The sequence below is a fragment of the Megalobrama amblycephala genome, linkage group LG14 (genome assembly GCF_018812025.1).
Source record: "Megalobrama amblycephala isolate DHTTF-2021 linkage group LG14, ASM1881202v1, whole genome shotgun sequence".
NCBI lineage: Eukaryota > Metazoa > Chordata > Actinopteri > Cypriniformes > Xenocyprididae > Megalobrama > Megalobrama amblycephala.
Genome location: NC_063057.1, coordinates 35342341 through 35414429, shown reverse-complemented (window position 1 = coordinate 35414429; position 72089 = coordinate 35342341). Strand labels below are relative to the sequence as shown.

The 72089-nt window shown below is 38.2% G+C and overlaps 1 protein-coding gene across 1 annotated transcript; it reads left to right on the top strand.

The window, feature by feature from the left end:
- Window positions 1–55238: 55238 nt before the first annotated feature.
- Window positions 55239–70947, top strand: eef1e1 (eukaryotic translation elongation factor 1 epsilon 1). Its single transcript, XM_048155455.1, has 4 exons — window positions 55239–55396; window positions 56790–56987; window positions 66736–66831; window positions 69548–70947. The coding sequence occupies exons 1-4, from the start codon at window positions 55283–55285 to the stop codon at window positions 69689–69691; spliced, it is 552 nt and encodes a 183-aa protein (XP_048011412.1). The 5' UTR covers window positions 55239–55282; the 3' UTR covers window positions 69692–70947.
- Window positions 70948–72089: the final 1142 nt, after the last annotated feature.

Here is a 72089-nt window from a genome sequence, read left to right as displayed (position 1 = left end):
AACTAATTACATTTACTCAAATACTCTACACCAACTGGTGTGACGAATGAACCGTAAATAATTACAATCATGATTTTCAGAATGTCCTTCTTAATGTCCATTTATAAAAATTGAATTAAAACTCTTAATCTTAAATTCTGGTGAAGTCACATGACAGCAATATTTCATGTATACACTAACAGTTCTGTTTGAAACATTTATTATTGCACAATTCCTGTTGTTTTACAAGCTATTTACATGTAATATAATATATATGGCAGTATACAGCAAGTACTATGAAGTTTTTATTAAGTAGTAATCTAGTAATTCCAAAGAGAGCTGCTATTACAAATTTAATAAAAAATTATGTATCTTAGAAGGCAGCAAAATCTTGTTGCTCAGATTTTGAGACTGCTTTTGCATCTGCTACTAGTATTGGCGAAAAGTTACTTTTAAAAGTATTGCATTACAATATTGTGTTACTGTCATGATCACTAGTGGGAGTGCCCTAATCAGCCACTAGAGGGCACTCCAACCCGGACTCTTGTTTTCCACAGACTACATTTCCCATAATCCACTTCCCGGACTCATCATCCCATCATTGCTTTCAGCTGTTTTGTGTTTGATCTTTTGTGTCTGTCTATTTATACCCTGTTTGTTTCTGCTTTTGTCATTGAGGTTTCATTTCATGTCACCTGCTTTTGTTTCTGTTTAATTTGCTTTATGTGGACTGCTCTGTGGACTCTGACCCTTGCCTGCCTGGATTATGTATTTGGATTACCCAATTAAAGCTGCGTTTGGATCTTACATTTTTGTCTCTGTGCCATTCCGTGACAGAAACCTCACTCACCACTAGATCCAGCAGCATGAGCTTCGGGATTCTTCCTCCAGCCACCACGAGGGAGCGGATGGCTCGACTTCGGTCTTTGACTGCTCTGCACCAGGAGGGAATGGAGGTAGAAGGCTTCGGCCAGGTGTTTTGGACTATGGCGGTGGGGCTGGATTATAATGATGCGGTACTGAAGGAGATTTTTAATAAATGTCTGAATGACTCTCTGCCTCAATGGGAGATGGATGGGCTGCAGATCTTGGACTTTTGGGGGTTTGTTAAATATCTCCACCATCGGAGTCAGTGGGCAACACCGGGTCAACCAGTACCCTTTCGTAGAGACTTTTCATCTCTGGTTCCAGACCCTGGTCTCCTAAGTCCCACTAGAAGGCACGGGGTAAGAAGGAAGAAAGCCCGTGAGTCCGCTCCAGAGCCCGCTCCAGCCCGTGAGTCCGCTCCAGAGCCCGCTCCAGCCCGTGAGTCCGCTCCAGAGTCCGCTCCAGAGCCCGCTCCAGCCCGTGAGTCCGCTCCAGAGCCCGCTCCAGCCCGTGAGTCCGCTCCAGAGCCCGCTCCAGCCCGTGAGTCCGCTCCAGAGCCCGCTCCAGCCCGTGAGTCCGCTCCAGCCCGTGAGTCCGCTCCAGAGGCCGCTCCAGTCTGTGAGTCCGCTCCAGAGCCCACAGAGGAGGTGGGCACTGAGTCACTGCCTCACCCTCGTAAAAGGAGGAAGAGAAGGAAGGCCTCCTGCATCCCTCAAGGCCTGGAGGCCTTTTCAGAGTCCGCTCCAGCCCCACATGCACCTCCTATCAGTCCCGTCATGGCCAGAAGGACTATTCTCATGTTCTATGTTCTGACTGTCTTGCGGGCCTGGAGGACGCATTCAGGTTCCTTTGGCTTTTGCCAGCCTGAACCCGCTGTCGTCCCAGAGCAGCCCGCTCCCGCTGTCGCTCCAGAGCAGCCCGCTCTCCTTGTCAGTCCTGTCATGGCCAAGAGGGCTGTTTTCACTTTTTATGTCTTGGCTGTCCTGTGTGCGTGGAGGATGTACTCGAGCCCTATGGACTTGGGAGCAGTCTGCCAGCCCGAGCTCGCTGTGGTCCCAGAGCAGTCCGCTGTTGTCCCAGAGCAGTCCGCTGTTGTCCCAGAGCAGTCCGCTGTTGTCCCAGAGCAGTCCGCTGTTGTCCCAGAGCAGTCCGCTGTTGTCCCAGAGCAGTCCGCTGTTGTCCCAGAGCAGTCCGCTGTTGTCCCAGAGCAGTCCGCTGTTGTCCCAGAGCAGTCCGCTGTTGTCCCAGAGCAGTCCGCTGTTGTCCCAGAGCAGTCCGCTGTTGTCCCAGAGCAGTCCGCTGTTGTCCCAGAGCAGTCCGCTGTTGTCCCAGAGCAGTCCGCTGTTGTCCCAGAGCAGTCCGCTGTTGTCCCAGAGCAGTCCGCTGTTGTCTCAGAGCAGCCGTCCGTCCCGCCGCCACCGCCCAGGCCGTCTGACCTGCTGAAGCCCTCCTGGTCAGTTCCTCCAGCGCTGCCCTGGCAATCAGCCAGGAATCCAGACCTGCAGACCGGTACTGTCATGATCACTAGTGGGAGTGCCCTAATCAGCCACTAGAGGGCACTCCAACCCGGACTCTTGTTTTCCACAGACTACATTTCCCATAATCCACTTCCCGGACTCATCATCCCATCATTGCTTTCAGCTGTTTTGTGTTTGATCTTTTGTGTCTGTCTATTTATACCCTGTATACCCTTTCATGCTCTGTGGACTCTGACCCTTGCCTGCCTGGATTATGTATTTGGATTACCCAATTAAAGCTGCGTTTGGATCTTACATTTTTGTCTCTGTGCCATTCCATGACAGTAACTAATTGCACCACTATTATGTTTGCGTTTTTCTCACCTGGGTCCCTTTTACACCAAAAGTGAAATGATTTCACTTCTCACAACAAAAGTGAAGTGATCATTCAATGATCTAGTGTACACAACACCTCTGCACCTTACTCCCAATTTCTCTCAAAATGGGGACAGGAGAGGTGTTTATAAGGTCAAATAAGTATCGCAAGTTACTTTGTTCTCCCATTTATGGACTGATAAATGGGAAAACAAAGTAACTTGCTCTAGTTATTTATTATTATTATAATAAAAGGGTAACACTTAATTTTACACACAGCAAAATCCCCAGAGTTAAATCATCTCTGCTCAGAGAACATATGGTCCCTCTCTACATAGAGTTAAAATAACACAAAGCAGAGTTAAAGTTAATGAGATAATATGCTGATTGTGGAGTTGTTTAATCAGGTCTTGAGAGATTTAATGTCTTTTATCTTCAGTTGAGTTCATCTTAGGCTATGGCTGGAAGTCAGTTGAAGTTTTTGTATTTCCCTTCAGTGATTCTGCTTGTTAAGAGCAGGTGTTCATCACTAATGCTCAATCATCGCTTAATTAATCACTTATCTCATTTACCTTTAACTCTGCTTCAGTGTTACTTTAACACTATACATAGAGAGGGACCGTATGTACTCTGAGCAGAGATGATTTAACTCTGGGGATTTTGCTGTGCAGTGTCATTGTTACATGTTACAAGTAGTTACTGTAGTAATAACTATAAATTATGAATAATTACATGCAATTAACCTTAAACCAAACCCTCATCCTCTCCTAACCATGTCTAGTTAATTATTACTCAGTACTTAAATGTATAAATACACTGTAACAAAGACACCTTAAAATAAAGTGTAACTGAAAAAAGTAACTATTCTAGTAAATATTATGTTGTAAATTTAAAAGTAATGTTTTACTTTACTAGTTAATTTCTTAAGTAATCTGATAATCTTGCGTTACCTCTGTTACCCCCATAATTTTCTGCAACACACTAATTTTGTGCTCTTGGAAGGTCAGCTCAGTACACTTTAAAACACAATATACATTATACTTTAAAGATTGCTCATAATCTCCATTTCAGAGCGTTATTTGTTTCAATGAAAACTAAAATAAAAGGTAAACATTTTGTATCTCAAAGATTCAAAGCTCTTTTTAAGTATTTTTCACCCTTTTGAAAAAGAAGTGCTATTATTATTTTTTTTTTTATGTGCACTTGTAGCGTACTTGCAGATAATATAATACTATATTATATTATAATAAAAGGGCACGCAAGTGTACTTAAATGACGTGTGATGTCTGTGTGAGCAGGGTGCACGTAGGTATGGAAATACATATGTTGACAGGCAGGTAGGACATTGTGCAATGATTGAACGAACATTTTTTTGGTCCTGAGACTCTCCACAGAAGATAAATGTACATGTTTTAATATTTAGATCACTTCTGTTATTGATTACTATGAGGATTTGCAGAGAGGTTCAGTCAGAGTAACAAAAAATGTTTATTTAAAAAATTGCCTACCCCACCTTTAAGTATAGCCCATTGCTTTAAGTTATTATTTCCATAAGCACTTAAAAAAAAAAAAGAAAAAAAAGTGTGCTAAAGTGTCCTTTTCCACAATTCAGTTAGCAACTTTCTACAACTACCTTAATGTTTAAAGGTGGCTTGGCGTTAGTAGACACCATGATGTTTAGCTGTTATGACACTAAACGCCAGCGGCTGTCTCTAGTTGAAAAGGTCAAAGAGTAACGGGGCGTCAGCCACAGGGATTCCTTGAAATTCTGGATAATTTACTTCTTGGCACCAAAAACTGAATACACAAACCACTATGAAAGATGCATGTTTTCTGACTTTTATCACTGTTTTGCAAAAATTGTAATAAGAAAACAAAGTATGTGTGTGTGGCATTGCTTCTGTTTATTCCCATCTCGATCAGCAGACGGCCGTACACTGTCTCCCGTCACATGCGTAGAACAGGACACAGCTCAGCGAGAGCAAACGATTTGAGGCATATGTCAAGATCTTACAGACTCTAAACAAAGGCGTGTCAGGATGGCGGGCAGCAGAGAGCGCTGGGAACAGAGAGCCATCCGCTCCAATCGCAGCCTGCAGACTGCGGCGCGTGCTGCGCTCTGAAAGGCTCAGGGATGTTTGCCTGCGAGCGAGAGAGAGTCCAGGAGGCTGCGAGACGCAGTCCACTTCTATTATGCAGCAGAGACAGAGCCAAGGAGAGAAAAGCAGGCCGCACAGAGGGAGATAAAGGAAAATTATGAAAGATACACCTATGTATATGTAACAAAGCATATCTGAATGTATGCTTATTTAAACATGAAGGCAGGAACATCTAAAAGAACTCAGATAGCATTCAAACTTCTGTCTACCAGTATATGTAATTTACTGGTTTAGTTCTCATTAAAGTAAAAACAGTAAACATAAAACATTCAAAATTAACATTTTTGTAACGTGTCATTTCCGAGTACAACAGGATGTTCATATATCTCTTAACTTCCCTTTTGAAAAAGAAGTGTGCTTAATTGTATTGAAGTATATCTTAAAAGTAAATTTCTTATTACAATGCACTTGCAGATAACATAATACTAATGAAATAATATGTCACTTAAGTTTACTTGGAGGGAGTAACTTTTTATAACTATTACTTTTAAAAAGTGCACTTTGTTATGTTGTATTACAAGTTTTTACTTATTTTTTTTTTAATGATTATGTTTTAATAATTGTTTGTCATGCTTTAAAGAATTATACATATAAAGAACTTTTTAACTAATTTTAACTGGAGTGTGTTATCCGATATTACATTTAAGGTTATCTTAAATGAACTATATTGCAACTTCGTAATTACAAATATATGTAAATACTTGACACACAAGTTCCAATAGAAAGTACATAAAAGTATATTTTAGTTTACCATAAATGCTTGTCAGTACAGTTGTACACTTAAATCATATTTCAAAGAAAATAGAAATAATCATGAAATTAAATATAAAGTCCTGCTTAAGTGTGTCAAAAATGTTCAGCTGATTGCATTTATTATAAATTTAAACTATCATACATTTTCTTTTAATTACAATCAATATGCATTTTGCATTTAAGTGTCTGAAAACATTAAATTCAGTTTGCATTTAAGTATGTTCTCTTTAAAGTATATTATTATCGTTATTATTTAAATGAAAATTTTAAATAAAAAGCTGTGTACAATCACATGTATTTAAAGTTTATGACTTTTCAGGAGACATAAATTGAAACCTTTTTTTTTTGAAAATGTATGAAAATATTTCAAACCACGTTAAACTAACACATCAGAAATATGTTTCAAAGAATTTGGCATGTGTAATTAACAAAATTTCCATGGTTGTATTTCACAGGGAAAATAACATGGAGTTTATAATGTAAAAAATAACAACATTTTCAATTTTCACAACCATTTAAACTATACCTTTAAACATTAACAAGTAATTTATTATTTTTCTCAGTTTATTGCTCTTCTTGTGAATCTCAGTGAAAGTAATTTCTGATTTATGGAAATAGCAGAATGGGGGTGTAGTACTGTCTAGTACATACTGTCTCATATGTCTAGTACATCTCTGTTATTAAGAGTCTGATACATGGCTAGTCTGTCTATGTGGCAAACAAAATAGTTAAATAAGATTTTATGTAGTTTGCTCGAGGGCAGTGTTAGACTCTGGGGTTTGCCCTCTATGTAGTTTGCTGGCCTCAATAATCATAATCCAATATTACAAATATTAGGACTCGGTAAAGTAAGCCAGGGATATTAGCCTTTATTATTTCCCATCTGGATACATTTACTTCTTGTACAACAATATTGGCTAGATATTTACTAGACAGGCATTTGGAGCATCATCCCAACTGTAATTAAGAAGGTTTGTGTTCTTAGTCCGTTAACTAATAGGAAATGATCAGCAGTGTTCTTTTGAAGACAACGGAAATAATGTAACATGGCATTTTCAGAAACTGTGAGTTATTCTCAGAATCGCTGACCCTCATTGTAGGACAAATAATGGAATTAAATAAAAAATAAATAAATAAACAAACAAACAACAATAGTTGGTTCATTCCAGTTCTGCACTACATTTTGAACATTTGCAGAAAAAAAATTAAGGAACAGAAATACAGTTAAACTTTAGCCATTATAACTTGATAATTTACACAATGACAAGAACATGACATGATTATAAATAGGATGTTTAGTTGTTGCTCAGTGAGAGACTGTTAGCTTATGTAAGGCTATCAATTGAAGTTAATTTAAATATTTTTAAAGTGCCCCTATTATGCAATTTCCAAGGTAAAAAAAAAAAAAAAAAAAGAAAAAACACTTTAATTTTCTCATAATATACATTCCACATCACCCAATTTCTCAAAGAGTCTGAAAACGCTTCATTCGAAGATTCATTCTCTCTAAAGAGAATTCATTCTCTCTGAGCCTTACTGATTTTCTGCGAGCCTATTGATTGGTCTACCACTTACAGCTTGTATCTGGAAACAAAACGTTCATTACCATATCTGAATTTCAGCTCCGGAGGTTTCCTCAGGATGGAGCAGGTTTTTCCATATCAATTCAATCCTTTTGAAGAACATGCAAAGTGATTTTGCTTTCTCAGCGCTGAAAACAGTGTTCGACTTCATGCAGCACTGCACAGACCGATCGGTGGCTGATTTGAACAACCTGGTCTCATGACGAAAACGTAGCCTACCCGTGGGCACGTTTTCGCGAGGCGCGAAATACGTACCAGTGAGTACATATCGCTGCAGTTTCGCTACGAAATGTCCACTGAGTGGCGCTAAAAGCGTATTCCTTTTTTTTTTTTTTTTTTTTTTTTGCCGGAGCAGATAATAGGGTGAATGCGGTACGTTTTTATGAAGTTGCTTTTTAGACGAATGGCCGCGGTTCTCGATTTGACATTTGCGCTCCGTTGCATTTTAAAATAACTTCCCACCGACACTACGCCTAAACCTACCCGATAGTGTTAACAAAAGCAAACGTGACGTAAAAAGCGTCCGCGATCCGTTTTTCAGCTCGTTTAGATCTCTTTTTGACTCAGTTGCCTTTCACGGGATTCGTGTCCAGGCGGGGCGGAGTCGACTCCTCGTCATAAGTCCAACTCCGTATCGCCTGAGCTACCGAGCAAGCTTGGTTACGGCCAAAAAAAGCGAAATGCATAGAGCCGGAAAGTCCAAAGTACGTTCATTTACAAATCGGGCACTCCGGTAAGAAGCGTTTTGAAGTCGTGACATGATATTGCGCGAGGAGACGCGAAAACGAGTCTTTATGAAATCCATAATCCGACCCCGGCCGTCATCGAAACCGTGTGTGAAAACGAGCAAAAGCACTTATCGACGTTTTACCGGCCTCTAGCGTTCGTTTCTGTCGGAAACTGCAGCGAGACGTACTCGTCGGTACGTAATTTTGTGTCTCGCGAAAACGTGCCCACGTCTCTCCTAATGAGACCAGGTTGGATTTGAAGCAGTGCATGAAGGTTAGAAATTTTGTTCCGACCTGAGACAGCTCCAATGCCACGTGACTGTGACATATGGCATTAAATTACTGCGAGAGCGATTCGAGACAGTAAAAGAAATGGACACAGCGACCCCATTGGAACTCAATTGAGAGAAGTGAAGCCCATTTTTAGCGATTTTTAGCACTTCCGTTTCTGACGCGCAGACTCAAACTAAGCTTGATGACGTCAGCAACCTGTCTGACAGATGTAAATCTTCTAGTAGCTGTGCGTGCAAACTGCCATCGTTAATCTTGCAGAGACAGCGAGCTTGAGCGGGGAGTTCTTTGGCGTGAGTGAGCAGGAGTAAGTATTCTGATTAATTATTTTGTATAGTATTTTAAAATGTAACACCAGTACACCATATTAAGTTAATGCATACTATTGCCTGCGAGTTTCTCCTCCTGTCTGTACGGTAATTTCTCTACTGTGCAACAGAGAGTCGAGTGGTTATGACGCAATCGTTAGCCTATTTTTACAAAAACTGTTTCTACGGGGCCATAATGTAACATAGAAGGTAATGGAGCCCTTTATACATTGTCGTGTATCTTTAGAAATAAATAATGGACAAATGGAGTCTTTAAACGCCTCAGATGTAAAGTTATTCGCTGTCAAAGTGACGCCAAAATGAATGGGAGTCAATGGGATGCTAACGCAAGTGAAGTTCTGCTACAAGATGGCGGCACGCGGCCGACTTCAACTTCCGGTCGACTTCCTTGGGCACTGGATTCGAGAGCAGTCGACTGAGTCAGCCATCGCAGTTTCTCAAGAGCGGCTGCATGGGCTCTGATGATGAAACAGCTCTCCCACGATTGGCCGGATTCACCGAATGACAAAGATCATGTGTGTTTCGTGTTTATTCTGAAAACTTCAGTTCCACTAATGCTCACAAATCTGTAATTTTATAACAGTTAAAGCTCTTTTCATGTAGTCGTGATGTTATATTGTGTCATGTTTATCAAAATAAAACTGATAAAAAAAACGTAGACCCACTACATTGGTATTTAAATAATATATGCTTATGTTCAACTTTATTCTTGTAAAAACAGACGCTGTAAGCAGTACATAAAGTATTGAAATTAAAATGTCTTTAAAACATCTGTATTAGTCTAACATTGCATTTATTTCAATTCAGCTGTGATAAAGTATGCAAACGTAGCATGAGCGTCACTACGGGAAGCAGAAAGTGTCCGATTTCACGTTTTCAGCTCCTCCCCGATTGCACGCGACTACTCTCGCTGATCGGTTGCATCCAGCCACAGCCGATGTCGAACACACCTAGTGTCTTCTCGAAATTTCGACAACACAAACTAAACCAGGCTTCAGTTACAACTACAGTGTTTGAGGGTGAGGACAAATGCAAATGTATTACATTGTTACATAGGTATGTAACAGAAAGCGAGACTGGAATTGCTGACAACTCGTTTCAGCAGTTCAGAATCGATTCTTTCTTTTGGGAGACAATAACTTTATTTGTCGTGCGCTTTGGTCTTTAAAACTTTGTAGACCTTTTACAATCACAAACAGCTAATTACACACTGCATGAAAAGGGACACTTTATTGAAAGTAAATCATACAGTTTTGGAATGACTTGAGGGTGAGTAAATGATGACAGAATTGCATTTTTGAGTGAACTATCCTTTTAAATAAATCTATGTAAAGGTAAATATCAGATAACATTCCCTTTTGATCACTATTATTATTATAATGCAGTCGAAGTAGACATCTCTCATTAAAGTTTCATGCATTGGTTTACTATTAATGGAAGTTTTTTTTTTTTTTTTTTTTACGTGGACTTCATAAGGTGCCGGATCTTCGACACAACTGCTTTAATCGTATTTCAATGCAAATGATGCTAAAGAGCGTAAACAGCCTCTAACGTTTCTCTCCGCAGGCTGTCCTATACTTTCCCAAATGCTATTGCTTTCTCCTTTATAAACAGACCACACTAATGATGTTCTTCCACAAGATACCAGTTTGTAGGTCCGATGATAAATGGGATGAGTTGGGCAGTACGCCGGGGTTTCTGATAGAGCGCAGTGGAGTCACTTTAAGTCAGTCTGGGGCACTCAAATGACATCCACAGCAAATAATGATGATAAACACTTTATTTTTCTCGACCGGCGACTGCACATTACCTAATGATGTTCAATGGCTGGGCTAAGTGGTAAAGACAACAAATACATTACGGCCATGCATTGTAAATGGGAGTCCCCAAGGAAAGTGATCTGAATTTTAAATTTTGTCGCTATCCACATTTTTCATATGGAAAACCATGTGGTGAGGCTCACTTCAAACAACTGTGTGCTTAATGTGCAGTTTTTCAAATTCTTGATACATCCACTTAGGTGTATATGTATTTATTCTCATAAAATATGCAATCGAGCACACATGAACCATGATTTATACCAGTGTGGCGAAGCTACAAGCTACTCGTAATTTAAAGTATAGTTAAACTACTGTCATGCTCCCCTTTTGAAAAAGTAGTTAGCTACACTATCAAAAATGCAGTTAACGAAACCAAAGCTACTTAAGGGGACAATATCTTTTAAATAATTCTTAGATCATTACATTTATATATTTCTGAAAAGAAGCATTTTTTGGCAGTCTCAATTAAGGCTGCAGCATTAAACTTGAACACATAAATGTACACTAAATAGAAGTAATAAAACTTAAATAACACTGAGTCTGAGTCTTAATTAAGCCTGACATTACTGAACTTGAACACATACTTAATGTATTATCTTTAGACACGAATCAGAATGTTACTTAATGTAGGTCAGTATAATATTTCACTATAATATAATCTTCACCATAAACAAACACTAGTTTAGCTATTGTCACAACTTTAAAAATCCAAAGATGAAGAAGAGTTGAAAGGTTCCAATACAAGGGTATTTAATAATAAAACAAACACAAATAATCCACACAGCTTAACAAAGTGTGCGTAACACAAACAATAACTGACAATGAATACAGGAACCAAAGGCACTTAAGTAGTGGTACAAAGAAGGTTAATAAGGAGACACAGCTGAACTAAGAGAACTAATCATATCAGTGACCATGAAAACTTGTAAGTGGTGGGAAACTAGACAAAGGAAACGCATGTGACTGAAAATAACAAACTAAAAGTCCATGAAAATGAAACTAACTAAACAGAACCAGGACAGCTATAATAGGAAAGTAGAATTTTCACAGATAACAATAAAAACATTTTGTTGGTCAATATTTAATTTACTAAAGGCAGGAACACACCAAGCCGACGCTGACGAACTAGTGGCGACGAAAGCAGACTGCGGGGTTGGCTCACGTCGGCAGCGTCCGGGTCCAAAGTTGCCCTTACACACCAAACCGACGCTCGACAGCCGACGGCCAAGTAGCACGTCTACTCTGCGCCTGCGCAAGATGAAATGCCTTTCCGTATCAGCAGGTGGCAGTAGCTGAACAGCCAATCAGAATGATCAGATATTCAAAAATATCCTTGCTCTCCAAAGATTTATAATGTTAGTGAATGGGGGGCCTGTTTTGAATCCAAAAATAAATGCATCCACCCATCATAAATATAATCCATACGGCCCCAGGGGGTTAATAAAGGCCTTCTGAAGCGAAGGCAATGGGTTTTTTAAGAAAAATATCCATATTTAAAACTTTATAATCTAAAATAACTAGCTTCCGTTCAGATGACCGTACGCATACTGCGCAAGTCGCATTGCGCAAAATGAGTAACCCCTGATGCAATGTATGATGCAGGATTTAGAAGTATCCAGACTGTCCTCCAAAAAAAACGACCCTAGTTCGATTTTTAAACACCATATTCCGACCTATATTTATGTTTTAAAGTCATGCGCCCTCTAGCTGGCATAAAAATAATGACAGTGTCATCAGTGCCGCTGCTAGCCATTTTGGTGCCCTAAGCATAATTCCTTTATGATGCCCCCCACCCCGACCCCGAGAAAAAAAATAACGTTTGTTTTTGCCAGTTTAACTTTTTATTACCAAACATAACTCAATACCAATAACACATAATAGCAGCATCACAGTATAAAACTTAAGAACACTAAAAAGAGAAAGTAAAATCTTAAACTGAGTAAAATAGTAAAATCTTAGATTAAACTGAGAAGGGTCATAGGCATAGCACTTGCATATTGTTGTCCTACTGTTAGTTTAACTGCTTCTATTGTTCTCATTTGTAAGTCGCTTTAGATAAAAGCATCTGCTAAATGAATAAATAAATGTAAATCTAAATCTAATCTAATATAAAGCATAATAGAATGAGGTGCAATAATGCACACAAATCAACAGTAATGTTTGCTTTATATCATTCATAATGACATTTTATATATATATATTTAACAGGAATTGTTAGCCTACCATGTGCACTGCACTGACTGCTAACTGTTAACGTTACTGAGAAAGTATTGTAGCAAGTCCAAAGAGTGTTTTATGTTCTGTTCAGATAAATCTAAGTGATGTATGTTCTTTTCTTATGTTATGGTTCAGCTTGTGTGGGGCTTTAAGGGGTGGGAGGTTCTCTTGAAAGTACAGCCTGCGTGGTGTTGTGTGGGCGGGGTTCTGGGGAAATGTTCCTAAGTTGGTTCGATGTCTGTGAGGCAAGAGCATCGGCCAAACAGGTGCTCACCTGAATAAAAGAAGACTAAGCTGTTAAGTGAGTTTCATCATTTCCTCCGTTCGTTACAGTATTAACCACCGTCACGTCAAAATAAACCATAAACTACTGCTCAATATCTAAAGAAAGATAGTAAAAAAAAGAAAAGTAACAGCTAGCTGGCGTCAGGTCAGTTATTTTTAAAATAGGTAATGTTTAACAGTAAAATCTCAATTTAGCTTGCACCGAAGTTGTAAGTTATAATAACATAGTTTGCTAATGCTAACATTAACGTCAGCAAGTTTGAGGCGCATTACGATTAGCAGCAGCACGCACATGCAGCACAATTCCCGTATTTATGAATGATTAAACATGGACTTACCTGAAAGTGATGCACGGGCATCATCTCGCAGTTTCTTCTTCTTTCGTTTCTCAGCACCCGACTCCTGCTGTCTTTTCGGAGCCATGCTCAAATCTGTCAAACTGCGTCAGGCAGGCGCCCGCGCGTACAACCGGAACGGACCATCCGTCTACTTTCTAGACTAGACTAGAGCAATTATTAAATATCTTTCTTGTTCCCCCTTTTTTGTTACATATACATGGCTAAAATGTGCCTAATATTTCTATAGGCTAATGAAATAATACCGGCATTTAAAAAAAAAAATTCATTAGGCTATTTTTGGTGGCCCCTCAGCACTTGGTGCCCTACGCACAGTGCGTGATGCGCGTGGTGGGAGCGGCAGCGCTGAGTGTCATGTTACGACTGTCGTCATGAAATGACGTATGACTGTTGTTACCAATCAAAATGTGTGTTCATTTAAAGGTGCCCTAGAATCAAAAATTGAATTTACCTTGGCATAGTTGAATATCAAGAGTTCAGTACATGAAAATGACATACAGTGAGTCTCAAACAACATTGTTTTCTCCTTCTTATGTAAATCTCATTTGTTTAAAAGACCTCCGAAAAACAGGCGAATCTCAACATAACACCGACTGTTACGTAACATTCGGGATCATTATTTACACCCCCAATATTTGTATATGCCAGCCCATGTTCAAGGCATTAAACAAGGGCAGGACGTCTGGATGTGCACAGCTGAATCATCAGACTAGGTAAGCAAGCAAGGACAATAGCGAAAAATGGCAGATGGAGCGATAATAACTGACATGATCCATGATTACATGATATTTTTAGTGATATTTGTAAATTGTCTTTATAAATGTTTCATTAGCATGTTGCTAATGTACTGTTAAATGTGGTTAAAGTTACGATCGTTTATTACTGCATTCACGGAGACAAGAGCCATCACTATTTTCATTTTTAAACACTTGCAGTCTGTATAATGCATAAACACAACTTCATTCTTTATAAATCTCTCCAACAGTGTGTAATGTTAGCTTTAGCCCGTTAGCCACGGAGCACTATCAAACTCATTCAGAATCAAATGTAAACATCCAAATAAATACTATACTCACATGATCTGACGCATACATGCAGTATGCATGACGAACATCTTGTAAAGATCCATTTAAGGGTTATATTAGCTGTGTGAACTTTGTAAATGCACTGTATTATAGTCGAGAGCTCGGGGGGCAGGGAGCGCACGATTTAAAGGGGCCGCAGCCTGAATCGGTGCATAGTTAATTATGCCCCAAAATAGGCAGTTAAAAAAAATATTTAAAAAAAATCTATGGGGTATTTTGAGCTGAAACTTCACAGACACATTCAGGGCACACCTTAGACATATATTACATCTTGTAAAAACTGGTTTCTAGGGCACCTTTAAGTGCAATGTGTGGACTTTTTACACCATTTGTCCTATTTCCATTTAGCAAAACTCATTTTTTTGTTAACGACTACACCCACCCAACCCCTAAACCTACCTTTAGTGATTTATAGTGCATATACACTTTATGAGTACATACGTTCCCTGGGATCAAACCCACGATTGCATGATTGTATATTGTTATATATTGCAATGCTCTGCCAATTGAGCTATGTGAAACCCGAAATGTGTCGCAGATAAAAGGGAACAATGCATTAAAATGAAAGTGTCCTATTGTCCATAGGGGTGCAACTTCAGTAAACGCTCCTATGGGTCGTATTTCAGGGAAGTGACAAATGACCTATATAGGCGTATTGGTGAGAACATGTTGGAAGTATCGTAAGCTTAGATGAGGTGTTTTAAACAAATTGGGCTGTACAACAAACTGAAGCTCATCTTCTCTTGTATCGAAAATCCTTTGACATTTTTTTTTTTTTTTTTAATTTCTCATTTTAGACTTCTAATTTGTGACCAGTTTTTTGTTTTGCTCATCCACGTTCATCTATGTGCGTCCGTGTTCGTCATTGCATATGCGTCAGGTCAGAGTTCACTCTTCTGCAACAAATCGATGAGTAACGGCCATCCGCCGGAAGCTAGTTATTTTACATTATAAAGTTTTAAATATTGATATTTTTCTTACAAAAACCCATCGCTTCATTTCAGAAGGCCTTTATTAACCCCCTGGAGCCGTAAGTTTTTATTTTGAACATTCAGAGAACACTCGGAAATAACGTTTTCATAACTTAATGTGAATGTTAGCAAAAAATGTTCTTAGAACTTATTTTTGTTAGCTGGTATGTTTAAAACAGAGATGTAGCGTTTGGTTTCACTACTTCACTACACACTGGAAATAGTAGCGGAAAAGCTATGTTATTTTGAAAACACCTGTCATGCTACTAAAATTGTAGTAAAAAGTGACAGTTTTTAAATTGTAAAGACACCATGTAAAGTTAAAAGTCATCCTACTTTGAAAAAAGCATGTCTAGATACCCCTAAATGTTATCCCATTCTGTCTTGCTCCATCTAGCTGTTTTTAAACACAAGAACACATCCTTTGACATTTCCTGCTGTCAGTAAGTGTGGTTTGGAGAGGCCTGTAGAAGCAGCTTGGGCTGACTGCAAACTTGCAAAAAAAAAAAATGATAGTACTTCAAGGTGGTACTTCAAGCTTGAATTGCTAGCAGGAAAATCCCTTATTATAGAATTTTTGTGTATGGGTCGGGAGAGGTTTAATTGCATTATTTTTGTATGCTTAATTACAAAAATTAACACATTCAGTTGACAGCCCTAATTAATTCAAATGAATGTACAATGAAATGGTATTGAAATGTGCTATTTCATTTGGATTTGAACGTAAACCTGTCTATTCAGAGGACAACAAAGGTTCTTTCATGATGTGGAGAGCCGGCCATTAAGGTACAACATTTGTGAACCCTGATCCTCTTTATGAAAGAATAGCTGGCAGAGAGAAGCAGTGGAAAGAAATGAAGAACTATTTAAGGTCACGTTTATGTCCGCAGAGACACATGCTGAAGCCAGCAGTAGAACTGGAAATCCATTGTGTGATTGGAAATGAAACAGAGAGGCCTGGCAGGTGTATCAAATCCAACCGGAGAGCTCTGGATGTGCAGAGAAAGGCTAGATTGAGGTTGCGCCTCTGTATTTGTGTGGATATATGTGTGTGTGTGGAAAAGGACTTCCTCTGGAAGAAGGACTTTAAAGAGGAAAACAGGATCTGCTGTCAGAGAATTACGGGCTTCATACAAAACTCCATTGTTGTAGCACCTCCATAGTGCTGTCATCACCCTCCATTTAAAGCAGCACATCCAAACCTCCCGACGGGACACAGATCTACTGAGAACCTGGAGCAGGACAGATGTGGAAATATTTGCTTTTAAACATATTCACTATCGGCAGTTGCACATCCAATCAATAAAACAAATATTTGACTCAGGGAAAGTGTTACATCTGTAAATTTAGAAAGAGCACTTTTTCTATAATGTATTAAACATGTTATGTTTTAAAAATGAAATATAAGAATATAAAAAGAGTACAGAAACTTAATGTTATGATGTCATTTCTTTCTGCTATGGATGAGACACATTTATGATGCAAAATCACATGCTGATGATATTTTTTCCCTCAAGTCTAAATGCTGGATTTTCACAGAGAAACTGGACCATTTTTTTTTCTCAAGAAGGAAAGTAGACCAGCTATAAATAAACAGTCTCAAGATCCGTTCCTCAAAATCTTACTTTGGTGCCGGACACAATCGGACACATGAAAGTCAAAATACACACGCACACTCAAAACAACGTTTCTCGGGCTAATTAACTCAATTCTAATTTTCCAGAGGAATCATCAGAACGAAAATTGAATTCGAGCTCAAGAAAAGTTTTTGCTGTGGTTGGAGTGCTGTGGCCGGCTCTTTCCTCGGGGACAGTCTCAGATACAGACTCGCCGTGCAAGGGTTCGCTGTCTCCCTGAGGTAAAGCAAAACATATTACATTCTATATTTTTGCTCCATTGCTCTTTGGATTGTCCTTGATGCTGAAAGTGTGTCATAATGATATCGAGGGGATAGCTATTAATCTGTCACCGGGGAGGAACAGCAAGGCTAAAAACAGTCAGCTGCCATCAACAAGGCGTTCACCAAAATGCCCTGTTCAGATGTGAAGTCTCTGCTTGTTTTCTTCTTTTGACAGCCGAGGTGAATGCAGGATGCAGCTCTGTCAGCACGCAAACATACATTTGGTCACTGATGCTCACATGACTGCGTTATAATAAATTTGACTGGCCTATCAAATCAGTGCCATAGCAAGTACTATAAAATGTAAAGCTTCAATTCTGAATGCTGATTCGTCAAAACAGAGTTTCAATCATTTTAAATTACCCTATATAGTAACAGCTTTGACATGAAACACTTCATGTTCATCTAGATGTTGTGTATATCATAAGCACCAATAGTGACAAATTATTAACCTTAGTTTACATGTCAGGAATTATATCTTCTGGTGGTGGCAGTCACTTCACAGAATTTGGTTAATAAAAATAATATATAATAATTTATTTTCCAAACCAACTCAGTGTTTTTTTTTTGTTTTTTTTCTAGCCAGAATTTGTATATTTCAAATATATGCTATAGATTTGAAACAAAACCTATAAATGTGTTTTGTTTAAAATGTCAAAATAAATTACAAATTGTCACAAACACACTGGACTCTGTCTCACTCCTTGCTGAACACTCACTCACACTCTGAGGGGACATTTACACAACACAATTTTTGACTAAAAACAGAAAACGTTTCATGCGTTTTGGCCATTTTGGGGGGGCTGAAAATGCAAACATTTGAAAACAGGTTTCAAAGTCCAAGTTTTTGAATATGACATTATGCCATTATCATCTCCACTACAAAATGTGAATTTGTGAAAACTGTGATGCCATGCGCATGCATATTACGTATTCAGTCTATAGGCACGTAGTGTTTCTTTACAAAGTGATACTGCCAACTACTGGCCTGGCATGCATAATATAACATTTTTAGTCATTTTTGTTGATCTGCGTGAACAGGGATCGTTTTGACAACATTGTCACCTGAATGTGAAAAAATCAAAGGAAAAACGTTTCTATTTTTAGTACATTGTTGTTGAGTAAATGTACCATGAGTCACTCCGAGTCTAGACCAACCTGCACTTCGTCACTCGCTCATTAAGACTGGTATAAATTTTCCATGCACACACACAGTCATTGTCTGGTCTTTGTTGTTAAGGACTCTAGACTCACCTCTGTTGTCTTAACGATTTCTAAAGATATATCTGACTCACCATGATCTACTTACTTGCTATTCCATTTTCTTCAATAAACTCCCACAACTGGGTTTACTCTCTGCCCAGTTTACTTGGGACTACTTAGAATTTGTGCATCCCTGTTTATAGTTTGTTGAAAATAGTACCTCAAAGGTGCCTGCATAGTTTACTACTTCTGGTGGATATTCTAAGTGTGCATTATCATATGTGTTTTGTGCTTTTATTACCCACAATCCCTTGCACAACAGAAGATGAGGACATCATGACTAACAGAACAGACCCAAATTTAATTTGTGAGAATCAATGACATGTACTCTTTCAAAATTACTTCCCAGTAGATACTTTTTGTGCATGATAAAATATGAAAATTGGATACTTGGTGTTCAGATTATATTTTTACAATTTCTGAAGAAATTGTGAAGTGATCATCTGTGCAAAATTCATTACAACAATGGAAGAGTGTTTTGGGTGGCTGACAGAGTGTTGCTATGGGCTTGCTAAGGCAACTAGCAAATAGCCTTCACCTAGTCTCTTACCATGCCTACTATTTGACAAAAAAACTTAACCCTTGTTGTCTACTTCATAGTCACCATGACCTCTTCCACTGCTTTTCTTTCCTCTTTGTGTTCTTCAGCAGTTCTCATTGCCTGCCTTTACTTGTCTCTTTACCATCTGTCTGTTGTCTGTTCTCCACATCCCTCATTTGGGCTCTCAGTAGGTCTGTGTCGAGTGCAGTACCAGTGGTGTACAGCTCACGTGGAGGCTGTAATTAGTGTGTTAGCTCTTGGCACTGCCTGAAGAATCCCTCAGCACTACACACACTTTGCTTTCCTCTCATTCTGGTCACTTTCAGAGGGTTCTGGCTTCAGCTAATGGCGGTTCCTTTCAGTGGGCCCCTCATGATGTGCTAATGAGAGAAGAGAAGTGCTACTCTGGAGAATTAAAATTTAAAATTCAAAAGACAGCACTGTTATATGTTATATGCACTCATGTTCAGCATAAGTATAGGCCAAGAATGATAAATGAAAATTATGTAACCATTTCCTCACCCATATGTGGTTTCAAAATGAAAAAGCATGAAAGCACCAAAAAAGTATGACAAGTATCCACATTACTTGTGCATTACATTTTAAAGTCTTCTGAAGCCATATCATAGCTTTGTAGATTTGTGTGAGGAACATCTAACCTAAACATCTTCCCTAAAAAAAGCATTCACGTTCTCTGTAAAAAGCATTCACATTTTTGTAGAACTCATCATTACAACTTGTTAACTGTGATTTTTCTGTGAGTTCCAGCTTGCAACACTGCAACTTCATGCAGAAACACTCAAATTGGCAGCAGCTTCAACAGTAAAGTGTAGTTAGATAGTTGTCTTATAATATTTCTGATTAATAACTCCAATAATTTACTATTGTTAATGTCTTAATAATGCAAGATTAATTTTAAAAATAAATTAAATGCATTCAATACTGTTTAATGCAATTATGCGCTTCTATGGCAACACTATTAACACCAAAATTAATCAGTGTAATTTAAGTAATCAATAGACAAAAGAACAAGATTACAAGTAATAGTTGTCTTCTAGTAATTACGATAATTAAGACATGGCATGAATGCACCATAGCATTCTGATCATATTCAAAAATGTTCTTATAAGAGGTCTCTGGTTCGTCTTCAGAGTTTTCCATAATCGTTCATGAATGACGTCAATACATGGGCCAGACATTGCCTGTAAACAATTAAAAATGAATGTAGTGCTTTTTCCTACTTATGTCTGTAAGCCTCATTTCATCATATGACCTTTTTTTTTAGTACATCTGCTTGTCGCAGAGAGCGCCCCCTTGTGGCATCTACACTGGTCATCCCATACAGCTTCGGGCTCCTGGACAGGACCTCGACTGCACTGGCATCCAAATTGCCTAGAGTTGCTGGCAGTGTTGTTCGCCCTGTGCCAGTTTCAACCGCTGCTTCAAGGCAAACAAGTGTTGGTCCATATGGACAACACTGTGACTGTTGCGTACATCAACCGTCACATGTCACAACCCATCTCCTCCTCTGGAGTCACCAGAGGCTCAAGTTGCTGCGTGTCATTGATATCCCGGGCGAGCTCAATCGTGCAGTCGACGCGCTCAATCACGGCAGCTCACATTCCCAAGAGAATGGAGACTCCACCCCCAGGTGCTCCAGCTGATCTGGAGTCAATTCAGGGATGCACAGGTAGACCTGTTTGCCTCGCAGGAGTCCTCCCAATGCCAATTGTTTTATTCCCTGACCAAGGGGACCCTCGGCATAGATGTGCTGGCCCCAGGGCCTACGCAAGTATGTGTTTCCGCTAGTGAGTCTGCTCACACAGACACTGTGCATGATCAGGGAAGACGAGGAGCAGGTCTTGATGGTTGCGCCTTACTGGCCCACCCTGACCTGGTTTTCAGACCTGATGCTCCTCACGACAGCACCTCCCTGGCAGATTTCCCTGAGGAAGGACCTGCTTTCTCAGGGATGGGGCACCATACGGCACCCACATCCGGACCTCTGGAATCTCCACGTGTGGTCTCTGGATGGGATGAGGAGGACTTAAGTGGCCTACCACTGTCGGTGGTAAACACTATCACTCAAGCTGGAGTCCCCTCTACCAGGTGCGCTTATGATTTGAAGTGTATTCTGTTCGCTGAGTGGTGTTCTTCCCGTCGGGAAGTCCCCCGGAAATGCCCAGTCAGCTCTGTGCTTTCCGTCCGCAAAGAGAGGTTGGAGCGGAGGCTGTTCCCCTCCACCTTGAAAGTGTATGTTGCTGCCACTGCAGCACATTACAATGCTGTTGATGGCAGATCACTTGGAAAGCACGACCTGATCATCAGGTTCCTGAGAGGCACCAGGAAGTTAAATCCTCCCAGACCACGCCTCATCCCCTCGTGGGACCTCTCTGTAGTCCTTTCTGGTCTACAGAGAGCTCCCTTCAAGTCGCTAGAGTCAGTTAAACTTAAAATCCTGTCTCTTGACCTCACTTGCTTCCTTCCAGAGGGTGGGGGACCTGCAGGCATTTTCGGTTAGCGAATTGTGCCTGGAGTTTGGGCTGGCCCTGTCTCACATGATCCTGAGACCCTGGCCCGGATATGCCCAAAGTTCCCAGCCCTTGCATTGATGTGTCCTGTTTGTGCATTGCGTGTTTGCATGGACCACATGCAGAGCTTCAGAAGCTCAGAACAGCTCTTTGTGTGCTTTGGAGGTCAGCAGAAAGGAAAGGCTGTCTCCAAACAGAGGTTGGCCCACTGGATAGTGGATGCCATTTCCTTGACATTTCAGTCCCAAGGCGAGCCGTGCCTCTCAGAGTGGGGGCTCACTCTACTTGGTGCAATACTTCTCCCTGGCTTTGGCAGACATCTGCAGAGCTGTGGGCTGGGCGACACCTAACACATTCGCAAGATTCTACAATCTCAGAGTGGAGCCGGTTTCTTCCTGTGTATTGGGTACAAACAGGTATTTTGTGGGAAGGCTGGCTCTGTGTCTCGCTTGCAGCACCATTCCCCTCTAACAAGGGGATAGAAGTGCCTACTAGCTCTTCAGGTGAGTTCTCCACTTGTCAAACCCTGAATCGAGTTCCTCCAGCATCCATCGGCAGTCAGAAGGTGTCTGACGCCAGGCCCAGTACTCATGTGCATGCCTGGCGGGTCAGCCCTTGTACTGGGCTAGATGCCCTGTGATTCCCCCTCGGTAATCCTATATGTGTATTGTCCACAATATGGTTTCCCTGGCGGTAAACCTGTGTCTTTCCCTGGGCTGTCTCTGCATCGGTAGTAGCTCCTCCCTGTTTAAGTAGGACCTACCGCAGAGAACTTCCATAAGTAGTACTGCCCCAAAGGTCAGTCCATATGTGTATCCACCACATGTTACCTAATTTTCGGCAGGTTGTGGTCTCCATAGCATCCCTCTTCACTGGACTAGGCACGCTTTCCCATTGTTAACAACACTGATCATGGCTGAAAAGCATTGGTAATTGAGATCCGAATCTCTCTTCCCCATGAATGTCACAATAGAGGTACAGCAGCTACGACCATCCCCAGAGTAAGCCCAGTCCCTTCCATCCCATTGGTATGGAGGACTATTTCCTTGGGCTTAAATGGGGTGCTGGGTTGGCTACAACTGTGTAGAGTGACTGACCGAATGGGAACGTTCCCTAATATGTTCCCTAAAGGAGGGAACAGAGATGTTACATCCCTTCCGCCACAGCCCTGAACCACTGCTTAATTGGCAGTTCACCAATTCACCAACATATTATGTGCATAATGAGTATATTAAGTAACACTTTAATTTACAGAGTCCTTGCTATAGTACTATAGCAATTAAATTGTGCATAATTACGTGCAGCTAAACCAAAACCACACCCTAATCTTAACCCTAACAGTATAGTAAATTAATATAGTAGTAAACAGTGAGTACATAAATGTACAATTACACTGTAACACTGACACCTTAAAATAAACATTTCATATTATTTGGATCATTTAGTTTTTTTTTTTTTGTTTTTTTTTGTAAAGTTATACTATGCTGATTGAGTGAGGAACAGATCCAAATTTAATATGTGAGAATCAATGACATTTACTGCATACCCTGAATGCAAATTCAAATGAGATATCAGAGCTTCAGAGAAGGGGAAGAATTCATTAATAAATATTTGAATGTCTGTTTATCACACAAAAGCTAACATAGGGTTTCAGAAAGTTTAGGATATCACTAACGTCATATGGATTACTTTCATGGTTCTTGTGTTTATGTATTTATTTATTTAATAAATGGACTAAGAACCATCCTTCTATGTAAACATTCTTCAAAATATTAATAATAATAATAAAATTATATGGGTTTGGAACAACATGAGGTGACAGAATTCTCAATTTTGGGTGACCTATTCCTTTAAGTCTGGTCTAATCTAAATGGTCATCTCACACATTTGCTGGTGTTCAACCGAGCCCTGTTAGTATAAGTAAATGAGCTGAAATTGAGTGTAAGGTCAGAGGTCAGAGTAATCAGGGGATGAGGCTCATCCCCTGCGAGTGGCCACTGGCCTCCAACTCTTTACTGAGTGGCCAGCCCCAGACGACAGGGTCAGACCTGTCACTGTGACAGCCGTGAGGGCTGCCATGGAGACTGGAATGGGGGACTGGAATAGGAACGTGAACCCTCACAATCAGGTCAGACTTGGCAAGCAGGAGTGGGTGATGGGTAATATGGGGGGTGGAGAAATGGTTTGGACTTAACCTGGGAGTGTAGAGTGATGGAGAGATGGATGTGTGGAAGAAACGAGGGAGTGGATGGTCCGTCAAGCAGGCAGTGTTAATTGCAGAGGGACAAATGGAGTTAATGATGCATACTCACAGGTCAAGGATGAATTCACAGGGCTTTCTTTCCTTACTGCTCATTACAACACCATCACAAACCCACTCAGACAGTGTGTCACATCAACCTCATATTGGCAGAAAAATAACTACCCTTATCATCTCAGAGCGTAGAGTTTAAAGGTGACGTGTGTAATTTTTCTGATGTTAAAATACATTCTCCTATCCCAGCTTAATATGCACAGACAACTGTAAGTAAGCCATTTGTAGACACTGTGACTATCAAAACATTGCTTGCTTTTTTAAGCATTTCAGTTTAACTGATGGCATTTTTCAGCTGTAATCCAGTGATGGCATTCAATGACTGACTGGTGTGAAAGGGCATTTAGAGTATCGCCAGACATAGCATGACAGCTTCGCCATCACAGAGATAAATTCAATTTTAAAATTTATTAAGTTTTACGATTTCAAATAACTGTTTTCTCAGTACTACTACATTTACTTTTTATCAAATAAATGTAGCCTTGATGAGCATAAGAGACTTCTTTCAAAAAACAATCTACTGTATGTGTGCCTGTCGGAAATGAAATGCTTATTACCATAACTAGAATAGAGATTGTACACACTGTAATAACAGTAACGATGGCATTGATTTTACTATATCAATCCGAGCACGAGTGTCATGATGAAACATTGGAAGAACTAATTATTCAACCCAAGCCTCCATCACAAGGACGACTTGAGCAGGACGTTTCTCAGCAACGCTGCTCAGTTTGATGTACAATATAAGATGTTGCAGCTGCAATTCCTCACCATCAGCATTAAAAAGTATGTCCATCAACAAACCAATGTGTATATTTCTAATTTATTGCTATACATTTTTCAAGTAGTGTATTTTTCAAGTATTTTTATTTTTTAGCAAATTTTACTTTTACTTCACTACATTCCAAAGCATAAGATTGTACTTTTTACTCCACTACATTTCATAAAATATGTTGTTACTCATTATTTTAAAATGAAGAAATCGTCACATGCTCAGAGACGCAAAAGCGGTGTCCGATTCGTGCATGAACTGATTCTTTTCAATCATCCTGTTAAATCGGTTCACAAATCACATCAACAATTAATTTGCGAATTGGACTGATTGTATTGCAGCTGTTCTTGAGTCAACAAATCACTGATTCAATGATCCATTCAGAGCGACTCTCCAGTGAATGAATTTATAAATCTGACTGAAAATTAGCCAATAACTGGGGGATCCTGTGAGTGCGTGTGCGACTGATGGTGAAAAGTAAGTTAGCCTACTAATGTTGAATTTTAGGATTAATTATTGTAACTGAAAATCATATTTAGGTCAGAACTGTCAGTTATTTTTTAACTAAATCTGTTGTAAAGGGCGATCTGTTTAAGCCCACTGACACATCCACATCAATGTGTCTACAGATAGTGATCTCGATTCAAACAGATCAAATAAAACTTTAAAACTAACTTGGTGCTTCAAATAATGGTTGTATCAATTACATCATTATGGCACTAGGAGGCGACAAGTGACTGTTAAAATGTATTTGACATTGAATGATTCATTCAAAAGATTTGTTCAAAAACATTGATTAATCCACTAATGAAACAAGTGAAGTAGTTATGAGTGAGTCATTGAATCATTCATTCAAACCCGTCAAATAAAAATAACACATGCACATTCATCTTCCCCACTGCTGTAGCAATTTTTTTTTTTTTTAAATGTTATGTTTTTAGCCCTATATGTTTTGTCTGTTTTTATATTGTTTGTCAACACCCATTACATATTATGTTTCTGCATCCACTAATCTTCCATCCTGACTGCTGGCTATTTGACAATTCATAATCATTCATAATTATTTTGAGCAATAGGATTATATAAAATATATAATATAAAATTAAATTAAATTATATAAATGGCCTATATTCATCAATTACTTTTTTAAGTACATTAAATCAAGTACTTCTGTACTTTTACTCAAGTACAGAAGAAAAGGAGCACTAAATACTTTCACTTGAGTAATATATTGTTATACGTATCTGTACTTTTTTCTCAAGTACTTGATTTGTGTACTTCGTCCACCACTGGTGTGGGCCACAGCTGATTTGCAGAAGTATTTGAATAACGCAAATTGGCTGGTTAGCCAGAGACCTACACGATAACTACGTATAACACCGGTAGAAAATATAGACATTAATAATTAATCATACTTACAGGTTGTGATTCTGAGGAGCAAGTTGGTCCAAATAAAGTGGATACTGTCCCATCTTTAATGGATAAGCATTTTGTCAATCCCATTTAGATCTCTCATAGATTTTAGAATGTGGTAATTTTAACCACTCACTCTTCGCATCCTCATCCTTTGGAAGTGTTTACAAAGAGAATGTGCTTTTGCAGAGCAGAAAACAGCTTCTTCTTGACATGTATATACAACACGAACCAGCTACAGTGTTAAATGAAAACCATAGGCGGGCATTATGCAAATGTTTTACCACGTTACGTATGCAGGTCACGGAAGTGAGGCTGGAATTCCTGATGACTCATTTAGGTGGTTCCAAGTCGATTCTTTCTTTTGGGAGGCAATAACTTTATTAATCGTGCACTTTCGACTTTACAACTTTGCAGACCGTTTACATTCACAGACTGCTACATTATACATTGAATGAAAGGTAATATTCGAAAAAAGCATAATAGGGAATGCATTTGGGAATGCAGTGTGCACTAGGTTCACTTTATTGAAATCATTTTACAATGAATTATTTAATATTAATTATAAATAAATATTTGAATTCAGTCATATACCTCTTTAGACCGCAAATGGAATTAATGTGGATTCCTATGCATTTCTATAGAGAGTATCATATGAATCAAACATCTCTAAACACAACAGGAGCCAGAGGGGTTTTCAGTAACAGCTATGCTAAGTGGTGCTCAGTCAATGCATTTGTCGTCTATGCCTTAAAGTCAAAAGTCCCAAATACACACACACAAACGCATACATTTACACACCACAGGGCCAAGAGCAGGTAAACTACTTCTGACCCAGACAAAGCCCTGGGTAAAATACATTCAGCAATGTGAAAAAAAAATTAAAAAGATAAGCGCATATCATTTCAGCCCCTGGACTGGCGTTTATTTAGAGTGAGTTAGGTGTGCTGCTGTATGTGAACGAGACCTCCAATTACAGCCGAGCACAGGGCCGTACGGGCCTGTGGGCAGGTGATTATCACCGCAGATATTCTGCATGATCTGAACGGGTTTACGAGGGATGACAGTGGCCGCTGGTGGCCCTTCATCTGAGCAAAAACACAATGCTTGTTTACAGCTCCTGTATCACTCTGCATTTGTTATGGACTGCTTTTCTGGACTTCTGCTGGATGGACTTTGTGGACTCAGTGGTCTTCTGATATTCTTGGGGGCAAATATTAAATCACTCATCCGATGCCATCAGTAATTAGCTTTGTAGGACTTACTATGTTGCTCTTGTTCCCTCGTTGGTCCCTAATTGCTCAAGGCCTTTTTTTCTGAACTTTACTCCCTCTTTTCAAACTTCATAGTTATTTCTCATGCAAAGAGAGAACAGTCTGTATTAGTTTTCTCTTTTGGTTCAAAGATAAAAGGACAAAAGCAGCAGGATGGAGGTAGATACGGTGGCCCCGCTGTGTATTATACCTGAGGAGTAAAGATTTTTCAACACAGAGAATCTGTGAAAGAAACTATTACATTTACTGCTTTTGCTATCTTTAGTAGGGATGGGCAGTACCGCTTTTTTTTTTTTTTTTTAGTTTTGACCCGACACCTAAAACTGTTAATGTTGCTGATATCAATACAAAATCACTTTTAAATGAAATTTAGGCCATTGTTATCATCATTAATGGTTCACTGTGTAGAATTTTACATGTTTTCAAAGAAAATAACCCCTCTCAGTCATTACTTATGATCCTTGAAGTGTGTGGTGGTGTTCTTAATTTTTTTTCTTTTTTCTTTTTTTTTTTTTTTTTGTTGCTATTCTTGGGATGTTTCTGGGCTGCAACCAGTTGTCTGTGTCTGAAGGTTGGGAAGCTCCACTAAGTTATCATGTCTTGACACAAAAACAATTAGCTAATGTTGCTATTGCCATATTGACTGCTATGTACAGTAACTCGACAGATTACTAGATATTGTAATTATGTTTTTATGATGACACATAATTATTATTTATTACCGAGCTAGACTGAAGATGTTAAAAATCTCACTCGCAAATTACAACCAGTCTTTTAATTTGGGGGTGCCCAATCCTGTTCCTGGAGATCTCCATTCCTGCAAAGTTCAGCTCCAACCTTACTCAAACACAACTGAACCAGCTAATTAAGATCTTCAGGAGCACTTGATAATTATAGACAGGTGTGTTGGATCAGGCTGGATCTCTGCAGGCAGATCTCTAGGAACAGGATTGTGCACCTGTGTACTAATGATTGGTGTAACTGTTTGTTCATGTACACACAAAAAGGCCCTTTATGCATGATAAAAGCAATATTTGAAAATTATTTATGTATTTATTTATTTATGGGTCATTATTTATTATTAATGGGTCATGCCTGCTCATGTAGTAATTCACCAACACTTACAATCAACTTTGGTAACACTTTATTTTAAGGTGGCATAGTTACACATTACTACACACACTTACTATTGTAATAACAGTAAAGTGTGCATAATTACAAGTAACTAACCCTAAACCAAACCAAACCCTATAACCCTAACCGTAACTCTATTGTAAGTATATGTAGTTAATTAATATTACTCAGTACTTATTTGAATAAGTACAATGTAACTATGTCACCTTAAAATAAAAGGTTACACTTTATTTTAAGGTGTCTATGTTAGTGTAATTATATATTTAAGTACTGAGTAATAACAATTAACTACATGTACTTACTATAGGGTTAGGGTTAGGATTAGGGTTTGGTTTAGGCTTAGTTGCATGTAATTATGCATAATTTATAGTTATTATACTGTAACATGTAATATGTGTAACAAGGACACTGTAAAATAAAGTGTTACCAAATAAAATGTGATCTCAACTTGTCTTCTTTTTGTTGCATTTTGTTTACAAATATGTGTTTTATGAAGTTCATATTATTTAATTTGATTATTTTCATTTGAAAAATAGATTGTGAGGTTAATGTCCTATGTATAATGTCTAATTTTCGCACCCTGTTTTGGTAAAACTTTAGTAGTATGGGGAAAAATTCTCACTTTTAACTTGTTGCTTATTAGCTTGCATATTACTAGAATATTGGCTGTTTAATAGTACTTATAAGGCATATATTAATGCCTTATTCTGCATGACCTTATTCTACATCCTTTAATCCTACCCAATACCTAAACTTAAATGATACAAAAACTACTTTACTAACTATTAATAAGCAGTAAATTAGGAGTTTATTGAGGCAAAAGTCATAGTTAATAGAGAATATGTGTTCCCCATACTAAAGTGTTACCCATGTTTTTTGTCTAGGCTACTGGAAAAAATTTGGAGGAAATGACACCAAGGTAGACAACAATAAAACAGAAAGGGTTATTCTATGAAATGAGTGCATTTAAAAGGATGCAAATTTCTTAAAGATATCAAATATTCAATGAGACATTCTTTGTAAAATTATATATTTGTAATGTGTATATTCTGTTTTAGTTTCGTTTTCACTGTTTACTCAGTTCCTGTTTGCCTGAGTTTCTAGTTAGTTTCCCTGTTTGTTAATTAGTTTCCATAGTCCCTAATTCCAAACACCTGTTCTGTTTCTATTTGATTATGTTCTCTGTGTATTTAAATCCTGAATTCTGTCTGATCATTGTTCTGTATCGTCAGTTTAGCTTGGTTGTTTTTATTTATTTTTATTATAACTGTCAATGAACAGAAACTAAGGAGCATAAACATACAGGATAATGATCAATGAAACTAGACAGGTGATAAACATAATCAGTAACCATAATAACACATAAGGACATACTTAAAGGTGCCGTAGAACGTCTTTTTAAAAGATGTAATATAAGTCTAAGTTGTCCCCTGAATGTGTCTGTGAAGTTTCAGCTCAAAATACCCCATAGATTTTTTTTTTTATTCATTTTTTTAACTGCCTATTTTGGGGCATCATTAACTATGCGCCGATTCAGGCTGCGCGGCCCCTTTAAATTCTCATGCTCTCCGCCCCCGGAGCTCGCGACTGCCTTAAACAGCATAAACAAAGTTCACACAGCTAATATAACCCTCAAAATGGATCTTTACAAAGTGTTCGTCATGCAGCATGTCTAATCGCATAAGTATGGTATTTAATTGGATGTTTACATTTGATTCTGAATGAGTTTGATAGTGCTCCGTGGCTAAAGCTAACATTACACACTGTTGGAGAGATATATGAACAATGAAGTTGTGTTTATGAATTATACAGACTGCAAGTGTTTAAAAAATGAAAATAACGACAGTCTTGTCTCCGTGAATACAGTAAGAAACGATGGTAACTTTAACCACATTTAACAGTACATTAGCAACATGCTAACGAAGAATTTAGAAAGACAATTTACAAATATCACTAAAAATATCATGATATCATGGATCATGTCATTTATTATCGCTCCATCTGCCATTTTCCGCTATTGTCCTTGCTTGCTTACCTAGTCTGATGATTCAGCTGTGCACAGATCCAGACGTTAATACTGGCTGCCCTTGTGTAATGCCTTGAACATGGGCTGGCATATGCAAATATTGGGGTCATACATATTAATGATCCCGACTGTTACGTAACAGTCGGTGTTATGTTGAGATTTGCCTGTTCTTCGGAGGTCTTTTAAACAAATGAGATTTATATAAGGAGGAGGAAACAATGGTGTTTGAGACTCACTGTATGTCATTTCCATGTACTGAACTCTTGTTATTTAACTATGTCAAGGTAAATTCAATTTTTAATTCTAGTGCACCTTTAAGCAACGTTTCCACTGCAGGAACTCTCCCTCTGAATTCAAGTGGGGAAAAAAGCACATTCATCTATTCATCTATAGAGTCTATAATTCATCTATAATCATGTGTTGATAATGTTTAGAATCCATCCTCCTCCAAGAACAAGACAGTCAAATAATATGATCTCGATTACATCGCTGTCTTCACGGATGGGGCTTTGTTAGGCCACATTTCTCTGGATACACTCGATTCTCTCTCTTCAGATAAACGAGTGTATCTGTGACAAACACAGAGTGCTGTCCCTCTGCCCCTCAGCCCTTGGCACTGGACAGCTCACTGGTCATCTGCGCTAGTGGAATAAAGCATAGAGATGCATTTGAGACACAACATATGTTATTCGCCTTTCCAATAGCCACGATGCCTCGCAGGGAGAACTCCACCATCGCATTATGACACGTAAAATAAAAGAGCCAAGACTGTGCCTCGAGACGCACTCACACTAGCCAGAAATAATATCTTCCATGCAGACATCTCCTTCTGGTGACAGTTAGACTGGGCACTTCACAAACAATACGACGAGGCTTCATTTCAGACCTAATATGTAAAATTGCGGCCTTTGTTTTTTTTTTCTCCTTTTTTCTAGAAACTCTTTTATAAAGGACTTCAATTATTCACTGCTTTAATCCAATTGTCATGTTCAATTTATAATTTAAAGATTAGAAGAACTACATATGACTGTAGCAGGAGGAGGCGGATGAGATGTTTTCTGATGGGATGGTAAAAGGCCCGGAGCTAAAGATCTGTGATCTCCGCTGTAGACTGTCATTCTATCCTATTTTTAGAGTTCATATTCAAGAGAGAAAAGCACAAATAAATAGACACTGTCCTATAATTTAAATTATAGTGCTGTTATACGACAAGCACAAACAGCGTGTCAGACTGCATATCATTTGTAAATACACAGATGTGTTTACAAAAAAACATTATAATGCCACTTTAATGACTGTTTACCTCTTCTCTCGATGTGTGTAATTTCCTGTGGTTCAGTCATTGATGTGAATTCCACACAACCAAAATAAATTAAATACTAACATACTATAAAGTGTGCAGTATGGGAAGATCATTATAATATATTTTTTATTATTCCTTATACTATTTTCAGGGGAAAAACAGATCTTTTGTATAGCTGACACAGCAAGTGGTTTTCAAACTCTGCTGAGGTTTTGGGATCCCATGTTCTTTGAATAGACAACGATAAGAAATTTTGGATATTATATAATGTAGAATTAAAAACACATTAATGTTCATCAAATGTAATTTTATTTTAATGACTAAAAATGATAAGTTGTGAATTTTCATCCTTTCTTCAGGATGTTGGGAAGACAAGTAAATAATCATCCCATTTTCTAATTTTTTTGCACATATTTTAGTATTGACTGCATTTGTCAAGTCATTTAACCCAAACATAACAAATGTTTTGTTTAAATAAAATTATGAAACATATATGCCCTTTAATTTATGTGAAATATGTCAGTAACTATAGAAACTAACATTTGGCTAGGCCTTACTGGACATTAAGCGAAACATGCACCCATTAACCGTGCTGTATATTTTATTTCATTAAAACATTTTACACTAGAATTCATAATTATGTCCCCTAAAGGGATATGGTGATGGAAAAAATATGAGATGGGGAAAAAATATAAATTTCAGTGCGTTCTCTCGCAAGTTTTGCTGTTGTTGTTCCTCCGAGCAACTTTGTGTTCGCTCGCAAAACCTTTGCAGTCCCTTGCAAAAACGTTTGCGTTCGCCCGAGAAACTTTGTGTTCGCTCACAAAGAACTCAATAGGTTTGCGAGTGAACGCAAGGTTTCATGGGGGAATGCAAACATTTTGCGAGCGAATGCAGTTTCTTGGGGAAACGCAAAACAATTGTGAGAGAACCCCACACTGTAAAAAATGACCGTGATTTTAACAGTAAAAGACTGTAAAATTGCTGCGGTGAAAAACTGTCAATTGGCTTACAGAAAGTTTCCGTACTATATACGGTGAATAACTGTAATAGATCTAACAGTACATTTAATGTAATTTTACGGTAAAATACCGTTAAATTCACAGTTTTTGGAAGTGAAAAATAACAATTCATTGTAAAATTTACAGTGAAAAAAACGTAAATTGACATTCCCACAATTCCCTGCGTGACACTTCACATTTGATATATTTTCGTTGAAATAACTCTGTTTCTTCTTAGTTTTTCTCATTTTTTTCTAATCAGTTATGTACATTAGGGTTTTATGTTACATCTACTGTTGTTAAATTAATGTTTATTGTATTTTTAAAATTTCATACATGTTACCATGATGGTGTTTAGTGTTTGCGTGAATGACACTGTGTGCACCTTCTATATGTTAGTGTTTTCCTTCTCAGCTTGTGGAAAATCTGCTTGTGATGAACTTTGATTCATCATGTGACTCTCATCACCACTGTGTTTGGTGACTGTCAGTGTATTATAAAGGTACAAAACAGATATTAGTACTTCATTAGGTTGGTAAATTAACATTATATCAGTTTTTTACCGTAAATTTAACAGATTTTTTTTTTACGTTGCTACTGTATTTTTTACGGTAAAGTTCTGGCAACCACAGCTGCCGTTTTTTTACCGTAAATTTTCCTGGGATTTTTTTTTACAGTGCAAAGCATAAAAATGTTTATCTCATATTTTTTTCTATAACCATGTTCTTTTAGGGGTTCTGTAAAAACCTTATTCAGATTATTATACAAATTGTACAAACAAGGTTAAGCACCTCCTATCATTGTTATTTTGTTTTTAAAAAATAACATTAAAAAGAAAATATGAGGTTTAAGACTGTTTTGTACCCATTGCATAGTGGGGACTTATAGTCTTTTTATTTGGTCTGCTAGACATATTGACATCAACAGCAGTATATGAATTACTAAGGAAATAAGTACTTCATTCCCTAAAGATGTCAAATGTGTTACTGACTGACAGAGAGAGACAGACAAACAGAGAGAAAGACACAAATGGAAACCAGAGGGAGAAAGATGCAGATACAGTCAGACAGACAGAGATACGGGGTGTATCCTTCTCCTGTCAGAGGTATATTCTACACGGAGGGGCATAACAACTCTAATCGCAGTAAATGAGGTGGAGTGTGTGCACAGAGAGGAAGTGGTCGTGGGGTAGTGTTGGTGATGGATGAGACTGAAGGGGTGACACTAACAACGGCAGGATCTCCGGGTGCTTCACGACCCCCCATGAAGACCCATCATTACTGGATAATGACCCTTCTAGAGAGACAAAGAGAGAGTAAACTACAGAACTGAGCAGACTTCTTGAGCATCCAGGATGTAACTGGTGGTCATAACTGCAAGGCAAATGTGCTTGTTTGTTTGAATTTGTTATTGAATGCATGTGTATGCATAAATGGGGGCACTCAACCCCTAGTTCAAGCAAAACTTCTGATGCATTATTAAAATAAATCATTACAATAATATAACTAAAAATAGTAAAATAAGTATGTACATTCATGCGTCTACGTAAGTACATATATGTAGACGCATGAATGCACATATTTATTGTTGTATTTTTAGTTATATGATTGACCAACATATAAAAAAACACTCTAATTTGTTACAGCCAATTGTATTAGTATTTCTCAAATTATATTAATGGTTTGGTTCAACCATAAACCATTTGGTTACATTTTGATTTAATATTAATCAAAAATAGTCCTTGTCCCAAAGACAAAAACATTCCTACAAAGTAAAAAAAAATAAAAATAAATAAATAGTATTATAAATACCATATACCATACTTAATCATTATATATAGGTGAATATAATATGTTTTTGGCATTTTACAACTTTCGCCATAAACAAAAGCTAAATTAGTTAAATAAAATAAAAGTACAATTTTCACTTAGTATAAACATTTTGTTAGTCAATGTTTAATTTAGTTTACTTACAATAAATAAATACAACTTTAAAGACCTTAATGTTTCTTTTGATGTCTTATATGCATATATCATATTTTCTCTTCTGTGAAAAAACGAAAATAAAAAGAATAAAACCAACAATAATTCCTGCATTCAGTAAAGTTAGCTAGTATGACATCAACACTCTGGTGTCAAGCGAAAATACTAATTAAACAACATTTGTTTCTTTTAATTTATTCTGTGAGGAGTATTATATTTTGAATCTCTGCTGCCTCAAAGCTCACTGAAGGTGTTTGTTGTTGTGGTGCCACCAGCCAATCAGCATTGTCATTACATCATTTTCCTTGAGCTCCAGAGTGATTAGTCACATGACATTTTACAGCTCAGGTAATTGGCTCAAAAATGTATCTGGAGCAACACCCATGAGCAATGATTGCAAAATACAGGTCAAACATGCTAGACAAGCAAATGGCATTAAAATGAATTCTAACAGATAGCTCTCTCCAGATTTTTTTTAGAGCTCCTTGCATTGAATATATTTAATGTATGCTCTTGTGTACGTATACCTACAGCCAAACAGATAGCCTTACAAAGTACAGTATACTCCATTTGATATTGGCATAAACACAGTGGTAGACGTATGCACAAGTTTCATCTTTGTCCAGTGTCTGCGCTATTTCTCTCCAGAAGTTATGACTGATAAAAAATATCTTTGTACTCGTTTAAACTACAGTTGCAGTATCTCTTAACCCCCTCACACATTTCACAACCCCCTAACGCACTCACCAACATTGCGTTCTCTGGTAGTTTGTTGTTCCATCTCTTGTTTCTTTGGCTACATCTACACTAATCCAAAACAAAAAAACAACAGCATCTTTTTCTCTCTGTTTTGGCCTCCCTTCCACACTGAGACAACATTTTGGTCCTGCAAAAAAAGAACTCGCTCTCCCTAGTGAATAAATCACCTATAGTGTGAATAGAGAGTGTTTTGAAATGAAAATGCTGTTTTCAGATGTATCCAGATTAATGTAGATGTAGCCCTTTTTGACTGTGAAACAAAGGACTTTGGCAGTGTACCAACTTAGTGCACCCAAAATTTAAAATTGCCCCATAATTTACTCACTATAAAGCCATCCTAGGTGTATATGACTTTCTTCTTTTTTTTTCTCAAACACAATCAGAGTTATATTTAAAAATATCCTGGCTCTTCCAAGCTTTATAATGGGAGTGATTGGAGGATGAGATTTTGTAGCCCAAAAATGTGCATCCATTGATCATAAAACATAGTCCACATGGCTCTGGGGAGTTAATAAAGGCATTCTGAATTGATGTGTTTGTGTAAGGCAAATATCCTTATTTAAAACTTTATAAAGTAAAATAACAAGCTTCCAGCACGACAGCCATATGCATTCGACTATTGTCTAAAAAGCGATAACTTCCGCGACATAGTACACAATGACAGAAAGTCATATACACCTAGGATGGCTTGAGGGTGAGTAAATTAAAGGTACAATATGTAATAATTTTGTCCGCTAGAGGTCGCTAGAAGCCTATTCAGGCGTAGCTTGATGACGCCAAGTTTTAGAGTGGAATCTTGGGACATGTGGTCTCCATCTCAGCGGACAGTGCAAAAGAATATGGATAGGACTCGGGAAGAACTCATGTTCATGGATGAGATTATAACGTTACTGTAGTATGAAGCAGAGCAGGACTGAGTGTTGTGGGAGCTGAACGAGGAGCTGGAGCGATTGATCAACACACGCCTCACAAGCAGCCAAACTTTTATTATGCCACAGTCGCCGGCGCCGCTTCCGCTTTTCCGATCATGAGTATGTGGTAACGCAGCTCTGTTTATCATATTAGATACATTTGAGTGTGTTGAAAATGTTATAACGTTACTCGTTACTGTGCGTTCGCTCTGCGGCTGCTGTGAGACACTGTGTTACACAATGCAGTAATATAGATCGATTTTAGAATATCATATTAAATATTGGATGTCTTGTGTTGATAAATGGCATGCAATTAATTTTAAAACGTATTGTATGATGGAGAAAATTCTGTATTACTGTTACTAAAAATAAAGCTGCATCTGATTATGCTATGTTAGCTATTTGACAAAATAGTGTTTTTCTCTGAGGCATGGTAAAGCATGGTACTCGCAAAAAATCAAGAAAATTGATTTAAACAATAAGACTAAACGTGTTGAGTTATATAACAACAATTCGTTATCTGTCTATAAAAAATATATAAAACAGATGTTTCCTTGTCTATTAAAACATATAATATTTTGAAGCGTCTTTGGTGTTTCCATGGTTTCTACTAAATAAAACCGGAAACCGAGGGTAACGCGGGTATGACGCAATTGACAGGCGACTCCTCACACGTCCCGGAGCCTTGGTTAAAATCATGATTTTCTAACGTTTTACAAATAGTTGGAAACATTTGGGATATTGTAAGTACTCAAGTGAACAAAATATATAACACTGACCTGGTGGTTTTTGGATATTTTACTGCAAAAGTATTACATATTGCTCCTTTAAGGGGTAATTTTCATTCTTGGGTGAACTATCCCTTTAAGAGCTGAGTGTACAGAGAATGCACGAATAGTAGCAAACTATACTTTGGGCTTTACTGTTGTGGTAACATACCTCAGTAATCAGGGGGTGATTAATTTGTCATTATATTCATCAATTTTATGAATTATTATCTTTAAAGTTCTGCCTTAGCAGTAAGAGTAAGTTTTTGGTATATTGAGAACGAAACATGCGTGTGTTGTGAATTGCATTCTGACACATTTCGGAAGCACAGCAACTTACACATCTTGCGTAGCTGGAAGAACTCATGTATGCATACTTGCATAGAGTATGTTTCAGGCCTTAGTCTCGGGGTTCACTTGCCGACTGGCAGGATACCATCAGATCTGATTGGCTGTGACAGAAGTTGGACGAGTAATTGCTCTAACCACGTTTTTTGGTCCACTCAGTGTCGGGATGGGTGGGCCAAGGTGCTTCACTGATTCCACCTCCTTCTCGAACTGACATTTCTATAGCACACTATCCCTCCGCCCTCCCTCTTTCCTCCGTCTCTCGGACCAGGAGAGGCTCTTCCACGTGCATCTGCACCCTCATTAGCGCAACAAGCATCCTGGCGATGTGCGCAGGTTCAACCGCAGCCGCTGCCTTGTGCAGTTGGTGGAAAAAAATGATCTGATCAGTGCGACAGACAGACAGAGAGAGCAGAGAATGCATTTTGCCACCCCCTCTGCCTTTGAAGGAACCAATAAAACAGGGTCAGTGTACAACTGAGTGGAAAGAGAGACAGAGAGAGAGAGAGAGAGAGAGAGAGAGACAGGGATGGAGGTGCTTGTATCAGGGGATGTATAGGTATATTACGGTGTCAGCTCCACTCAGAGGTAGCGCGGTACTCAGACAGTATAATGATATGTGTGTTGTCAGGAGGTTCAGGCTGGGAAGGACTCAGGGAGAGTGTAGTTACAGAGATTGAGGCTCTGATCAGATAACTGTGACAGAAATAAAGACTAGCTGAGCCAATACTGGACACTTGAGCCCTGACATCCTGACAGACAAAGAACTTCTCTGGGAAATGGGATGTTTCTTTTTGTGTGCTTCCAGAATTATAATTCAAACACCTATATTAATGTGATCATGTCAACATGTTAGTTTTGTTGTCTTTTACTGATTATTATCGACTTTCACTTGTTTATTATACATACATATTCTGAAAACAAAGTGTCATTTGTATCCGAAAATTTCAGATTTTTTTTCTTCGAAATATTTTATTTTTCAAGTAAATTCTGAACTTTCAACTTTCATTTTTCCAGCTCAAATTACCAGCTCTGTAACCACCATGGACACTCCGATCCAATTCTGATTCAAACCATGTGGTTACACCCTTGCAAATTACCAATATTTGTGTATTGTTGTTACTAATCCTCAATCTAAATCTCTAAATTATTTCAACCCAACGCTAACCTTAATAATCCATAACATCTTTTTCAAAACATGTTCTGGGGTTGAATGGAATAGGGTTGATCAGTACATGTGTATTAAGAACAATATATTTTTTTTTCCTTAAAAAAAAAAAAAAAAAAAAAAAAAAATCTAACACTGTGACTTTATTTTCCCATAACAGAGTTGAACTATTGAGCTTGACAGGGCCAATATAAGTGTCACTCATAACGTGGTTGAACAGAAAGTTCAAGGAAAAAAACGAATTCTGCACTTTCTCAGAATTCAGACTTTTTAATGTTAGTACAGTTAGTGTCCTGTTAATTATATTAGTAGTAAGTCATGTGGACACAAATGACATTGTTTTCTATAGAACAACCCTTGTTTGCATTTCAAAAACTGTTGTGAAAAAGTTGTAGGTAATATTTTAATATTATTTTCATGGTGGGAAAAAAAGGTACAAAAGCTGTCACTGGGATGGTACCCTTTTAAAAGGTACACCTTTGTACCTAAAGAGTACATATTGGTACCAAAAGTGTACATATTAGTACCTAAATGGTACATATTACAACCTTTTTAAAGCGTACTGTCCCAGTGACATCTTTTGTACCATTTTTTTTTTCGGAGAGTAATATTGAGAATTATTATAGCCTTCCCTAGAGAGCATTATTGGTAGCAGTGTAGGTTATTTGAATGAAATCATCTTTCATTTCTCTTGATGACTGAGAGGCCTGATGGCTGGCCACAACATGATGTCATTAACAACCATTTCCAGGAAGTGGGGTCCATGCGATATGAATCAGAGTGGTTCCTTTAAGTGGATAATACCAATAGGAAATAAGTAGATAGGAACTACCTAAATGCATATGGCTGCTTTTAAAATAGATGGTCTCTGTTTGCCTTCAGGGTACAGGAGAGAGACAGAATAAAGGCTTTGAACAATGTCTCTGAATCTTGGTTATTATTTTTTCTAATTCTTTCACACAACAATGAACTTCCTGCCCAAACCTCTCAACCCTCTTCCTAACTGTGTGCTATGTTGGGGGTTTGTTTGTGGTAGTCAGAGAGTCTTACTGTGCTCTGTAAGAGGAAGCTTCATGTAATTGAGTTAACTAAGAACACTAACTCACATCTGTAGCAGAGGAACAGATGTACGTCTCTAGCAGGAAGATGAAAAATACAGGGCTGTGTTGCTTTTTATTTCCCTTTTCCTTAAATACTTCACATTCTAACTGAATCATTTTACTCAACACTGGAGAACCGTGAACAATGAGATTTTAACTCCATTACCACAATATCCTTCTACTGTGTCATAGCCAGAGTGATATAAAAGGGTTTAAATTTCAATGAACAGTTCATCCTAAAATGAAAAAAAGACTTTCTTTCTTCCATGGAACACAAAGAGAGATATTTTGAAGGAAGTCTAAGCTTTTTTTCATATGGAATATGATTTATTCCAGGCATGACTCCACAAGATTCCATAAGGAAGAAATTTTTCCATCCACAATGAAAGTGACAGTGTTGTGCAACAGTCAGTCATAACACCACGTCGTTGAGTTCTCTCTGTTTGTGCACGTTCTTACACTCGTAATGTACTGCACAGCTGAAGAACTCTGAAGAACTCAAGAAAATTTCATGACTTATGTGATGCTTCTCCAGATGGAATCTGTTGTATGGTTTTCTTCTTGTAGAATGTGGCACAAAACACCCAATGTTTCTCAGGTATGGGCAGGGCTACTAGGAAATTGAGTCTAAATATTTTGCCCTCCATTAAATGTTCCCACTTATGTACGTCGTATTGTGATTTGTCACAAAACACGCAAGAAACAATGATGTCAAACATGTTGCATTAAATCCTGAGGCACAAAAACATGAATAGGTTATCGATTGAGAGTATACCACGTGGAGGGGAAGATTTTTAGTGAATGACAAGTTATATTTTGGCCCTTTTCACACAAACATTCAGAAGAGTAGGAATTATTAGCAAATTGACTAATTTAGAGGTATTTTTTGACCTGCTGCCTCCCTTCATTATTTCATTGTATGGAAATTAACTGCTTGAACATGCTGCTAAATTTCTCCTTTTGTAATACAAAGAAAAAAGTATGCCATACATGGCATCAGGGTGAAATAAAATAAGAGAACTTCACTTCTGACTGTATTTTCCCTGTACTAACTCTATATTATATATAAGCCTCCTAATATTTATTATAAGATTCTACATAAAAAAAAAAAAAATAAATAAAAAAATATTAGCTACACAAAAATATCACAGATAAATAACTGCACAGATGATCAGAGGTGAAGTACCTCACAGCACAACACTTAAAGGTGCACTATGTAATATTTTCTGCCCGCTAAAGGTTGCTAAAGGGCTATTCAAAACAAAGGCGTAGCTTGATGATGGCAAGTTTAAGCGCGGAATCTTGGGACATGTGGTCTTCATCTCAATGGTCGGTGGAAAAGAACTGGGATAGGACTCGGGAACAAATCATGTTCATGGATGCAATTATTAACGTTACTGTATTATGGAGCAGAGCAGGACCGAGTGTTGTGGGAGCTGAACGAGGCTGCTGGAGCGATTGCGCAACACACACCTCGCGAGCAGCGGAACTTTTATTATGCCACGTTCGCCAGCACCGCTTCCGCTTTTCTGGTCATGAGGTAATGCAGCTCTGTTTATCATATTAGATACATTATTATTATTATTATTACATATTAAATGCTGGAAATGCTTATGAAGATAAATTTCAATTCATTTTAAAACATATTGTATTATGGAGAAAATTCTGTATTACTGTCACTAAAAATAAAGCTGCATCTGATTATGCTATGTTAGATACTTCATAAAATAGTGTTTTTCTCTGAGGCATGGTAAAGCATGGTACTCGCAAAAAATCAAGAAATTTAGATTTAAACAATAAGACTAAACGTGTTGAGCTATATAACAATAATTAGTTTTCTGTCTATAAATATATCAAAACAGTTGTTCCCTTGTCTATTAAAACATGTAATATATTAAAGCGTCTTTGGTGTTTCCATGGTTCCTACAAAATAAAACTGGAAACCGAGGGTAACCGGGTATGACACAATTGACAGGCGACTCCTCACACGTCCCGGAGCCTTGGTTAAAATTGCAATTTTCTCACGATTTACAAAAAGTTGGAAACATTTGGGATGTTGTAAGTACTCAAGTGAACAAAATATATAACACTGGCCTGGTTTTTGGATATTTTATTGCAAAATTCTTACATATTGCACCTTTAAGTGAGGCTAGTCCTGACAACCTGTGTTATTTGGCGGTTTACTATACAGTGCCAACCTCAGGTAATGTAATGGTGGGTAATGACTCTCATACTACATACATACATACATACATGGGGTAGATGTATGCGGTCTTGTGTGAGCGTGTGTGACGTTGACATTGATAGAGCTAAATGAATGGGGCGCCATTAGTTCTGGGTCATTACATCGCTAAACTGGGGTTTCGCTGGAGAGAATGCAGAAACAGCACGGTGGTCGACCGCCGCTTTTATGGTTCAGGGCCGCCATCGTTGTCATCGCTGCTAACATTTCACTTTAGACAGTAAATGTTGTTATAAATGCAGCAAAAATGAATTTCATTGGTCAAATTTGGAGTTCTTCTTTAACAAAAATGAATCTGCTCAAAGAGGATTCAGTTATTACGGACATAAATGTAGGGCAAAGATGTTCTGGCAAGTGAGAAATAATAGTCTATTCCCAAGGCCAGAACATGAAGGGGTTCAAAAAACAAAAGGTATCCAGACGGGGCCAAAATTCCCTCCTCTTTTTCACCTCTCTCTCCCTGACTCAATTACGACTGCCGTTTCCCTCCTGTCAGTATAACCCCTTCAGCACACCGCTCTTCAAAAGCGGCTCTGACTCAATCAGCTACACTCAACATTAACACACGCTAATTATTCATGAGGCTGGAGTCGCCGCGACCACAGAGAAAACCTCACCACATCTCCTCGTTAATGCATACGCTTTCTCTTCAATGTACCTCAATCCATGCCAAGACATCCAACGCAATCACAGTCGTGTTAAACCGGGTTTACATCTGGTCAGGGGAAAGCAATTCTACTCTTTTATGTAATCAATGAAATATGTCTGTCGTTTACTGTTGGAAATGTGATTACTGGCCCGTCTGGCTGTGGCTACAGTAACAAGAGCGCTGTTAACATCGTCACAGTAACGCTCCGGGAAAGGTATTGCCTGTCAGTGCCCAGCGAGGACGGAGTTTATTCCTTCTTAATAGGCTTTGGGCCGAGTTCCCACCGGAGAGTTTGGTTGACAATCTGACAAAGTTATCTGGAGATAAATGGGTTATGGAGCGGAGAGAAAGGGCCAGAGAGAGAGTGAGTGAGTGAAAATGTCTCAGATTTGATGGAGGTTTGATGGAGGATGTAGCCAGGGGTCCAGAGGTCTAGGCAAGTATAGACGCACACAGTACCATAAAAACATACACAGAGTCTTACATTCTGGTCCGTTTGCTAAATTTGTGACGATGCACTATTAACACTGTTTTCAAACTCAACCACCAAAATATTAGCTGTTCCAACACCTATAGAGAGCAGCCCACCTTGATGCCATTGTCATAGGCACGCTCCAGACCCAAAGGCAGTTCCGAAAGGTAGGTAGCAAGCACTTTAGCGTACTTTTAAAAAGAGTGCTTATTACAGAAACTAAATAATTTAAAAGAATATACTTAAATGCAAACTGAATGTAGTTTTCGGATACTTAATTGCATGTTATTTGCAATTAAATGAAAATGTATTATAGTGTTAATTAATCTTCAATGCAGAACTTTACAGTGCTTTATTGAACTACTTAAGTAGAACTTAAGTAAATTTATCCACTGGTTTCACAGACAAGGCTTAAGCTAGTCTCAGACTAAAATGCATGTTTGAGCTGTTTTAAATGAAAGAAACTTGTACTGATATATCTTAAAATATGTCAGTGCCATTGTTTTGTCTCAAGATGCACACCAGTAATGTTTTTTTCTAGTGTACCTTTTAAATATTCTAACTGAACAAAGGTCTAATCCTGGCTTAGGCTAAGCCCTGTCTGTGAAACCGGGCCTATATGTAATAATTATACGTATTGTCTTTGAAATATGGTTAAAGTGTACTGTCGAATATACTGACAAACATTTACAGTAAACTAAAATTTAAAGTAATTTGTAATGAACCTTGTATCTCATATATTTAATTATTCATTATTTAAAATTAATTTTAAAGTAAAACTTTCATTTTAAAAGTGCATTTTCACTGAAGTTTAGTCTCTTTAAGTAGCTTTTTATTTCATTATTATCTGTAAGTACATTTAAAAATTGCAGTATATTTTGCAAGTATATTTAAAAATATACTTTTAAGATTTAAAGCTGCTGTCCGCAACTTTTTTTGTGTTCAAAATTTACAAAAATTATATAATGAGAATGTACAACATGAATCCATTTTCCAAACCGTGTTTTTGTCTTACCTTGAATCATTATGGTACACTTATAATAAGTGTTTATATTCGGACTATTTCAGACCGGACTGGTAGGATCCGCCACAGAGTATCACAGTAACTGCGTGACTCGCCATAGACATACACGGAGAAAAGTAGCTGTTCTTCCGCAAGACGCGTGCAGTTCTGTTTATTAACCGCTAGAGGGCCAAAAATCGCGGACTTTTTTTTTTTAATGAAGGCAACATAACGTATACTTAAATGAGCCATTTATATCTACATACACCACGGGTCCCCCATCCATGTCAAGTCGTCACTTTGCGCCGGCGTGTTTCTACAGCAGCCCCAAACGGACAAACACTCCATAGAGTCCATTATCCCCCATAAATATTATATTTTCTTGTGCGCTTATTACTTCTCATCAACACAAAAAGAAGTGTTCAAACTAAACTGTATACAGTCAACATTCAAAATTATTTTTATTATTAAAACTCACTTATATCAATCTGCTTTCGCCATTTTTCTTCTGTTGACACGCTCCCAGCTCAGACTGTCAAGGTTTCCTACTGGTAATCACAACAAGTGGTGTATTTATGTACACTCATCTCGTAAATAGGATCATTCAACATGATTGCAAAACAGAGGAACATCTAATATAAATATATATTTACATTTCTTTAATTACTGAAAGGTATCAGCTAACAAAGTTCAATCTAATTAAAATGTTCTACTTTAACTCAATGTTTGTCAGCGCTGTGTATTTTTGTACTTATTGTTTTTAGCGTAGCGACATGCTAACATCAAACTTTGTTGTTGAGTTTCTTGTGCGCTTCACATGAGGGGCACTGTTTGTATGCTATGCAACGTTACCACCATGTTACAAATCTAGGTTTCAGCATGCTACCTTAAGTTCGCTGCTTATGTAGATAGGAAACTGCTTGCTAAGTTTCGGAGCTAATATTATTTAGCAGTAGTGCAGTGCAGAAGTTAATGTTAACTAATAACATAATATCAGTAAAAGTATGTAATTTTCATACGTGGTTCATCTGATGTGTGTGCCTGTCAGCTTATGTTATGGCAGCAGCCCTCATGACTGGAGAGAGAATGAGGCCTTTAAATGTCATTGTAGCAACATCTGATCAGCCTAATTAGAGAGGTAAAGAGAGAGAGAGAGAGAGAGAGAGAGAGAGACCTCATCATGGACCTAAACATTGAGGGGAAATGACAACTACACACTTTCAAAAAGGGCTCTGTTTCAAAACCAGGTAAGCTGCTTTGCTGTCTACTGCCTACATAGGGAGCTGCCTTCTAAGATCGCAAATCCTAACCGAAATGCTACCTCATACAGCAACTGATGGATGACAGCTTTGGAATGTTACTCAGTAGGCAGCAACTCAACAAAAATAGCTCTCATCATGCAGTGCGCAGAGAATCAATTGATTCCAATGGCGTTTGATGTTAGCATGTTGCTATGCTAATGACACAATAATACATAAGTATTAAATAAACATTAGGTGCATTGTCCAACACGTTCAACTATTTTTATAAATACTTCTTGGTATTGAATGAATACTATTTATAATCACATTTGTCTCCCATCTTGGATTTTTTTTCTTATCATTTGCGAAGGTCTTCATTTGCCATGAAATCACTCTGAACTTGCTCAGGTCACTGCTGTAAACTGTTGACTGTTGATCACTACTTAGTGCTGGGAAGGATAAAAAAGACAAAATGTTTCGCATTTGCAATGCTGTCATCCAGTTCAGATGTGACAGGGTTGTAAACAGAGAACATGAGTGTGTGTGTGTTTGTGTGTGAATTGATTTCGCCCAGCGAGACAGACTCTGCTAATGGCGTCTTGGCCTGACTGAAACATATACCAAAGTGATTATTCATTACAGGGCCATTTCATGGTGTTCATCACTACAGAAGCTTCTGTCTCTCAAACCAGCCGTGCTGGAATAGCCCGAGGAAACACTGTCAAATCTGTGAGAGTGTGGCGGTCCTGCTAGCTCACTAAGACTTCCCCCAGCGTGCTTCACAGAAAAAAAGAAGAAGAATATGTTAAGGAGGGCCGCCTCATATGCGGTCAGACTTGAGTATAATGTCTAAAAAAATGAGTTCATTAGGCTACAGTGGTGTTGTATGGATGCTATGTTGTGTGATTATCATTTTTATATGCAAATCTGTACGTTAACCATGTGTATAACTAGAAAAAGCAGGCTATGCGTAGATTTGCTGCGCTTGTATGTGCTGTAAAACCTTCTTGCCATTTTTGAGTCTGATTGACAGCTCCATAAATCTGCATTTTGTATACATGTCTAATAAAGCTGGACATGTTTATAGGAAATAAAAATCAGAAATCTCTTTAATTTGACAATTGTTTATCCAAGGTTAGCAAGTCAGACGTTTCAATGTGAACTCATTTTCTCACTATTCTACCAATATAAAATGAATAGAGCTATGTTATATTGACAAGCCACATTAGCCTAAGTATAGCCATATTTTATAGCTGTATATGACTACATGTGCGGACAAATTTACTGTTGCTGCAAAATTTTGTGTGCAAAATCTTTTTATTACAATAGAGATTCGCTAGATCTGGAGTTTCATATGCGGGAGATAAAGTTCCCTACACAGATTTCACTCGTGTTCAAGTTGGTTACGCAAATTCGCCATGTTGACCAACAGAAAGCTGCTTGGTTTGAAAGTCAGCTGTGCTTCATGTATCGCTACACTATTGCATTTTTTGCCTCCAGAATAGTTTTGCTAATGTGACCACAACTTAAGGTTGCTGTTTGGCAACAAATGTTTCTAATTGTATTTCTCTGTAAGAATTAGGAGAGGTTTATGAGACAACATGGACATTTAAATGAACCATAAATGAGTGCTCCCTTAAGTCTCATGATCTATGAAAGAGCAACCTCTGAGCAATAAAAGTTTCCTCTGGGTGCAGATGTGTTGAAATGTGTACACTCCCTTTGTGGACATGCCTGTCTGCACCAACACGTTTATTTCCCCTTTGTTGTGTGAGTGTGTGTGCATGTGTGTGTGTGTGTTTATGATGGTCAGAGCCTCAGCTGTCCCAAAGCTGAAATTGGCAATAAAGTTGAGCTCATATAGATCAACTGAGTGGGCTAAGGGTGGACCTGTCACCTCGGCCATTTCTCTCTCTCTCTCTCTCTCTCTCTCTCTCTCTCTCTCTCTCTCATTCGCTCTGTAACACAAACACATAAACACAGTTTAAGAGGATACACACTCTGTTTATCATGATGATATTTATGCATTTCTAATCTCAGGAGTAGGCCCAGATTTTTTGCTATTAAAATAGTTTTAAGCAGTACTAGGCTTTATTGGTTGCTAAAAGCATTAACAAATTAGGCAAAATATTTAATAAACAAATACACAAGGGATGGCAGATGTGTTGAACTTTGTAAATGATGGGTGTTCCAATTATACAAAAATCAGCTGTCCTACTGCGAACCACGAGAAGTTCTGTGGGTGCAGATTAAAAATGTGCCTGTCATGAGACAAGAACAGTCACTTCCTGTTAACGTACTAAAATAAATCTGATTCGGCTGATATTGCTAATTCCTTATAGTTAGAAAAATAATTTTGTAGTAAAATGCATCATTGTGAAGAAATTATGATATTCAAAACTTCAGTTCTTTTGACTAATATATTAGCACATTAAATTGGCAGTCATAATACTACATTTTTACGTTATCTTAAATAATTGTTGAGTTTTAGTGCATTTGCTAAGGTGTTCTGGGTGGTCATTATTATATTATATGGATTGTTCCTGACAGATGTCATCATGAGTTACATGCCAATAAATCAACATATGTTTTCCTAATAGAAACAAAATGGTTTATTTGAATTTTTTTCAAATTACATTTTTTCTTTTGGAAAGAAAGGTCATAGTCTGTTTTACATTATATACTCTTTTCAGTCAGGTAAAATCACATAACAGGCATTTTGCCTTTCAGTTAGTGACGTGTTCCTGTCATTAAGTGGGCTGTGAGCCACACGGCAGCTTGTCTTTGCCTTTCACAGAAGTTTTTGCATGTTAAAAGGCGTGTGTTTTATCACAAACACAGCCATGCGACCGAGAAGGTTTGAAAGAACCACAGTGCTCCCTGCTGGATGAGCTTTAAAATTCACTTGTTCATTGGTTTAAGGATGACTGGTCAAAAATCCTGCTTTCTTAGGTGATATAATTTTGTGTATGTGTTTTGCACAATGTATGTTCACTATGATCTACTAACACAGTGTGTATGCGTAATTAGCCTGACGGGCAATGCAAAAAAGCTTGACTTTAAAGGCTTCCTCCAAGAATTTGTCTCATTTACAGACAACCTGCATGGCCAGTGGGAAACGGCAACAAAGATGAATTGACTTTTCAGATTATATAACAATCAACATCTTCCCTGTAGATGTTTTCTCTTATGGCTGGAGGAAACAGATTTCACAGCGTAATTAAAACTCATAAATGAGTGGTGCTGGGCGTGAGCGGCGGTCTGGGATCCACGGCCTGTAGCGTGACCCTCGGCCTTTGGCTGCTCTGCGTGTTGTGAAACAGAGGAACTGTGCTGTCACTTGCATTCATTTTTAAAGCATTCTCTGTGTCTCGAGGGTCCGCCCTCCGTCGGGTGGACATGTTAATATTGTGTCACAAAAGAGAAGGAAAGGATGAGAGATGCCAGCAAATTTCAAGCATCTTTCTGTCACCAGCCATTTTACTCCCTGCTCACGGTGCATTTGCATGCGTCGTATGTGTGATTCATAGGTGCATCTTTTACAAAGGTTCTCTGTGTTTACACAACATTGGCTTGTCTCTTGCATTTTAAATCCAACATAAAATAAAATATTTCACTTACTAATGCACATTCCTGGTCTTGCCATAATCTATGATGTGTACGGAATTCAAATTGCACCTGGAGAGTCATGTGCCAGCCGAGCAACTGCTATTGAGAATGGCATTTTAACGTAGTCCTCGTTGTATAGAGACCACATTTTTCCACATATTTGACCCTTGGACCACAAAACCAGTAATAAGTCGCAAAGGTATATTTGTAGCAATAGCCAACATTGTATGGGTCAAAATGATATGCCAAAAATTATGAAGATATTTTGTAAATTTCCTACCGTAAATATATCAAAAATGTATTTTTGTAAGTAATATGCATTGCAAAGGACTTAATTTGGACAACTTTAAAGGCAATTTTCTCAGTATTTTGATTTTTCTCAGATTCCATATTTTCAAATAGTTGTATCTTGGCCAAATATTGTCCTATCCTAACAAACCATATATCAATATTCAGCTTTCAGATGATGTATGAATCTTAATTTCGAAAAAAATGACCCTTATGACTGATTTTGTGGTCCAGGGTCACATATTATCAAAATGAATAAAATCAAGCACCATCCTAAATCAGATTAGAGATTGTGTTGTGGGTGCCATTTCATGTTGACTTTACAGTCTGCAAGATCCATTGACATATATCAGAGTGAAATGTTTTTTTCCAATGAGAAAAAAAAAAAAAAAAAACATAGATAGGACATGATTTTTGTTGTCGTTTGCTAATTTATTATTTTTAATGCCAGTTCTGGTTTCATGATGACTTTAACATGCCAAATGTCCTGATCTTAGAAGAACAGGTTTGTTTAAAAAAAAAAAAAAAAACAGACAGAGGTTTCAAATATATAATTTTTGGGGGCAAGTTCGTGTCACATAAATAAAAAGAATATAAGAAACTACTAAATACGCAACTAAAAAAAAATCTGCCTATAGACTTAAGCAAAGATTGACAAATACAGCTATGTTTTTGGAAGCTCTCCTATACCTACTCTTCTCTCTCGATCCGTGCGGTGTGATGTGCCGTGTAAATCTGCGGATTACCGGAGACAGAAAGAGATACGGAGCAATCACAAACATGCGGCCGCCGCAGCTGATATGTGCCTCTTGTGGCGTCAGGCCTGCGTTTCTCCAAACTGTCACACAGTCGTCCCGCGTCCCGTCCCGAGACACGATCTGCCCGATGCCTCCTGACAGGCAGCACGTCTGCTACCGCTGCCCATCTGACTGCGCCCGATCCCGCTGTACGTTTAAATATACAGCGGCTGCACTTACAGGTTATGAGAGGTAGCAGTGCAGACAGTTATGCACGGGACGCGCGGCTCAACTAGACAAATCAGGATAACGGGAGGGGGAAAAAAAGAGAGAGGGTGAACGTGGGAGAGCGGATTGGTGCCCCCCACAATATATTTCTAACTAATGTGACCCCGTATTGTGTAGTAGCTATATCACAATTGGCATAGGAAAACTCCCACAGGCTACGGATTGTTCCCGGGAGTGGGGATCGCTGTCCTGCGTGCTGGCTCATACATACAGGATGTGGCAGCTCCGGGCATTGCGCTGCGGCGGCGTTCTGCTCTGCGCTGGCGGCGTGCATTCATGATAGTGCTACGGGCTAAAACTGTCTGACGTACCGCGACGCGCAAACAAAAGCAGAGACAGGGAAAACAACAGAATTAGTCTTACCTTGTTCCTGAGCACCTAATCGTTTCTGATAGTTTGTATATGGGCTCATTATGCGTGTTATTTAGGCCAGCTGTTTTTTTTTTTTGTTTTTTTTTATTCATTTGTTTGTCATGTAGCCTATAAAACATAACGAAATAAACAATAACAAATATGAAAGGCAATACTGTTTAAATATGTCGGCTTATATGTCTGCAATTTAGGGCAAAGTATGATTGTGATTCGACGGACCTTCCTGAAACGAGACACAACATCACAGAAGGGCTTTTCTGTTCCTGTTTAGGATTTGTGGGTTATAGGACGAGATTCTTGCGTATTGTTTTAAACAGGGTGCAATGCGAGCACCTTTTGCTTTCTCACTGTCTGTCCTCCTCAAAGGAAAAATAAGAGGTCTCGGCCTAGACATCTCATCAGCGATTTTGACTGATGGGTGCACGAGAGCACGCAACACTTCCAAAGCCGCAGTCGCTTCCCATGATGTCACCCACACCTGGACCTTATAGAGTTAATAAGGCCGGTTTGATTGATAGCTGACATTTCATTATGGAGGAGTCATACAGTGATTGTGTAAATCCAAACAGACACGCCGCATGGAGGACGAGCAGGAGGATGCTGGGAAACAGACAGCCAAGTGAAGCAGAGGGAAACTTGCTGCAGGACTCGGGAAACTCTAAACCCTCGCTGTCATTTTGATTTAAATTTCCAAGATTTAGATGAGTAAATACATATAGGATGCTATTATAAACTGCACTGCAACGCTTTCATCTGCTGTACAGTTGTGTCTGAGCTGACCGATGCCAAGATCACAAGGATTTTTTTTTTCTCTCTCTCAATTCTCCATCAAGAAGATACTTACAGTATGATTGCATGAAAACAAACATGGGAAAATTGTTTATACAATACATCCATGCTGAATTTAAAAATTAGTCTGGATTCTGTGTCGGTGGGCTATTCTTGTGAAGTTCAGCATCTGTTTGATCTGTATGATGGGTCTTGTTTCAGTGAATGCTCTCAAACAAGTTACAAATACTCACTGTGGTTGGAGCAATAAAAGAAGAAAGACTGACTCAATAATTTCCTGATTGAGTGGGTCCATTGTGCATTAAAAATTTACCTAGGCCTACTCTAAAAAAAACTGAAAAATAAAAATACAATGGAATGTGTCCATGCAGCCATATATAAAGATGATTGCTGGTTTAATTTCAACAATTCAACAACAAAAAAACTATATATAAATATAATATTATATATATATATATATATATATATATATATATATATATATATATATATATATATATATACACACACATACCCCTTGCAGAATATGCAAAAATGTTAATCATTTTAACAAAATAAGAAGGATCATGAAAATTGCATATTATTTTTTATTTAGTACTGTCCTGAATAAAGTATTTCACATAACAAATGTTTACAGTCCACAAGATAAAAACATAGCTGAATTTATAAAAATGACCCAGTTCAAAAGTTTAAATACCCTTGATTCTTAATTCTGTGTGTGGTTACCTGGATGATCCACGACTGTTTTTTTTTTTGTTTGTTTTGTTTTGTTTTGTGATGGTTGTTCATGAGTCTCTTGTTTGTCCTGAGCAGTTAAACTGAGCTCTGCTCTTCAGAAAAATCCTTCAGGTCCTGCATAATCTTTGATTTTCCAGCATCTTCTGCATATTTGAACCCTTTCCAGCAGTGACTGTATGATTTTGAGATCCATCTTTTCACAATGAGGACAATTGAGGGACTCAAACACAACTATTAAAAAAGGTTCAAACATTCACTGATGCTCCAGAAGGAAACACGATTCATTAAGAGCTGGGGGGTGAACACTTTTGAACAAGAAGATGATGTGCAAGTTTTTCTTATTTTGTTTAAAGATCATACTTTTTTTTCATTTAGTACTGCCCTTTGGAAGCAACAGAAGATTCTTGCATGTTTACCAGAAGAGAAAAAAGTATAATTTATCCTGTTCATCCAATTCAAAAAGTTTACATCCCCGGATCTTAATGAATCGTGTTTCCTTCTGGAGCATCAGTGAATGTTTGAACCTTTTTTAATAGTTGTGTTTGAGTCCCTCAATTGTCCTCATTGTGAAAAGATGGATCTCAAAATCATACAGTCACTGCTGGAAAGGGTTCAAATATGCAGAAGATGCTGGAAAATCAAAGATTATGCAGGACCTGAAGGATTTTTCTGAAGAGCAGAGCTCAGTTTAACTGCTCAGGACACACAAGGGACTCATGAACAACCATCACAAAACAAAACAAAAAAACAGTCGTGGATCATCCAGGTAACCACACACAGAATTAAGAACTTTTGAACTGGGCCATTTTTATAAATTCAGCTATTTTTTTTTATCTTGTGGACTTTATGTAAACATCTGTTATGTGAAATACTTTATTCAGGACAGTACTAAATAAAAAATAATATGCAATTTTCATGATCCTTCTTATTTTGTTAAAATGATTAACATTTTTGCATATTCTGCAAGGGGTATGTAAACTTTTGAGCTCAATATATAGTGTTAAAACATACAAATATTTCAAGGCATCAACTTAACAGGTACTAATTAAAGGGATAGTTCACCCAAAAATGAAAATTATCCCATGATTTACTCACCATCCTAGGTGTATATGACTATCTTCTTTCAGACGAACACAATCGGATATATATTTAAAAATAGTCCTCCAAAGTTTATAATGGTTGCGAATGGGTGCATTTTGAACAAAAAGAAAAAATGCAACCATCCATAATCAAAGTAATCCATACGGCTCCAGAGGGTTAATAAAGGCCTTTTGAAGCAAAGGGATGCGTTTTTGTAAGAAAAATATCATATTTAAAACTTTATAAATTCAAATAACTAGCTTTGGGCGGATGACCGTACACATACTGTGCAACTCGACTTGCGCCAAATGAGAAACCCACTGACGCGATGTATGACACAGGATGTAGAAGTAGCGTAAGCTTAGATGCCTCTTGCGGTTCAAACAAATAAGGCAACAAAGTCAATCTCCTTTTTTATATATATATCAAAATCCTTTGACATTTCTCTTAAAAATTTCTCATTTTAGACTTCTAATTTGTGACTGGTGTTTTGTTTTGCTGTATCCTGTGCGCCTCTGCGTTCGTCATTGCATCAGGTCAAAGGTTGCAAATCGATTGAGTATGTTATTTGAATTAGTTATTTGAATTTATAAATATGGATATTTTTGTATATAAATGCATCCCTTTGCTTCAAAAGTCCTTTATGAACCCTCTGGAGACGTATGGATTACTTTGATTATGGATGGATTCTTTTTTTTGTTGTTGATCAAAATGCGCCCCCCCCCCCCCCCCCCCCATTTACAACCATTATAAACTAGGAGGACTAAGGATATTTTTAAATAAATCTCTGATTGTGTTAGTCTGAAAGAAGATAGTCAAATATACCTAGGAAGGCATGAGGGTGAGTAAATCATGGGATAATTTTCTTTTTTGGGTGAGCTATCCCTTTAAGAGAGGCCTACTTTAGTTTGTCTTTCACTGAGAAGATAATCGCAAAATACTGCTGTGTAAGCACATTTATTTGTTACTTATTAAAGTTGGGTCATTTTTGGACAATTATATGCACAATAATAACATGGTACAATTTTCAAAACAACACAGAAATTACATTCACCAAGCAGATTGTCTGGGGAAAAAAAAAAAAAAAAAAATCAGACTATAGCCTACAATAAATAAACAAAATATAATAAATAGACTGGTCTTACTTTGGGAATATATATATACAGTTTATTCAGTATAGTTTAAAAATGGTAATAAAATATGACAAGATCTCAGAGTTAAACTGTGTCAGAAAAAAATAATCTTAAACATGTCAGATAACACTTAAGCAAACAATGGTCAGGTCAAAGTGTCTGAATTATTTTTGGTTCCAAATTTTTATCAATTTTATCAATGTTTGTTTTTGCTTGATCAAAACATTTAAGATGGTCATAAACATACCAGGGTTTTTTATTTATATGCCACATCAAGCTATAGAATCAGCACATGGTCTAATGGTGCGTTCAAGTCCTCCTGGGAAGTTCGTATTTACGAGGTGGGAAGTCGTGTGTACGACGGTAGGTGCGTTCAAGTCACTTTCGTCGGAGTATGATGGCGGTGTGCCTTCTCTAAATTAATTACACAAAATAACAACACTTCTGCTTCTAGAAAATGTAGAGCAAAGAATGTGCATTAGCTGTATGTTGCTTTTTTAAGTTTTTTAATTAATTTATGAAGCCATTGTAAACTTTTTTGTTACATATTACATTTTTACATTGTGATGCTAGCGTATTTTTTGCTGGTAATCAGCTTACTTCGTTGTAAATAGAAAAGCCTGACAATGTTACTGCTAAATACCTGTAAGTATTGTGGTATTTCACTATGTTTCTGACTGACACGCCCCCAACTCGTACAGATCGGAGCTTAAAGAAAATTACGAGCTTCCCACTGGTATTTACGACATTGTGGTGGCGTTCATGTCGGTTCTGCTCGTAAATACGATCTTTCCGACATGACTTGAACGCACCATCAGCTGTCCGTCATGACGTAAGAGGGGCAGAACTAGATGATCTCCACCAATCAGCGAGCGTTTTATGTGTCGGATTGGTTTCCGGTGCATCAAGATGGCGCTTCGGGAGCTGAGCTCGCTCGAGAGATTTCTAGGATTAAAAAAGCCAAATAAATACAGCACGCAAGGAGGCAAAAAGGTGAATCAAGCGGTGAATGTGATATACTTGGAGTTAAGAGCCTGTATTATATTTAAAGTTGCGTTTGTGTGTGGTAATATACCATATATATTAGAGATCGTATGAATGAATGACTGGTATAAATCAAAGGAATTATATTATTTGCTACACGTAAGGTTTCAGTAGTTTTCATTTTCATGTTTAGCAGAATTTTGACCTGACTATTTCATTGATTTCATAAGTTCTTAAATTCATAAATTATGGTGAACATTGTTTTGATTTAACAAGTAAAATTATTCACGTGGTAGTAGCCTACTACAGATCTGTGTGACAGAGCGTGACACCTGGAGCACCAAAGACAGACAACATGTACAACATATTACTTCAAGTATTTCAGGTAACATATTAGTGAGCCGTAAAAAATACATTGGATGTTTAACAAATTTACATAAAAAAATAAATAAAAACATATTAGGCTACAAAAAGACCGCATGGCCATTTTAGTTAACTTGTATTGCAGCATGTGGATCCCCAAAAAATAAAAATTACTTTAGACAAACTTAAAGTCATGAGCGCTTTCAGACCCACCAAGTGTATTTAAAGCCCCTATAAATTTGTCATGTATTTTCAAAGAGAAAAGGTTCAGAGGTATGCCAGAAGTGTTATTTATATCGTCCCCCCCAAAAATTATTTTTACTTCATGTTTCTACAGACACTGAACACTAATATTTACATTCATATCATTAATAATGATGATAATCATAATAATAACAATAAACATATTGCAATACAATAGATGCAGTCCCATTTTATAAATAATGAGTAGAAACATTACCTGATATGCTGTCAGTTTAGTCTAAAAGTATGTTCCAATATACAGATCGGTTAACATTAATATATGTATTATATTTTTTTCTTTATTAGCTTGCTTATTTATTTATTTATTTTTATGTCAAACTCTGCAGCTGTGGCTGCAACACTTATAAAATGACACTTAAACATTATTGATGTCATATAATGTGTGATTTAATAGGCGGAAACTTGGGATTGATAACTGTAAGTGTGGTCTGTCAACACTGTACATCGTCATATGAAATTAATTTAGCAAATTCTTAAAAGTTTAAGTGATGAATTACTCTCTTCATGAGCCTGAACCATGCACAAACATCAGTATTAGTTCATGAGCATGAATTTTACTAAACACACAGCAAAACCCTAACACCTAAAGTTTAAAAAAAAAAAAGGTTTACTGTAAGTTTTATTAAGTATTAAAATCCATATTACTTTTTTTTTTTTTCCTCCCCCTGTGTCCACACCTTGAGAACTGCTTTGCCAAACAGCAGTGATTTGACGAATGGATCCAGATTTTTTGGAATAGTTTTTTTTAACATTTTATTTATTTGTCCAATTGTAGGTCCCTGTTCTCCAAAACAACAACGGACCAGCATTGATTGGTCTGGTCACTATAGCATCCCATCTGGTCCATGAGGCCAAGAGACCTGAGCTGCTAGGGAACAGTGCTGAACAGAGAGCCATCATCCAGCAATGGCTCGAGCATCGAGTAACACGACTAGACAACTGTTCTAAAGAAGAGGTCAAAGTTATATTGAAGGTAAGATGATAATGAGTAAGGGTTAAGTGGTTTCTGTATTTAAAAAAAAAATAAAAATGGCCTGGTACACATTTTTTACTGCACAGTGTTTATGTCTAACAGTGCTTCAGACAATATAAATATTTAATGTAAAAGAACTGTTGAGAAATCCATTTTAAAGAATAATTATGCTTAGGCTATATGGAATTTCTGTACATACACAACGAGGAAAAAATGAATGTACTGTAAATCATTTAATTTAAAAGTATAATGCATTTCGCTGCCAACCGGTGGCTTCATGTATATAAATGTGTGGTAGAAAAGCTTCTTTTAAAAATAAATATTTGATTTCAGTATTAATATTGAGCAGTCACAGTGTTAAAATATAATTTAAAGCTACAAACTTTTTTTGGTAAAAAATTACCCAAAATCATTTTTTGAGCAAGTACATAACCAGCCAGTGTTCAAAACTATCTCCTTACCTTAGCTCGATTCACAACAGTAAGCTTGTGATAATGTGTTATAATAAATTCTGTACTGGTGTGTTTCCGCGGGAAACGGCATGCAGCCATTCGTCTTTGCATCATTGCGTCATTACGTCACATCTGTAAACAGTCCCAACTAGTAGGCTATGCATAAAGGATGCTTCTGGTAGTGGATCGTTTATAGCCTTTTTACTCAGAGCAGCTGCAATCATTAAATTTATCATTTTTATGGTGGATTGTAATCCAGAAAGGTCCAAATGACAATCATCAGTGACAACTGGATATTCACCCGTAGTCAAAAGAAACAGACTTCGGACTGCAGAGTGGCTACAGAAATTGAAATCTACAGGTAATGCTAACACACTAAATACATAGTCACGCAGTGCTGATGTTGTTAACATTAACAATTTGAGAACAAAGTAAAACAGTAATAATAATTTGCACGGTTTGATGTGATCCGAGCTAAACAATTGTTAGATTTAATCACCATTGGCAGCGCGATTTATTGTAGGCCTTTATTCCTCAGTTGGTCAGAACAAAAGTGGCAGACGTTACTTACATATACATTTTACATTTTCCGGTGAAAATTCTTATTTTGGTAATACTTCCAAGACCTAGCATCTGTGATTCTGAAGTACAGTATCCACACCGGTGTGGTATCTGACACATTAGATTCATCCGCACTGAGGACCCATGCCAACGCATGTAAAAATAATAATTCCGCATATAACACAATTCATTTGCCCCGCAATAATTTAATAGCGCATCACCGCATTACCGATGCGCTGCAAGGATAATAAAAGATTAGTACCCATTTCAAAAACAACTTTTTTTTTAACACAAAATACTTCTCGATTCACGAAAATAAACATCTTTTCACTATGGGCCACAAGGGAAACATTAAAAAAGAAATGTCATCGTCTCTAAGAGAATATGCGCCGTTAATGCAGGGTCATATGCCAAAAGCTTGGTCAGTTTTTACTTTCAGTTTCTGTAGTGAATAATTGACCGGCGTCCTGTATAACTCCCACGCAGAGTTTGCACATTGCTTGTGTGATATCCACTGACTCACCTTCATGGTTTAAAATGGAAATATTTTAAATATTGCAACGTGGCATTTTTCTTTATCACCAGTTGCTCCAAATGATGGACAATGATTTACATTTTGTGTGCTTCATTTCCTGTGATAATAAAATTAAGTAAATTTATTAAATAAATGAGTAGGCCTAAATAAACAAGTACTGTAGGTAAATAAGTAAAGAGCAAACTTAGACTTGTTAACCCCCCCACCCCCAAACTCAAGAATCCATTTATGAAGACATCTAAGGGGCCGTTCACACAGAATGCGTCTTTGCGTCTAAAAACGCTCAGGAGTGGTTTTAAAAAAAGCGCAGCGTAGAACGCGAGTGTCTCGAGACGCGCTTTTGAGACGTGAGGCAATAACAACAACAACGGAAATAATAGAAATAGGTAAACAGCAGAATTGACAGATACAAGTTTTGACATGGAAAAAAAGAAAATAAGATAATAATGAGCGCCTCCTCCGCCATGTTGCCATCATATAAAACAGTTGTCATGCCAACTTGCTACTATAAACAGAAGCTTGCAACGTTCGCCCCGCCTCCGAGTTCTTCTGATTGGTCCACTGTTTTGGAACTGACATTGATGAGCGGTGATGCATGTAAAAGTTGAAATTCTTTTAACTTGACACGCCGTCTTAAAAACGCGGCACTCATGTGAGAGGCGCTGCAAAAGACGCGAGACGCGAGCGTAACGGTCATGCACGTCCGTCAAGCGCGTGTTTACATAGAAAAACAATGGGAAAGTAGCGCATTGGAATAGAAAAACGCGTTCTGTGTGAACAGCCCCTAAGGGTGCTTTCACACTGGCACTTTAGTTTGAAACTGGGCACTGTTCGTATGAAAAATTGGTAATGTGAAAACTGTCATGTGGACCCGAGTGAATGTGAAAGCAACTCTGACTCAGGTGCTTGTTTACAAACCCGCTTAAAGCAACCTGTGCACGTGTGTTAGCCGATGTCATTAAACGACATCATTAGTTCAACAAAACACATGTAATGGATTACAGTGGTGATGATTTACCACTACGAGTGAGCATGCAGTGTAATCGTGCGGAGTGAATGCAATCAGAGCGGCAAATCAATGGCTTGCCATCTGCTGTCTGCTTAAAAGTGTCCGTTTGCAAGCAGCAGAAAGCCACCTTCATGAAAAGCACATAGAGTAAACCCAAGTGTCGTTCACTCTGCTGCGCATAATATCACCAAATGATTAAAAAACACAATATATTGACCTGCGTCCCGTTTTCTATCATCTGCTATGCACGTTTGTGATGACGTAAGATGAATGCAAATGCACGAAGTTTTGATAGAATCAAGTTGAGTGTGAAACCAGACCAACTCTGTGGGGGGCACTGAGAACACTTGGACTTGCACCGCAGCAAACTTGCCCAGTGTAAAAGCCCCCTAAAACATATAAAAAGTAGTAAAGGGATATCCCTCTCAGACCGAACTGTGTGACCGAAAAAAATGCCATCCCAAACTCAGCGTTTATTTGGTAACAATGGTTTCTCCATAATAGCAGTGGAGTTTTGAATCAGAAACATCCGCACTGCGGTCTGTCGGATGGGCTTTAATTGACACGCTGAGGGTAGCAGGGGTCACACGCTGTCTGGCGATCAGTTCAGAAGGGATTAAAGGTATAAAACGTCTGTCTGTGGACAGTGAGAGGCAGTCTCGTTAACACAGGCACTCAGCGGGATGGACGCCTCTCGGCGGTAGCTGTCAGTGTGTGGTGCAGTGCTGTCCGAGCATGGGTCTGGAGCAGAGCGCTGCTGATCGCTGGTTAATAGTGGCAGTTTAAACAGTAATGAAGGGCTGATGTAATGCCCACGGCACGCCACTGTCTGACCAACTCACAGCACTCTATAAGGCAGAATCACAACATTTAAAGCAGGACAAACAGGAGTCCTGCAGCCTACAGGAATAGACACCAGAGTACCAACAAGACTCTAAGGGGGAGTTTAGAATGACCAGGATAAAGCTCATCCTTGATGGGTGGATTTGAAGACAAGAACGGTTAAATCGACTGTAAGAGAGAGCTTTGTTTCAGAGTAAAACTGTAAGGTGGGTGACATTGTAGCCATGGTCTTCTAAACTCAGCAAAAAAGGAAACATTCCTATTTTGGTATATTGTATTTTAAAGATAATTATGTTTGACTTTAAACTTAGCATATTTATATTGTAAAGGGTTTAAACAAGGGTTTCTTGCTTGTTCATTGAACCGAAAAACAATTACTGCACATGCACCTGTGGAACAGTCCTTAAGACACTAACAGTTTTGACAATTAAAGTCACAGTTCCAGTAACTTAGGACATTAAAGACACCTTTCTACTGACTCTGAAAAACACCAGGAGAAAGATGCCCAGGGTCCCTGATCACCTGCGTGAACATGCCATAGACCTGCTGCAGGAGGCATGGTGACTGCAGATGTGGCCAGAGCAACAAACTGCAATGTCCGTAATTTAAGACGCCTAAGACTGCTACAGGGAGACAGGAAGGACAACTGAAGTGGTTACAGTGCCAAACCAGGTATAACCATATGTCCCCAGAGACATGTTCGAGAACTTGCAAGTTCCTTGATGGAAGAGGAGAGTAACATCTTACAACAAGAACTGGCAAATTTGTTGCAGTCCATGAGGATGCATACTTGCAAACTAGTCGCTATTCTTGCAAAATTCGCCGTTTTGAATCAAAATATGTGAATATGTATGTCATTTATGTGAATCGTGTAGATCCGAAGATTCTCACAAGAATCGTAAATGGACTACTTTCCCATAGACTGGAGTGAGACCATTGACGTCTCAGTTAAAGCAGTGTGCTCGTGAACCGATCATCTCTTCCACTTTACTAGTTACAACACAAAATAAACATGACTGAAACATCCGAAGGTATGTTGAAAGATACAGTACAACTTATCAAAATCCGTATCATGTCACATGTAATTGATCAATCACTGTTTCAACTGCGGAAAGGCGTCAATAAAACAGCTTGTAAATGTCACATTTACTGTCACTTTTACCTCAGAACAGGCTGTTCAGTGTCCAAAAACTCATTAGTCAGCTACAACATTGAATTTAAAGAGGATCATTTTATAAATATATGCACTAGGCTATTGCATATTTATTATATTTGTACTTAACACATGCTTCAATATTCAATGTATAAATCCGTTTTCTGACAGCCACCATTTTAAATGTTTAGGCCTATATAAAAAACGAGTAGAAACATAATTGTCATTCAAAAATTATTGTAATGTTATTATACAAACTTCCTTATGTGTAATTTATATGTAAGTAGCTTACAAATCAATTAATTTTAACCTTTTAATATTATAATGATGTACCAACTGTGGTTCCCTGTATAGTTTACAGCATTTAGTTTCATTTTTTTTTTTTCTTTGAGGAAAATGGGCCATGTACCTGATAGGCCCCAAATTAATCAATATTGAATTGAAGGTAATCAAATCGAAATCAAATTGCAAGCTTCTGAATCAAACTCAAATCCAGTTGTGGAAATTTGTCAATGCCCAGCCCTAGTGCCTAGTGCAGGGGTGTCCAGTCCTGCTCCTGGAGGGACCACTGTCCTGAAGAATTTAACTCCAACCCTAATTAAACACACCTAACCCAGCTAATCAAGGTCTTACTATAGGCTAGAAACTTCTAGGCAGGTGTGCTGAGGTAAGTTGGAGCTAAACTCTGCAGGACAGTGGCCCTCCAGGACCGAGTTTGGTCACCCCTGGCCTTGTGTGTGTATATATATATATATATATATATATATATATATATAGTGGGTACGGAAAGTATTCAGACCCCCTTAAATTTTTCACTTTGTTATATTGCAGCCATTTGCTATAATCATGTAAGTTCTTTTTTTTCCCTCATTAATGTACACACAGCACCCCATATTGACAGAAAAACACAGAATTGTTGACATTTTTGCAGATTTATTAAAAAAGAAAAACTGAAATATCACATGGTCCTAAGTATTCCAGTCCCTCCAGAAAAACACGGATTTTTTTTGTGATTGTTGCGGGCAAAAATCCTTGATTATGCGGCACGTTTTCTTAAAAAATGCGATAGAATATGCGGGATATTTTTGCAATTTTATGCGATGCAAAAACTGCGGTTTGATGAAAAAGAGAAAAAAAGGTGATTTCCCCAACACCCTGTTTTCACTAGGCTACTACCTTAATGTAAAGAGTCATTTCTTATTACTTCCTATGATAAGCAAGCATACTAAATCACAGAATATTTAAGTTCTCATTCTGTTTTATTTCAGACCTTAATTAACACATGGCTCAAACTTCCGTCTGTGGTCCAACACGCAGTTGCACGCAGTGCAAAATAATTTGCCCCCACGGTCATGTAACACACCGGGAAACTGCTTTGCGCTGTCTTTTGCGCTTATTTCTGTTGGCAAATAAGAATGATTTGCGTGCTTCATCATGGTATCAGTGATTTCACCGCAGGGTTTGCAGATGATGTTCACGTCGCGTAATTACGTCACTTCATAAGGTTCCCATGGCAATAGGGGGAAATAATGCCGCTTTACTTGTGTGAAGTAAATGCAACATTTTTCAACTTTCTGCTAAGATATATGTGACTTTTTTGCAACGAAAATACAGGGATTATGAAATCATGCTAGCCCCACATATTTTACTTGCTGAAATCGGCAATTTATGCGGCGAAAGTGCGGCGTATTTGAAAAAATGCGACCCCCGCATAAATATGCGGACTTTGGCTGATTATGCGTTAAATCAGGCGATCGCATAATCGCGTTTTTCTGGAGGGACTGGTATTCAGACCCTTTGATCTAATACAGCCATGAGTCTTTTTGGGAAAGATGCAACAAGTTTTTCACACCTGGATTTGGGGATCCTCTGCCATTCCTCCTTGCATATCCTCTCCAGTTCTGTCAGGTTGGATGGTGAACGTTGGTGGACAGCCATTTTTAGGTCTCTTCAGAGATGCTCAGTTGGTTTAAGTCAGGGCTCTGGCTGGGCCATTCAAGAACAGTCACGGAGTTGTTGTGAAGCCACTCCTTCGTTATTTTAGCTGTGTGCTTAGGGTCATTGTCTTGTTGGAAGGTAAACCTTTGGCCCAGTCTGAGGTCCTGAGCACTCTGGAGAAGGTTTTTGTCCAGGATATCTGTGTACTTGGCCGCATTCATCTTTCCCTTGATTGCAACCAGTCGTCCTGTCCCTGCAGCTGAAAAACACCCCCACAGCATGATGCTGCCACCACCATGCTTCACTGTTGGGACTGTATTGGACAGGTGATGAGCAGTGCCTGGTTTTCTCCACACATACCGCTTAGAATTAAGGCCAAAAAGTTCTATCTTGGTCTCATCAGACCAGAGAATCTTATTTCTCACCATCTTGGCAAACTCCATGTGGGCTTTCATGTGTCTTGCACTGAGGAGAGGCTTCCGTCGGGCCACTCTGCCATAAAGCCCCGACTGGTGGAGGGCTGCAGTGATGGTTGACTTTCTACAACTTTCTCCCATCTCTCGACTGCATCTCTGGAGCTCAGCCACAGTGATCTTTGGGTTCTTCTTTACCTCTCTCACCAAGGCTCTTCTCCACCGATAGCTCAGTTTGGCCGAACGGCCAGCTCTAGGAAGGGTTCTGGTCTTCCCAAACGTCTTCCATTTAAGGATTATGGAGGCCACTGTGCTCTTAGGAACCTTAAGTGCAGCAGAAATTTTTTTGTAACCTTGGCCAGATCTGTGCCTTGCCACAATTCTGTCTCTGAGCTCTTCAGGCAGTTCCTTTGACCTCATGATTCTCATTTGCTCTGACATGCACTGTGAACTGTAAGGTCTTATATAGACAGGTGTGTGGCTTTCCTAATCAAGTTCAATCAGTATAATCAAACACAGCTGGACTCAAGTGAAGGTGTAGAACCATCTCAAGGATGATCAGAAGAAATGGACAGCACCTGAGTTAAATATATGAATTATAAATATATATTTTCTCATAGGTGAGGATGCCCACAGACCCCACTACAACAATTTAGTTCATAAACCTGTTATGTCCTATGAGTTTGTAGTTTGTAATGACATAAGGGTGACTGACCCTTTAAATGCAAATGTAGTAATTATTATTTTTTATTCATTTATTTACTTTTTTTTTTTTGCCATACTCAGTCTGAACCATATATAGTTGTAATATAATCATATCACTTTGTACAATTGTGTGCAGAACTGTGTTCAATGTTAAGCTTCATTTCAGAGAGAATTTATAAACCCCTAGGCCAACGTCTCATAACTCAACACAGTCCAGCGTAACACAGATGTGTCTGTAGGCTGTCCATCCACTCTTCCTTGAACAGAGCAACTCTGAGTTTGATGTAAAACTTTCCAAAGCCTGGATACTAGAGCGGGGGTGGTGTGTGTGAAGGTCTCAGGGGACAGGAGCATCTTCAGCACTTGTGCACAATACAGCACAGCGTCTTGAGGGCTAATGGAGGCAGTGAACAGTGTTCAGATGAGCCACTCTTTTACACACACTCAGACAAGCGCACACACTTGTCTGCCTGAACTCCATCAATCAGAAACCCTTAAAACTACAATATATATTTCAATTCATTTTACCTTCACTGAAGTGTTTAAATGCCTCTAGCCTTTAGATGGTCATCTTCCATTCTCAAGAGGCCTTTTTAATGCAGATTGATCCAGCTTTAAAACTAGATCGGATGAGCCACTTTTAAAGCCACCAATAAAGCACAAAGCCACAAACAGGCTGTGCAGTGATTACAGTGATTTCACCACAGAAATTGGTGTTCTTAAGCACGACATACAGTGGACATTTACTTAAAGGATTAGTTCACCCAATTATGAAATTTCTGTCATTAATTACTCGCCATCATGTCGTTCCAAACCCGTAAGACCTTCGTTCATCTTTAGAACACAAATTAAGATTTAATTAATCATTTTTGATAATCTGAGAGCTTTTCTGACCTATAGACAGCAACGGCATAACACAGTGCGGTGCTTCCGGGTTCTACGTCAGAACGCTGGCTAAGCATTGGCCGACGCTGTTCACATGTGCAACACGAAGCATGCGTGTGCTGCTGACACAGGAGTTGGCCAATAATGGCTGCGTCTCATTTCAGAGACTGCCTCTTCCGGAGGTCGTATGTGAAGGCTGTATACGCCACCAAGAATGTCTTATTTAAGAAAAGTAACTGTAATAAAATTGACTGTTATTCCACGTGAGGTATAAAATACTGTAATTTCTTTACAGTAGATTACTTTACAATCTAACCGTTACTTTTCTTAAAGGAGACCGCCTCGATAATGTATGCAGACGTCAGATGTGACCTCCAAAGGGCGCAGCCTTCAAAATGAAAAGCAGCTATTGAGTCGGCTTTCTGACGTAGAACCTGGAAGCGCTGCACTGTTTTTACAATGTGAACTGCTTAGGAGACTGACAGGGAAGAGAAGAAATTGTTGAAGAAAGTCGTTATTTTTATTTTGTTTTGGCACACAATAAGTATTCTCATCGCTTCATAACATTAAGGTTGAACCTCTGTAGTCACATAGACTATTTTAATGATGTCTTTACTACCTTTCTGGGCCTTGAAATTGGTTATGATATTGCTGTCAATAGGGAGGTCAGAAAGCTCTCGGATTTCATCAAAAAAATCTTAATTTGTGTTCCGAAGAATGAGTGTCTTGTGGGTTTGGAACGATTTGAGGGAGCAATTAATGACAGAAATTTCATTTTTGGGTCTGTCCCTTTAATGAGCGGACAACAGAAAGATGTCACATAGCAGTGAAAGAAACACTGGTATGCGGTTTAAATATGCAATTAACTAACTTCTTAACAGGTGAATCTGATAAAACCACATATTGATGTAAATAAACCAGTGGTGATTAGATTTTAAATTCTTGCAAATCCTAATTACAAAGTCTGCAAAGTCTTATTTGCACTTATTTTGTTCTCAATCTGGAGCCCTGTTGAACTGCCAGCAGCTGTGTTCTTTTAAGTTGCAGTAAATGGAACAACGGTGTTCTAATATTAACAGTGCTTTTATAATGTATAATGTGCTTTGTTCAAAAGCAAACTTTCAGTCTGACAATGTTAAATGCATCTCAAGTTTTATTCCTGTTCTTATGCATGACGGTCAGAAGCGCTGTTAACCCTCCATTTTTGGCAGCACAGCAAGCCCAGAGTAACCTCCTTTTATACTTCCCTTGCAGGAACTTAACCAATACCTGGAGGACAAAGTTTACCTGGCTGGGAACGTCTTCACCCTGGCAGACATCCTCATGTATTACGGCATTCACCACATTGTTGTAAGTCCCTCAGCGGTGAACTTCAGTCGTTTGAGAGAAGTGATGCAGAGTTCCCAATTAAAGCAGTAAGATGCTTCAAGCACAGGAGAAACCTGACACAGCAAAAAGATGAGACACATAGTGATGTCATTTCCCAGGACAGCAGCCAAGGAAGTTTAAGGAGCCTGAAGGAGCCCATTGAGACAGGAAGAGATGGATGAAATGAGAATTAAATAGAAAGGGAATAGAATATCACATCTCTACATGTCAGTGCTTGTAATTGACTGACTAAATGACTGACAAAGAGTTGTCATTACCCAGAAGGCATTGGTATGTCACTCGGTTTAAATCCCTTGGAGATAAAGTCAGTTAGACGTAGTGTCTAAAAAATGTATTCACCCCTTTGTAGATTTCATGATTTACTGTTGTAAAGCATTGAACCACAAAGGAACTTGTTCGGCATTTGCCATGTCAAAGTGAATACAAATGCCTGCAAAATTTATGCTTTCTCTACTCACAACTGATCTCAGTTTAACTATTAAGTGAGTTGTATAATCAATTGCCTATACCAATCATTAGCCGCGTTTTCATTACAGATTTGCGCAAAACTTTTGCCATATTTTCCTAAATGTCGATTAAAAAAAAACTATTGCAAAATGACGGCGTTTCCATTAACCGATGTTATGCGACTAAAACTCTCGCGATGAGTCATTTACCTCTCGCAATAAGTCATTTTCTAAAAGATACTTCTTTCTGAGAGCTTTATTTGGAGCGCAATATTTGCCACGGCTTCTGAAAGCCCTTCTCCCTCATATGCTTCTTTGAGTGCTTTTCAATACTCCAATGGATGCTTCCTCATTTCTTCACTCCTCCAGCCTGTGACCTGGAAACCGATCAAAGAAAATCTCGAATACCATTTTAATTCTATAGGCTAAATGCCATTTCAATTCTATAAATGCGCCGCGAGGAGGTGAGGAACGAAGGAGTGAGGAAGTTTCCTGAGGAGCTATGAGCAAGGATGCACAGGTGCATAGACATCTAATACTATTAGTTTATATTATGTTAATTATTAATTGTTAATAGATCAATACTGTCAGTATTAGATGTCAATCTTCAATAACATAAGATCCCTTGAGGCTCGAGCGCAGCTGATGATTCTTTAAAGTGACACTCGAAGGATCAAGAATATTCCAATATACAAATAAGATTTCCTTCGATTACCCCGTCCTCATTTTCTTTTCTTGCATCCCCTTGTTGCATCTATGGGATGAAGCTGAGGCGTGAGGAAAGAGATGCATAAGAGAAGAAAAGCACCCCCTGTCTCGTCTTCTGTATAAACATACCGTGCTATCTTTAAAGAATGATGATGTGACTGTATGTCAGGAGACCTGTAAATGTGAAAAAAAACTGATTGCAATTTTGCGAAATATTTCTTTTTCGAATTGCCTGAAAAACCACCTCATGCTAGCGTAAAACCTTTTTTACGATATTTGGGAGTTTTTGCGAAATTCACGTGTTTTCATTGAGCATAATTTCAATTTACAATTACAATTTGCACAATTTAAAGGGTAATAGAAAGGCAGCCACTATAAGAATGTCCAAGATAACAGGAAAAGCCTAAAAGCACACACCACATGACTGATTAGCATAATTTTTTCCCCAAAAATATGTTATAGAAGGCTTCATTGCTTTTTTTTTCTAAGAAATAATAATAAACAATTACGTCATAGCCTGCGACACACGTTTCAGCGCGGCGCAATAGAGGGTATGCATCAACGTCACTTTCCTGCCGGAACGCGCTCCCTCAGCTGGACTGAGTGGCAAAAGAACCTGCTTCATGACTGGATTTAATAGGGGAAACTGCAAAAACGCGAGTAAAACAAATGAATTAAACTAAAGGTTGGACTCGAAAGTGTTTCTTACAACTTGTCAAATAAACCTAATCCATGGATATTGACATGCAGTCAGGAGTCTTGTTTCCTGACAATTATATGTGCCTGATTTCAACGATGGGGAAATACATAAAGCAAATCTGCCTGTGAATATTTTATATAACTACAATATAGGTAGGTTTAAATCTGCGTAATCACTTATATCAATGTTATATATATCGTCCAGCCCTAAAACATATAGTTTTATAGTATAGTTTTTGTCAGTGTTTATTTTAAAACACACAATTATGCAGAATATAAGATGGAAATTATTTAATTAATGATTTGTCAACATAATATATAACAATACAATATATATGGAATGATTTTACCTCAAAATCCAACAATTTGACACAAAATGATAACTGAATATGTTTCCTTATTTTCTGTGATGCACCGATATTTGTTCTTTTTTTCTGTAGCTTTCAGCGGTTTTTAAATATATACCTCGGGAATACCTCATTATGTATTTGTAGCCTACTTAGTCATTTTGATAGTAGGCTAATATAGCTAATATACACTTACAGCCTGTGTTGCCTTCATATAAGGCTTATATAAGGCTTTTAATTTTTTGCGGCTCCAGACAGATTTGTTTTTTTTTTTTGGTCCAATATGGCTCTTTGAACATTTTGGGTTGCCGACCCCTGGTCTATATAATATTGCAATTAATTTAGGTAAATGCTGTAAAACAGCCTAATGGGATGAATACTTTTTGTAGGCACTGTACTTGATGTCTCTACAGTGTTATACACATTAGTTTTACTTTTAATGTTCACCATCTTATGTTTGTCCTCACTTTTTCTTAGGTGGAATTGGCTGTACAGGAGAAAGAGCTTTATCTGAATGTCACCAGATGGTTTGATCATATCCAGCACTATCCAGGCATAGGGAACCATTTGCCTCCTGTGGTGGTTCTGAGGAACAGAGTTTACCCGAGTAGTCACCACTGAAGTTTTGATAACTACTTGTGTGATGTCAAATAAGTCAGACCTTAGGGTCACCATATCAAAGCTCAGCTAACACGCAGAGCTGTCCCTTTGTGTTTTACTGCACAATCCCGACGTTAACCCAAACATTCAGGACAAGTAAAACAGGTCTTTTTTGTTTGTTTTGTGCGAGCTGGTTTATGGCCACTAGTAATGTTATTTTATATGTGAGTTTAGTATGAGTATAGTTAAATTTATGTGGATTGGAGTAACTCAGCATGATCAATGAGAATAGTGGCTGTGGTTAAAATGAAACTTTCTTTTGCTAATGGAACAGCATTTAATTCTAATAATAACATTAATATTTAAAATAAATTTATTAATTGCTTTTTCAGATAAGGTTGTCATTAATTTGATAATTAAAATAAGATAAGATAATTGTGAAAAACCAACTTGTCCCTCATGCTTCTTTTTGAACCCACATAAATCTTTCCTCATTTGGCATTTTCTTCTGCTGTTCGTCTCTTTCTTGTAGTGTCAGCGCTGGTGTGGGCAGTAGTCTGGGGTTTGACAGGATGTCATGTTGTTGCTCTGGGGCAGCGGGCAGACTACCAGCTGTAGCCACACAGACAGCACTGGTGTATTCAGATTTTCATGCGCTTTTCACTCCTTCCACAACCAGTGTGTCATTTCCCCCAAAATCCCCTTCTGCACTGTTCATAGCTGTGTTTATTTAGACATTTCAAGTGTTCAGCTGCTTAATTTGTGTTCTTTGTTTACTTCTGTTATATAAATCACTGCATCAAAGGTTTTTAATGTTCAAAATGAGTGCCACTGTGGAGCATTGTTATAGAAGATCTGTGCTTGTACTTTCAAGGCACAGAAATTAAAGCATTTTGAAAAAGGGTTTAGGACTTGTTCCTGAGAACATAGCAGCTTCATAGATAATAAACCAATGACTCAAAACATCTTTTGGAAAACCAAGTGCTTCATACAATGTACAACATGTGGCCAATCTGGTTTGGAGCTGCTCTGTCCGTAGACTTTATGGTGGAAAATCCTCCTCTTATGAAAGGGAGATGTGTTTTTGCACGTTTACTTATCTGCTGTGCGTATGCTGACAAAAAAAAAAAAAAAAAAAATTCTCTGTTCTTTTTATTATACTTCCTTTCCTGTAAGCCGTCTTTATGAAACGTCTGCTGTTCTCAAGCTCAAGTTTGTGTTCTTTAATGTCAACAGAATGTTGTCCTGTGCCAATAAATGAAAAAGGAAAAACAGAACTATCAGTGTCCTTTTTTTATGAGTCCTCCTTCTGGATGTATGACACATCCCATTTTTTGCAGAATTCGAAGAATTTCCATCTGACATTCAGTGTGTCCATAGAAGAACCACAGTGGAACAAAGCAATGTGTGTTTGTGGAAGTGCAAACTGAAGAAGCGACAGAAATCTTGCAGTCATCAGAACAGGCCTTGTGACCAGATAATGGAGATATCCACAGTGGAGTCTCTGTCTGCCTGTTTATTTCTGTCTCCAGATTTAATTGGGCGGCTAATCTAAAAGAGGCTTCCCTCATCAAGATGAAATTTATCGCCTCTTTCACATCTACAAAAGATGACCAAACCACATGTAGCAGATGTCCTGAATGGAGGTCTTTAAAGAGAACTGAAGTTTTCCACATTTTTCAAACATCAGTTCAAGTGTCAAGAGGTCATTATAGCTTTTGCTCAAAGTTGAAGTCACAAAGATCCACAGCAGGAGGTATAGGACACTCCAATTAATTTGGACCTTTGTCCTCTATGCAAAGTTAGAGGGAATCCACTCTTCATGGGCTGATTCCTTTTATTTCAGTTGCACATCTGTTCTTTCAGTGAATTCTGGCAATTAATTTGCCTTGAAGTCAAAGTTCAAGAGGTTTGGGGCATTAGCTTTCACATGGCGGTTTGTCTCACAGCATGCCACAAGGTCAACAAACCACCTATTGCTTCCCCAAAAGGCTCCAGGGACTTCGGGAAGAGTAAAGAGTAGCAACCCTAGGTGCACTAGGACACTGCTTATGCCTTTCTTTTGATGCAGCAGAATCTTGGAAGAGTGAAAGAGACATTAAGTTGCACATCAGGACAACTGTGTAGTACTTCTGGAAAGTTGAGTGCTGTAACACGAATTCTATTAGAATGAAACATGCTTGCATCATTGACACAACTACAGACCACAATGGATAAATGGATACACATTGACTTTGCCAGGCTCTGCTCGCATTTTGTTTGCATCATGTCCCCTGAAGTGTCTGAAGTTTTCACCAACTGTTCATTATGTCTTGTTAACAAGATAAAGAGCTGCATGCCAAGCGAGATGTGAAGCTGGGAAAACAGAAGACCCTGATTGATTCAATGAAACTATCAGCTCTGCGTGGGGCGCATTAGC

Bases quoted from the DNA above. Each gene is read 5' to 3' on its own strand.
- eef1e1 (XM_048155455.1), top strand. From the start codon at position 55,283: ATGTGTCGGATTGGTTTCCGGTGCATCAAGATGGCGCTTCGGGAGCTG. The intron at 55,397-56,789 runs GTGAATCAAGCG...GTCCAATTGTAG, and splicing joins GCACGCAAGGAGGCAAAAAG to GTCCCTGTTCTCCAAAACAA. The intron at 66,832-69,547 runs GTAAGTCCCTCA...ACTTTTTCTTAG, and splicing joins ACGGCATTCACCACATTGTT to GTGGAATTGGCTGTACAGGA.